Raw genomic sequence first — 72,089 nt, forward strand, 5'->3', positions numbered from 1 at the left:
TAACACATTCATAACCTTTGCATTTAAGGTGAAGTGGGTTCTATCATCACTAGTCAATTCATTTCTGGTTTTTGATTTTGGTCTATGAGTAACTTCTTCTATTATAGAGGCATCATATGGATTTTCATTAACAATAAATCACAATTCAATATCAATCAATTGCAAGAAGATAATCATTCTTTCCTTCCAACTCACATAATTCAACCCATTAAACATTGGAGGTCTAGTGACAGATTGTCCTTAAAAAACATGGCATTATTAATTGTCATCTTACTCCTAAACCGCTTGAGTTTAATCTCTAGAAAACCAAGTTCTGATACTAATTGTTAGCCCCGAAGACAACCTAAGAGGGGGGTGAATTAGGTTGATTATAAAGCTAATTAAGTTATGAGTACTTTTTGCACAATATGAAATTTACCCTCTTTTCTAAGTGATCACACAATGAATCAATCAATGAATGAACAAAATCACTTGAGAGAAGCAGAAAATATAAGTAATTTAAAGATCACAAGATAACAATAAGTAAATAAGAAGGGAAGAATTGTAAACCAATTGACTACCAAACTCCTCTTGAGCTTGTAGATCAATTCAAACAAGTTTCTTCAAATTGATGAAATACAACCAATCTTGTATACAAGGAAGGCTCACTTCCTCGTTGCCCTAAACTTCACTCGATCAAGTTAGAAAATTTTATTATCCCTCAGGACAACCCTCACAGAGCTACACTATTGAAATATTCACTCACAAATGAAAAGCTTACAATGAACTTCACGCCACCAAGGCTACAAATCTTTCTTGGAGAGTATTTTCGCATTAAAATTACTCTTTATCTTTTGTATCTTCAGTGTGCAAAAGTGATTTGAAGTTTCTGACCATGCACTATTTATATAAGACCAAAAAATGCTTCATTAATGCTTCCAATGGATAGAAAGTAGCTGAAGAGTCAACTAGCTGTTGGGAGTATCGGACGTCCGGTACTTCTGATACTTGAGTCCGACAGCAGGCAGTGAATTTGAAAAATCTTGTTCAATCCTTTTGGACGTCCGGTACCTCTAATGCTTTGCGTCCGAAAGCAGACAGTGAGTTAGAGGGAATATCTTAATTTTTTTGGATGTCCGGTGATAGAGTTTCTCATGCGTCCGAAGTGCTGCATTGTTTATCGGACGTTCGATGTTGTCTTCGTGAGCGTCCGACAGTTTTTAATTTCCTTTATCTCTTTCAAATGCTCTTGTTCTTTGAATCAGATTTGCTTCATAGATGAAAATATTTCTTGAAGAAATATTAGTATCATCCAATTGTTTTGTAAATATCAAAAGTTAGGGACCAAGATCAATAGTACATGGATTGGAGGGAGGGAATGCAAATGAGAGATTTCAGATTTGAATCCTCCTACTTACACTATGAAAAAAAATGAAAAAATTAGTACCTATACTAAATTTTAATTGAAATTTCATGACATATATTGACATTTCAGCACCTCATATGTTTCTTAACTTTCTCAACTTTTTTCTTGATTATTACGACAACATTTTAAAGGAAATATTTATGATACGAGTTCTTTCCTATACAAGTTTTAAGTGAACAAAGTCAAATAGTTATTAAGAGCATTCCTATATATGTATACACATGGATCATTAGTTAGTTCCATCACTAAATCAAACTGATTGAAAATTTGCTTCACTGTATTTATTGAAGACTAAATTTGTTATTTATACTTACAATTTATAAAGGAAGGAGAAGGGGTTTGGAGTAAACATTTATTGTCACTTTATAAATTTCTATTTTTACTCTTAAGAAAATTTACTTTTACTTTGACTATGTACATACATGTTGTCAAGATAACCACCTGGGGGTATTTTTTTCTTCTAACTATTTAAGCATATATTTTCACTCCTAAGCATTATCTGTTAATAATTGTTTTTTATCATACAGATTTGCTTAACTACCAATGTAAAATTATTTTATGAAAATAATTTAAAAGATTAACGCTTTCTTTGGCAATGAAATTTTTATATAAAGTATATGACCATAGATATTATGTACTATTTCTTTATTGCACACACATTGAGTGTGCATTTAATGCTAATATTTGTTACCAAATACGCTGGTGAGTTACTTATATTCGTAACTCCTATCTATGTAAGATATGATTCATTGTCTCTTCCTCTTTTTTTTTTTTTTTGCTAAGCAAAAGCTTAAGTAGCTAACTAAATCTGGACCCTTGTTTGGCAAGTAAGTTCTTTGCTAAATTTTTATCCTACAAGTTTTTTTAAAATAATTTTAACTACGGTAACTTCAAAAAGTTTCTAAAAAATTTTAAAGATTTGTTTAATGGGTGCCTGTTAAAATATATTTTAAGTGTTATATTTTTGGAATTATATTAATTAGAAAAAGTAAATAAATACAAGGGATGGTAAACAAGATTGAATAGGAAAAGTATATAAATGTAAGAGAGTATAATAATTGTCAGTATATGTATATATATGGTAGGTTAGGTGAATACTAGGTGTATTAATGAGTGTTCTAAAGACATCAGTTAGAAAAATCCAAATTTTAAAATACATATCTTAAATAAACACACGAAAAAAGTTTTCCGATGATGGGGGAGGGAGTGTAAGTCAAAAGTTTTGGATTTGAACCCTCCTACTTACACTAAAAAATATTTTTTTCTTTTCTTTTCTTTCTTCTTCTTCCTCTCCTTATTTTAATCCACTACTACTTTTATTGCCGGACGGCACCGGTAATTCATTTTTTTTTGTCTTTCTTTTCCTTTCCCTCCCTCCCTTCTTCTTTCCCTTAACCTACTGCTACTTTTGTTGTCGACTGGCACTAGCAATTCATATTTTTTTGTCTTTCATTTCCTTTCCCTTCCTTTATCCCCTCCCTTCCTCTCCTTGGCACCGACAATTCATTTTTTTGTCTTTCCTTTCCTTCCCCTCCCTCTTCTCCTCTCCCTTTCCTCACCACTCTCTCCGTCCTTCCTGCTGTTTCGTTAGGTGACCAGATTGCGTAGGAGGAGGGGGAGGGTGGTGGGAAGGGAGGGGGAAGGAAATGGCGGGGAAGAGGGCAGGATGGAAAGAAGGGAAGAGGAAGGAGAAGAAGGGGAGAGCAGAGAGAGGAGAGAGGGGGGGAAAGAGAGAAAAAAAACAAGAAAAGAGGACTTTCGATAGAGGTGTTGGTGATGGTGGTCAAAAGTGGGAAGAAAGGGAGAATGAAGAATAGTGATGTGGGGAAGGAAAAAAGAAGAGGAAAGTAAAGGAAAAGAAAAAAGAAAGACAAAAACAAAAAAGAAAAAAGATTTTTACATATCTCAAAAGGTTTTTCTACAAATTTTACTGTACGCTACCATTCTCTTGCCTAGACTTTTTACATCCAAATCAAGTTTTTACTCTCAAAGAAATAAGGGGGGTTCATTTTGCAACTGTTTCAAAGATTTAGCAAGTTTTACAATATCTCATACCTCAAAGGGTCTGGAACGAAAACTAGCCTTCATAAAGTGCACGTTTTCTGCGGTTGCTTACGTATTGGAAGGCTCTTTTGGGCCAAAAGTACAAATAAATATAATCTTTGGGAGTCATGGAGATGGGAGGAGACGACAGCAGCATCGTACGAACAAGTGAAAGTGTACTTTCAAAGGTAAAACCCGAATTAAAGCACAAACCCAAGGTCCCAAACCCGCCCTCCTTTCTTTCAGTTGCTTCAGATTGTAGAAGAAATTCCCAATAATTCCTACTGCTTTTCTTCACAAAAAAATTGTAATCTTTTCTAGTTCTGACTAAATAATCAGTGAGCTGTTGGCTGAGGATACAACACTCCACCCGAACAGGTATATTTTTGAACAAAGCCCTTCTTCTGTTTATTAGCATTTTTTTTGTTATTTTTTTCTGAAATTTGTTTGTTTGTGCTAAATGCTTGATTTAAGAAAGGCCCATTTGATATTTTGTTGGGAAAGCATTTATAGAGGTAATTTGATTTGCCATTGAAGAGAATTTGCTAGTCTTTTCTTATACTTCTTGTATTTGGGTGTTAAAAATTTGATCTTTTTTGCTTTTCATTTTGTTATTTGGTTCTGTTCTAAACTTTCATGTTGTGATTGCTTTCAAGATGAATGTTTCATGTTGGCCCAGGTGACCATTTGGTGGATTTTGGGATTATAGTTTATTTGCATTCATGTTGCAATTGTTTTTGGGAATGGAAAGTAGGGCAGCTTTATTTTTATTTGATGGTTTTATTTTTTATTCATGCATACTTATGTGGACTGAATTTTTAACTGGATTATCTGTCCTTTTGCTTATTTTTGCCCTTTATTGGGTGGAATGTGCCTTTTTTTGGGCCCTTTTCTCCCCTAAAGGAGCTGTGGGAATTCAGGAGACATGCATTTATTTTAGATGTCTGACCATGGAGATCCTCTGCACTTTGGGGTGGACTCCACTAAAAAGACCTGGCTTTATTGGCCATTTGGAGAATTGCTTTTGAGACCATTGCGGCGTGTGGTGAGTAAAGATTTTGTCTGTTCTCATGTTTACGCACAGTTGGTCATTGAGGTTATTGTTATTTTGTTGGTCAGAATAACTGACGTAATTGTGATAGTTAATTATAGGTTGGATCCTTGTTTGGAAGCTCTTCTAAATTGGTCTCTGCGAGAGAAAATCCGCATTCAGCTGGAATGGCTTCAGTAGATCCTATTGATATTAGTTCATCTGACGATTCTATTTTGCGGGAGATAGATGAATATTTTGATGAGTCGCCTTTAAGGGACTCTGCAACATCTTCCAATGCTAGGAGTCTTCCTAATTGGGCATTGACATCTTCGTCAAATATGGCTGGTGAACTTTATGATTTTGACGTCAATCTCTGCAAGTTTTAACTGGATTGTTGAATTGTGACATCAGTGCATGCTTGCTGAATTTTGTAGGTAGGGGTTCTACTTCATCATCCAATGCTAGGACTCTTCCATCATGGGCAATGCCATCTCCATCAAATACAGCAGGTTTATAAATGCCAAAGTTTGAAGGTTTTGATTGGTATATTGAAAATGATTTAAATTAATGCTTGTCCAATTTAACAGTTAATGGCAGTCCATCTCGAACAGCTTCATCTCCTAAAAGACCATTTGCTTCTAATGGAAGTTCATCGCATTTTACTTCCCCTGGTATTTCAAAAGCCCCAATTCATGCAACCACTAGTGGCAATCTAGGAACTTCCTATTCACATACAGCTGGAGTTGACAGCTCAGAGTTTTTGAGTAATTATGGTAAGATGGTTCCACCTCTAAACTTTGGCCGTAGAATCCACAACGGACTGTTAATTCCAAATTTTGGTCCTTTTTACAGATGATGAATGGCGTTCTACTAAGCGGGTGAGGTGGACGCATCCTACATCCGTCCAGACTTCCCAGCCCAATTTCAGATCAAACAATTTGGTTGAGGACGTGTCTAGTAGTCACTTTCGGGAAAGTCATGGAAACGCTTCCCAGTCCACTAGGCCAAATTCAACCAATAGCTTGAATTATCATTTTGGCAGGGGCACTGATGATGCGGTTATGTATGAAAACAGAGGGAGTAGGGTGTTACCTCCATCTTTAGCATATGGTAAATATACTTCAGCTACTTATGCCAATTTGAGTGAACCATTACCTCATAGGGGGTTAGGCGAAGAAATGCAAGCTGGAAATGATGAAAGAATGATTTTACAAGCAGCTTTAAAGGCAAGTTTCAGTAATCCTTTGTTTAATAATTCTGTTATATCTGGTTTGACCTGCCTTCATAATTTATGTTAACTGGTTTCCCCACACCGTATTCCTGCTGCATAACCAAAGTGTGAAATTTTTGAATTAGGTTGAAGGGCTAGCCATAGTTAGTCATCTTGAGGTTGGGTACTTAAGTTCAAAAGGGGTGGAACACTATATATCAAGTGTTGTCTTGTGTTTTTGGTGAATATGTTGGCTATGCATAGCCAATGCATTGCATATGAGCCCCGGGGGGGGGGGGGGGGGAACAATAATGTAGGAGAAGTTGTGGTCCAAAAAGATTATTCTATGTTTGTTTCAGCTTGTCTTTTTTATTTTTTTCCGAATAATCAAATACATTTGAATGATATAACGGCTTGGCCGAGACGTCTCCACTGGAACAAGTTAATGGAAGTCTATCATCTGTGCTAATTTTGTTTTGTGCTTCTATCAGAGAAAAGCTTAGCATTGGATTCCAAAAGCTTCTTAATTTTCCTTTGTGTTTGAATATTGTCTGGTTTCAATATGTGAGTTTGCTATAAATTTTGGGATCCTGAGTAATTCATGAATAATGTAAAAGCTGAAACAGAAATCTGTGATGTGGTCAAAGTAGCATTGCTTTAACTGGAACAAACTGTAGAAATCAATAGTTGAAGCTCTTCATAACAGATAATACCTGTTTGGGTAAGTATGGATCTGTGAAGTGCTTGTGGCAGCCTCTTACATCTTCTTGCTGATACTGTTAAAAGTTTTGTATGCTGTTGATCATCAGGCAACATGCTGTAGTGATGCTTAGATTTTTTGAACTTTCTTGAGAAGTGGGATCTGTCTTTATTAATTTAGATTTGATATATGGAATCACCAAATAGTTAATAGTCAGGAGAATTAACACATATTGTTCTCTTTTTGTGGGCAGGGTATTAACCAACCTACACGTGAAACTGATCTGCCTGAGGGTGTTTTATCGGTTTCTCTGCTTCGGCACCAGGTTTCCAACCTTACCTTGAGTAATCTGTTATATTCTTAAGTTTTAAAGATCTCAAGGATAAAATGTATTTCCCCTCATCAGAAAATTGCTTTAGCATGGATGATGGAGAGGGAAACAGCGGGTGTTTATTGCTCGGGTGGAATTCTGGCGGATGATCAGGTCATACCATATAAAGTGTTGTTTGCATTACTTTGCATATAACCAATTTCAACCTTAGACAGTAACACTGGCTCATGATCCTATTATCCTACAGGGCCTAGGTAAGACCATCTCAATGATTGCACTCATACAAAAGCATAGGTCTTTACAGGAGGATTCTAAATCAGAGAAGTTATCTACTACCAAAGCTGAAGCCTTCAATCTGGATAATGATGAAGATGAAAATGCTGGTAGGACTCCTGAGAAGCCAAAGATAAAGGGAGAGTCTGACGATTTGGAAGAGCTTTCAGGACCGAGTAGTTCCATGACTCAGTTTCGCAATAAGAGGCCAGCAGCTGGTACATTAGTTATTTGTCCAGCAAGTGTGCTTCGACAATGGGCTCGTGAGTTGGATGAGAAAGTCTCTGAGGAACACAAGCTCTCAGTGTTAATCTATCATGGAGGAAACAGGACGAGGGAACCTTCTGAATTGGCAAAGTATGATGTGGTTTTAACAACATATGCAATTGTGACGATTGAAGTTCCAAAGCAACCTTTGGTTGAGGAGGAGGATAATGACCATAACAATGGAGAGAGATATGGATTATCTTCTGAGTTTCATGTGAATAAGAAGCAGAAGAAAGCATCTTGTAACAAGAAGGTAAAGAAAGGTAAAAGAGGAACTCAGTCTGATGGTGGCGCACTTGCGAGTGTGCGTTGGTTCAGGGTGATTTTAGATGAAGCCCAGACAATAAAAAACCACAGGACTCAAATTGCTCGAGCTTGCTGCACACTTAGAGCAAAAAGGAGGTGGTGTTTGTCTGGAACACCAATACAAAATACAATTGATGAGTTATTCAGCTACTTTAGGTTTCTGAGATATCATCCATATTCACAGTACAAAGAATTTATTGCCAACATTAAGCTTCTGATATCTAGAGACTCGATTCGTGGTTACACAAAGCTTCAAGTCGTCCTGAGGGGAATAATGTTGCGTCGAACAAAAGGTGCACTGATTCTTGTTATTCTTGTTCATTTTCTTCTTCTTCATGTCTTAGTTGTGGGCATTAGCTGGTCGCATTGGCTTGTGGGAAGCACACATATATAACTTGGTGCTTGTAGCTCTCATGTTTGAACTGGAATAGTGTATTTGCTGTAGATATAAAGGTCAGAATATGTACAACCTGATAATTTTTGTGTCGGATTCTATTTGTGCAAAGCAGTGTGAATGCATGTTCTTTCAGTTGCATTGTTTTTTCTCCATTTCTTGTGCTGCTTTGTGGGCTGGAGTTTTTCTATTTTCCTATGAAAAGTATGAGGTGATGCCCAATCCAGTCATTGAGTGGCATGCCTTTCTCTTCTTTAAGATTTATGGGAAGTGGAGGTGTCAAATTTCTCTCTTCTCCTTAAAAAGAAAATCCTCTGTTTTCTCTTAACTTAAAAGTCCCACTAGACTGGGGATTTCCTATTGCTGCACCTTATGCGTCATGGAAAGTTTTTATTGTTTGTTGAGCATGAAAGTGCTAGATAAGGCTTGGTGCAGTCAACTTGTGCAAAAGAATGGCTAAAGTATCAATAATTAAATGTATGATTTTTGGCTTCTTTTATCTGGAAATCTAGTCAAAATGAATAAAATTGATGTAGCAGCAGTTGGTTTTGTGTTAGGTTCAGATTGAAAATGGTGGTTAACTATGTTGCTCAGAGTGAGGTGCAGGTGTTGGATACAGGTACATATCTAGGTGTTGGATTCATTTAACTCTGAAAACTAGGATATGGGGACACGTCTAGATATGCGGACACGGGTATGTGGACACGGCACAAAGATAGGTTGGATAATTAGATCGTGGAAATTGCTCTGCATATGCATCCTTACCCTCTTCATCTTTGCCTCAATCCTCTTCCAATCTCTGCAATCCTCTTGAAGTCAAAATTATCAGCCTCTTTCACAAAGATACAAGCATGGATGAATAGCAATTTTAGATGAAAGCCAAGTCCGAAACAGTCAATGCACCAAATCTGTCTGACCACATCCGATACGGATCCCACACCCACGCCTGTCTCTTGTCGACACGGGTGCGCCAGGGCTGAACGGAGGGTCCGAGCAACATAGGTGGTTGATATAAGTTGAAATTGGTTAAGCTTAAGGTAGGACATAAGGATGATATGACAAGGATTGTGATAGCTTCTAGAATTTTTTCCCCTTTTTGTGCTACTGTAAAAGGAGGGATTGTTGAGGAAGGCACAGAGGAGGCAGCTGACACACATGCACAGAGACACAGAGAGAGGGAGTGAGGGGGAGGTGGGGCCTTGAAGTGGATCCTTGCCTCTTTTGTGATTTTTGGGTTTTTGATCTCCTTTTGGGAGGACTTAAAATCGTCAGGAAATCATTTCAGTTCCACGCTATCCTACCGCTACTTTCCTTGTTTTTAAAGTGTAACTTTCCTTCTAATACAGCAGAAAACCAAGCCTAACATGGCAATTGAAAAGTTGAAATTTATATTGCTTTCCAAGTTCAAGTTCCTCACAAAGCAAATTAGGTCTAAGAACAGGCCAACATAAATAGTTCTTAATGACTGCCATACCGTATGGAAACTTCTAAGTATTGCAAAGACATTAGTTCCCTATAGCAGTCAATAGAAGGGAGAATTATACAATTGTTGTGTCTAATGCTGTTGAAAATCCAACAATTTTCCGTGCTTTTGTGACGGAAGTCTAAGATATAAAACATTGTACTCTTGAAGCATTAATGAATATGTGAGAAGGAGAACTTAGTGAGTCAGCTGGGTATCCTGTTAGTGATTGAGAAATGGAGCATAATTTCACAATCTCATGACTTTATAGGTGAGGTTGAGTTAAATTGATAAAAATGGAATTGGTTAGAGTATGGCAGTACCTTTTAATGATCTTGTCTTTGTTTTTTTGACAATATCTGCTCTTATACTTTTCAACTCATTGGTTCTTGTTACTTATCCTTTAACTTTCCAGTGGTTGTTGACCCAATTACCGTGTGCTGTTAAATTTTCGTCAGACATAAAGTTGTTACAAAGAGAAGCTTCACTGGATCATATTGTTTCTTTTCTTGATGTGCGATTATTGGTTAAAGGGAGCTAATATACTTATCTTGGAAAGTTAGTTTTGACATAACGTTTGAAGAGTTCATGGGTCTAGTATTCTGAAACGGCATTGTAGCCTATGTCACCTGAACTTGGCTACAGTTCCCGCAAACATGGCTACTTCAGTACAAAATCAATGGTTGGACACGGGTATGGCAGGGCAAAGGGTAGAGTCCGAGTAACATGGATTCTGACAGTGGATCATGGCAGTTCTTCTAGAAACAAATTGTGTGGCAAATCAATGGAATTCGTAATTTGGCTAGCAAAATAGTGGACAGAATGCTAAGATTTCTGTGTTAGACATGCATTTCTCCAAAATCATTCACAGCAGTTCTTTTTCTTTTCTTCCACCTTGTAGACATTTCTAATGGTTTCTTCCCTTCTCCATCTCTGTGAAGTTCATGTGTAAATCCTGAACCTTGTCTTTCTTTCCTGAGTGTTTGTTTTCTTCCATATGTTCATCATGCCTGAATTTGTTTTTCCTTCTTCCCTTTCTTTCTCTCTCTACACACACACACACAAAAATGCATATATGTATATGATATATCTCTTAAGAAGGAAGTTGCTCTTATTCTTTGTCATCCCACATCTTAAACGTTATTCTCCTGTCTGGATTTAGATTTTAGTTGGATGATGATTTTTGTCTGCTCTTCCAGATTCCACATATCATGTTTGAAATTTGCTACTGGTTCTCTTTCTTGATGTAATTATATTGGAAGACTGAGTCCTCTAAAAAGATCCAGGTTTTCCCTTCTAAAACAAATGGCTTTTTGAGGGACAATTAATAATAATAATAATAATAATAATTAATTATTATTATTATTATAACAACAACAACATGTTATCAGTGCACTAATATTGAAAACTCATAAAATGTAAGCCTAGGGAGCATCTTTTTCTTAATTGGTTGAGAATGTTGCGGGCTTTGCTGATTAGATGTGGTGTCTAGTAATTGAGAGGGATTTGGTATGTTGTTGGAACTGAACGTGATGTTTCTGGTTTCATTGGGCTCAATGTGCATCACTTGATATAGTTGGGAAGAGATCTTTTGGGAAATTTTGGTGGGATTCAGGTTTTACAGAACAGAACTGTTTCTAGTATTCATTGGATCTCGTTGGGGAGCAGTTTTGCTCCTTGAAATTGTGTTTAATTGCTTTTCTTCCTATGTATTTCTTTTCATGCTTGTATACTAAGCTAATCTTTTCTAATTGTTAAAAGTTCTTTTCAAAATTAGTTGTTGTCAGTCTTGTTATACGTACTTCTTTTCTCTTGTCAATGGATCTATTTTTCTGCTAAAGAAGAATGTACTGTCTACGGTTGGAGAAATATCTGTAAAGAGTGTGTTTTTCTTCACAGTATAGTGGCTTTTAAAATGTTCTTCAGTGCTGAGAATGTTGATTATTGAACTAGACATCACCCATTAATGTCAACAGATATTCTTGATTGATGGAGCTTTAGGGCAAAAACATTTAAATTATCCGCTTGCGGTGTCCGTCTTGATATTCTAGTTCAGGTTTTATTCCTTTTTCTCAGTAATCATGCTTTTGCATCATAACCATAGTGCAACAAAAAAAAAAAGAAAATTCTCTCTCAGCCATCATGTTCTTGGTGGTGATATTGATCGAGTGAGACAAACTCATTGGTTTCTTCTTTGTAAATAGAAATTACGTGACATTTTTGGTCACTTATAATGATGCAATCATGCTGTGGTATTTTTCTTTTTTCCTTTTTTTTTCCTTCTTTTCTTTGAAGAAACCTTTCTGATTTCCCCTTCAAGTTGGATAATTAATTTTGATATGGGACTTTTGCTTTCGAAGTATACACATCATTTCATTCTGCAAAATGACGAGTGAAATGTACCTTGTATTTATTTACCTTTATGTTGGTGGCACATGCCAGAGTCTTGTTAAAGTTGCTTTTTCATTTTTGTCTCAATTTGCTGCATGCTCTATGTACAGGGATATAGTATGTCAATGTCATTTGTCTTCCTTTTCACTCTTTATCTGCATAATAACCTGCTTGTGCTGGGAAACTTTAGGGAAGTCCTCTAGTCTTCTTTCCTCATAGTCCCTCTTGTTGCTTGCACATTTGCTTTTTACATTTGACTGATTATTGTTGATGTGTTGTCAAATCACTTGTACACAGATGCTAATAATCTTTGGCTTGTCACAGGAACATTGCTTGATGGGAAACCTATAATAACACTACCACCCAAAACTACATGTTTGACCAAGGTGGACTTCTCTGCTGAGGAACGGGCTTTCTATAACAAGCTAGAAGCTGATTCACGCTCGCAATTCAAGGTGCTTGTTTATTCTTTTTAGGAATGTTTTATAGCAGAATTTAGTACTTGAGTCTAGAGCATTGGCAAGTTTTGTTTATGTTAAGTTAGAATTGCGGTAACTTCCATGTTGTATCTGGTTTGCAATGAATTGTTGGGTTAAAAGCTGGCTGGAAAGTGGTCCTGCCCCCCCCCTGGGGTTTGGGGCGGTTTGTTTGTGCATGGTTGCTTGATGGTTAAAATGGTTGGAATATCTTGAATGTCAAATAGGAATGATTCGCTGACAATCTTATTGGCATTTTGGTCTTTTTAGTATTTTAGCATTGCAGGGTAAAAGATGCACTTGTTCCTTGTTGGTTGAGATTGGAAAGAAGAGGAGTCTGCTCTCTGAGTCGCATCTAGAATGCCATAGGCCTTATGCCAGGGTTTGGAAAATAGATTTGTGTCACAAAATTTTGAAAAAGTTCATTAGCAATTAGGAAAGAGAATAGCAGCAATAATGAAATCTAAGGAGACTTTTGGAAAAACCTGTGGCCTCTACCATCATTAGATTGCTTCACTTAGAAACATTTGATAACATATTTGCGATTCTCTGGAAGTATTTGAAGATTCTAGAAATTCTTAAAGTCAAGGAACTTGGTTCAAGTGAGTTAAAAAGGGACAAAGTTTATCCAGTAGTGGATTCTTTACTGTTTTGTTGATTTATTTCAAGTTGTAACCATTATCTCGAATAACGCACTCCAAACTGTTTACATGGACTTCTTGAATTTATTATACTCAACTTATTTTCTTCCCCTTTTTTCGTTTATTTTTTGGTTTGTGCTTTTGTTCTGCATGAACAGGGAAAAAAGGAGTGATTTTTCTCTGACCTGGAAATGGAATATAGTCTTTAGTTCATTGTTGATATCCTCTGTATAACATGAGTTTGCATTGGCCTTTTAATTTTTACTGGTTGGGTAAATACCAGATTTTTAGACCATGTCTATGGGTTTCATTCAAGTTTTTTTCCATGTGTCTAAGGTGTTGAACTTTGCTTGCAGGCTTATGCTGCTGCTGGCACCGTGAATCAGAATTATGCAAATATTCTATTGATGCTTCTACGCCTTCGCCAGGCTTGTGATCACCCACAACTTGTCAAAGGATTTAGTTCTGATTCTGTGGGAATAGAGTCCTCAGAAACGTTGAAGAGGCTTTCAAGACAAAAAATTCAATATTTATTGGGTCAACTTGAAATGTCCTTGGCCATCTGTGGTTCATGCAATGTGAGTTCAATCATCATCCTTCTCTCCTTTCTCATACCTATTTCTTTTAACCTTCATCTTAGAATTTCTTCATTCTGTCTTGCGCTTATATGCTTATTGCAGCTTTGTCTTCTAGCAATATGTTGATGCCTTTGGTCAATGACAAGTTCAGTTGCAGTTTGGTGTTTGTAGTGGACACGGGTACTGCACGACACGAACATAGAACATCACTTCAGAGATTAGGATGTTACAGCATTTAGAGCATATTTTATAATGATCATGCATGCATGCATACATCTTATTCTGGCTCTTTTTGAACATTGTTAGAGAAGCGCCACGTGAAAGTAACCAAATGGAGTAGAAAGCATATTGTGCTTCCCTCGTAAGCTTCATATTTTTGCATCCAACAGTGACACTAGTTTTGATTTTACTGAATTGAAAATCTTACTGATAAGGTGCTGAAAAGCTAATTGGGGAAGTTGGGACCATGTGTGCATAATGTCTACATACATATTAAGAATATAATGCATATGTAAAGGATAACTTTTTATTGTATACATCATTTAGGTAAACTTATCCTATTTAGGCACAGACATTCAGGTATTGAAGCACTATGCAGTTATTTTACCATGTTTACATGTTTCTTGAATTAAGATAATGCTTTAATTAAGTGATTCTCCTAATCTTTGCTACTTTTTCTTGTTCTTATAAATGTGGCATTATGACGTATTTGTGCCATTTTTTACTTTATAGAAGACTGTGCTATATCTTTTGTGATATTCTAGATGAACATCTCACAAGTATTAGTAAGTGGTGAATGTTTGGTAAGTGAATGACTGAGGTTTATAGCATTCTAAACTTCTCCAGTGTCAGTTTAGTTGTCTGTTCTTCTTTGTGTAGTTATTGTTTTTTTACCTTTCATCACAGAAATTCTTGATGTTGTTTGACTTTGTCTACTTTCTTAATCTGATTCCTCTGCTTCTTATTTTTGCAGGATCCACCTGAAAATGCAGTTGTTACTATTTGTGGGCATGTTTTCTGCTTTCAGTGTGTGTCAGATTACTTGACCGGGGAGGACACTACATGTCCTGAATCTGGATGCAAACAACAACTTAGTGCTGATGTTATCTTTTCCAAAGCTGCATTACAGAAATGTCTATCTAGCGACTTTGACAGTTATCATGCCAATATATCAGGAAATGATGAAAAATCAGCAGTGCTCAAAGATAAATATAGTTCCAAAATCAAAGCTGCCCTTGATATTATACAGTCATGTTGTAAACTAAGTCTTAGTTCAGAAAGAAATGAAATGCAACTGAATGGTGATGCTTCATCATCAGGAAATGGAGCTGCTTATTCACAGATTTCCAGACAAACAAAAGCTATTGTGTTCTCCCAATGGACAAGCATGCTAGACTTGGTTGAGATTTCGCTTAACAGTTCTGGTATAGAGTACCGAAGGCTTGATGGTACAATGTCTCTAGCGGCTAGAGACAGGGCTGTCAAAGAATTTAACACCAATCCCGAGGTTAAAATCTTGTTTCCCCAATTCATGATAAATTGATTTTTGAGATTTTATTTGTTAACAGTATGTCTTTCATGTCAGCCCATTCCTTAGAGATATTAAGGAACTCCCAAGTTACCAACTGTGGAACTAAATGGTCTGGATTGCTGTTTGCTCAAGTCATGAGTGTTGTCCTCACCTTCGATTTTCTCCATATTTCTTTCTTGAATAACAAATTGTGCACACTTATATCCAATTCTGAAATGGTCAAATTAGTTGTATGATGTGTCTGCATTTTATGGACAAGGGGGTTTTTGTATATTGAATGCAGCAATATATTTATTTATTAGACTAGTCAAATTCCTAAAATGATGGCATGTTGTGGCCGCAAAATACTCATACAGCTGTTATGGGTAAAGCTGCATAACCTGCTTTCTAATAAATTAAAGAAAAAAAAAAAAACAATGAAGTACTTTCTAGAGGAGCTGGCATGCCAAATAATTGCATATGGGGCGCTGATATGTATAAGAAGTCTACACGCACACACGCATATAGATTTGGGAGAAGGCTTGTTTATTCCTCTACATGAGATATATGAGGACACAGGATAACATCTATGAAGCACCATGGTAGAACTTTACATGTGTACTAGTGCTCCTTTTTCTTGCTCTAATCATCTCTCTTTTATATGTGAAGTGGATCCTTTGTTGTGTTTTGTCTTTTATTTTGTTTACTTGTCTATTGTATGTTCTCTATATCATACTGTTTATAATCTTGCAGGTGACTGTTATGTTAATGTCTTTAAAAGCTGGAAATCTAGGTCTTAATATGGTGGCAGCCAGTCATGTGATTCTTTTAGATCTTTGGTGGAATCCGACTACTGAAGATCAGGCTGTTGATAGAGCTCATAGAATAGGACAGACCCGTCCTGTTACTGTTTCACGGTTAACCGTAAAGGATACTGTTGAAGATCGGATTTTAGCTCTCCAGGTAAAATATAACATTTTTTTGTTTATGTAATAAGGTCTGATTGTTGGGTATGTTGGCTAATTTCTGATAGTGCCTTTTTTCCTGAGTGAAGTGCTCATCGTTATTGGTCAGTAGCCTGTGATATATTATAAACTTTCATCTTTTTCACTTGAAAGAACCTGCTCATTGTACCTCTCGTTTGGTCTAATTAGTAACTCTGTGTAAATTCCAATTTGCAGAAAAAAATGTATAGTTTATTCCCCATAGATATGGTCTTCTAAAACAGTATCCTTATTTAATATATGCTGGCCCTATTGAGTGTGTAGCACTTAAAGCTAAGACAACAAAGAAAGCAAGGTATGCACGACTCCCTGAATCACCTTTTTTTTTTCCTGGTTCCTCTTGGTCATGATTGTTGTCTAAACTGCCCATCTCTAATTCCCCTTGTTCTCTATCGAATTATTTCGGGTAATGTATGGTTACTAAGAAATTGCTGAAGAACCAGTTAAAGGACCTGCTCTAGAAAATACATTCTTCAATAGGAACAGTGAAGAATGAGATTGTGAAACTAGCCCTGGCGCAGCTTTTTGTCATTCGTCTTCAAGTGAATCAAACTGTACATGTACCTTTACCTGATGCTTAACGAACTGACCAGGTTATGATAATTAACTAAGATTAACCAAGACAATAGAGTTACAATGTCATATGACAGGGTTGCTATAACAGTTTTTGTTCTCTTAGCTGCACAAGGATTGTATGTGAGTTCGTGTACTTAAAAAGTGTAGAATGAGAACTGAAAGTGTTTATTTATATTTTCTTTTTGGGTCTTATTTCTAAATAATAGTATAGAGTTAACTCCGTAATAAATGATAGTTATGGGAGAATGACAAGAAGAAAATTTTGGCAAATGTTTGTGGAGTAAATGGGTACTGATTGGGTGTCAGTTTTATAATATTAACAAAGCAAGAGAGAGAGAGAGAGAGAGAGAGAGAGAGAGAAAAGAAAAGTAAAACACTGCCAATGTTATCCAATTATCTATTTGATATTTATAGCACAATGAAGATCAAAATTTGCTGTATTTACATTTTTAAATTCTCTTATAAAGATGTAGATGTTAATTCTAACTTAAGTTAGTGTTTGAAAAGTTTGAAACGTCTTTTAAAAGTATAATTTGGTTTCTCCTGATTATTTGTTAAGGCATATCTTAGATATACTTACAATTCAAACTTTATAAGTGCATGTTTAACATCATGGTTATTCTGCTTATTGGTAATCAGATAAATGTAGTCCCATTTTGCTGGCTAAATTTTGTAGTTGTCCTGATTAAATTTTCCACTATTAAAAGTCAAAGATCATTGCTTGCCAAATCTCTTTTATGAATTTAAATTAGTCTTAGAGACTCTCAAATATTGAAAATGAGCTGGAGGATATTATTGTGGGAGGTCTGACTCCATCCCCTTCGGCTCTTTTAGTCTGGGAATAACAAAAAACGGTATTTACACATCACTTTCACATTCCAGAGTTGAGAAGAGCTCGCTGCTATGGTCTCTCTGAGTAGAATTGTTACGACAGAATAATGAAGGTGGTTTAGTGATCAGAAGAGATCAAGTGTTAGGCTTTTATGTGCATGGGGATTATTGTAGACTGAAATAAAATACGTTACATATTCTGGCAATTACTAGCTTTGAGCAGAGTCTCACAACTGAAACGTAGTGGTAGTTCAGTTGTTTTGATGAGTTCACTGCTGGGGCTTCTTTGTAAATTAGTCTTTTATGTATTAATACTAATTTTTATTCCCTAGTAATCATTGCATTGTCTTTGCCATGCAAGTTTCACTTAATTGGATATGCCATAATTAGCCCCTTTTCTGTTTCAGGAAGAAAAGAGAAAAATGGTTGCATCTGCTTTTGGTGAAGATCCAAGTGGTGGCTCTGCAACTCGCTTAACTGTAGATGATCTCAGATTTTTGTTCGAGGGGGAATCAGGGCGGACACGGTCATCTGCAAATGGCCTGCTTTAGAAGAACACTGAAAAAGTTGTGGATTACCTGCTGAATGATGATATCCACAAAAAAAAAAATTTTTTTGGTGCACCTGCACTTCCTGAGTATGCAGCCCTATTATGTAATTGGACTGCTATATCTTGGTGCATTTCTAGTGGTTAGCAACTGGTTTTTTGCAGCCAGAAATGCGAATTTCTGGCTTACATCGATTAAAAATGTTTAATTTTCATGTACAGATGTTTCATATTTTTAGTAATGCATATTAGACATGTTAGAAGTGCAGCTATCAGCAGGCTTGCAGCATTTCAGCTCTTGCTTCGATGCCAGATGTAGGGGGATTTATGTCTTTAGTTGTTTTGTGGTTTAGGTTAAAGCAACTGGATATAGAAGCAAAAGCTTTTGTAATGGGATCATGAGAAGCAGCCAATTTTGAGTTGTGTATATTGCTGCAGTTTGTTGAATTTCAGGTGCTGCTTAATGTATCATATCCAACGAATCTGAAGAAAGACTGCAGTAGGCTAAAATGGTTGTTCAAATGCAACCCTGGATGACCGAATCTTGCTAAAGGCTTACACTTGAGTAGACCCGATCTTCAAAAATTCAATGGTTCAGATTGTGTCACACCATTTCATCAAATAGTGTGGTACAGTCTGAGCCATTGAATCTATGAAGATCAGATCTACTCAAATTTTGGCCCTTGGTAAAATGCTGCTACGGCTGAGCTTGCCGTCCTTACAAATTCGAAGAAGGAGCCCATGTACATTTGCCTCAGTATTTGCAGTGTTTTGTAACAGGGATCTTCCTGATTCCATTCCCTATATTTTCCCTAGCATTAGACCTTGCAGAAGGAACAGGACCACTATGCCCTCTCAATAGCATTGCTTCATGTTTTTGCCAGCATAGCTGCAGAGGAATATATATTTTGTAGTGATAACTGCATCTGAAGTCTATTTCCTGCAGTATTGTCCCGAAAGAAGAAAAATGTTTTTAAGTACTTAATTGAAGCATATATAATACTAGTCCATGCTCTATATATTTTCCATTATTTAGTGATCATATCTTTACATTTATTTTTTTCCCTCGCTAATTATTTTTCACTAATTGTTTGTATTTAAGCAAGATTATTGGCCAAGTACTCTGAAGAGAATACGCTCCCAGTTTCTGTAGAGACTCGTACTATTTAAATTCTTCTTTTGTTTGGTCTTTTTAAATTCTTCGGAAAGTGTATCTGTTTTCCTTTCGCGGTATAAAAAGGTGCAATCAATTGAAGTAAATAGGGAGTTTGGGGAGTTCTACTTTAATTTATGCATCTCTGAAACCCCCCCCCCCCCTCCCCCCAAAAAAAAACCAAAAAAAAAGAAAAAAAGAACACCAATACGAGTTTGGTCCTACGTGAAGTTCTAGTTTAAAGCCAACAGTAGTTTCATGAAAACAGTTCTAGAAAATGTCCTAAAACAGTTCTAGTTTAAGCCCAACAGTAGATAACTTTTTAGGAGCTAAACTGTTTTGACAAAACAACCAAAATACAAAAGTAAGAATGAAGTATATCCTCAAGGAGCAGGATCATAACGTCTGAGCAAAAGGGTAAATTAACTTTTATTGATTCCCTTCCTTTCACTAATTTCATGAACAAATTGTGAACTTTTGTGGGCCTCTAAAGGTCCTCCATTATCCCAGTGTGGTAAAATTTGAGACAACAAAAAATGTAGCATTAAGAGATGTTCAGTTCAGTAGTGTACATTTCAGCTGAAAATCAGAAAGTGTTTTGAGATAAAGCCTTAAAACATTTTTATCCTCATTATGATCTCCAGTTGAAGAAAGAGCAATATTTGGATGTCAATATCTCAATATCTCAAAAGAGGCAAAAAGCGGAGTAACCTTTGCAAAAGTCATTGCTTGAATGGATGAATGTACCAATTAGGCTGCAAGAAAGGTAGACCAAAACCCCTAGTGATGGCTTCACATGTCCACCTGCATGGTGGATCCCTCTTCTCATCATTTTAACTGCCAATCTTGTTTTTTGTGAGGTAGGAATCTTGGAAAAATTTGGAAAATTTGGAAAAAGATTGGTGGGGTGTTGGGCAATGAGCAAGGTATTTTGTCAGGGTCTTGACCATTCAGCAGTAGCAACTTTGAACCATTTCCACTTTTTTTTTTATGTTATCGATAATATTTCTATAACCTAATTAAAGAGGGGAGTTTAAAGAGATTAGTAGGTATAAAAATCTAATAAAATTAAAGGGGTGTTCTGACACCTCTTTTGAATTTTTTTGACTGCAAGTGAAATTCGAATCTTTAACCTACAAGTCAAAGAGGGATTTAGTTCCTTTTTAGTGACCACCGGCTCGTTGGTTAACCATTTCCATCTCTCACTCAGGACTATATATATATATATATATATATAGGAAAGAAGTGAAAAGGATTCTCTTGGATCCTCTTGTCTAAGAGAAAGAGCCCTAAACCCTGAAGGAATGGCCTTTCTGTGGGATACTTTTGACTGACTTCATCTGTCCTACAGCCAAGATTTGACTTTTGTTTAAGGCATGCTTTTCTATATAATCAATGCCTTGGCTTCAATTTGCCCTTTTTTGCCCTCTAATTCCATACCTTTGCGCGTGAAATGTGAACTAATGGCAACCGTGCATGGGAATACGAAGAAAAAATGGATCCTTAGAAAGTTGATTTTGTTTAGCACCGTTTTTACATTCCCTTTTCTCCTTCTTGAGGAGTAAAAACACACTTTAGGCCTCTAATAGTAATCATTACATGCCTAGAACAAAAGAACCATATAATATTCATACCATACACGTCATATTAATAATTGTAACCTTGTATCCTAGTACAATATATCCCACTAAACTTTAGACTAAGCAAAACTCACTTTTTACAATTTTTGGCTCAGCAAACATTAGGTCCAAATCCTACAAATCCATTTGATCCATCAAAAGAAATTTGAATGCCTTCTTGCTGGATGTTTCCTATTATGGAAAGTGCCGTGGGTGATGGAGCAAAAGCAAAACAGAAGGTACCCCTTTCATCCACTGGAATTAGAAAATTTCTAGCTGGAAGGGTCAGGATTGGCCCGCCCGAGAGGAAAAATGATACTGTTGGTACCCGAACCGTTACAAACCCGTTCAAATCATAGCACGTGTCGAATATTGAAACGGCGGGAGCTCGGGGAAGGCTGGCGGTTTCCGTGAGAAATGCATCGCGAAAAGCCACATAAGCTGCCGTAGGAAGCCTTGTGACGGCTGTGCCGGAGTCCATCACCACACCACCATCTCCCAATTCGGATAACCGAAAAACATCTTCGGATATGGGTAGCTGCATGCCTCCGACCCCTAAACCCGACAGCCCGATATAGTAGAAACTCGGGGCCCGTGGGTTGCGAAGCAACGGTACCCATGCAGCACCCACGGGTAATGCTCCGCGTCCGAACTCTAATGACCCGGACGAGCTGGTGCCCCGACTTACAAGACAATAAGTAAATGCTCCACCCGTTTGCCCACCTAACTGACCCACAAGCGACATGGATCCTCCTCCAAGACCCAATAAGCCGGCAGCTCCAATAAACATGCCCCGATTCATATGACCGCATCCGATAGCCACATTTTGGACCGTGGTACCACCGAAAGAAAGTGTTTCGAGGGCCAGTGTGCCCTTTGTGTATGATCCATCACCATACATAACCTCATATTTGCACCGGCCTGAATGACACCCGGAGTTTTCGACCCGATCACATATTGAGGATCCACAAGAAACCCCAGCAAACGAAGCGGAAAGAGACGGGTCAAAAACCGGGTCGGATTGGTGGTAACACAAATTACAAGGTTGACATTGGACCCACACAATGTCACTGCCGGAATCAACGACCATGTATTGGTTCCTTGGTGGACTACCAACGCCAATCCTAACAAAATATTCTCCACTCCCCTGCTCCATCCCTGACACCACCTCCGTCCCAAATTCCTCCACCCCATAATTATTTGTAGCTTCTTTACTCTCCCCACCGCCACCATTGGTGGCGGCTGCTGCGGCGGCCCCGCTACCGGAAATTTTACTAATGATGGCAGCAACCCTTTTGACGTCCCTTTTCATGCGGGCATGAAAACGGTCATGATGATCAACAAAATGGGAATATCCCATCTTATCTCTGTGAAGCAGCTTAAGCCTCCACTTCTCATTCTTTCCATCACCACTACTATGATTTTGCTTGTGTTCTTGGTTCAGTTCATCGTCTAACACATCCGTTGGTATTGTCTGGATTTTCGTTATTTTGGTAGCCAAGATGGTTTCTCTTACAGGGAAGTGTTCGAAGGCTGGGTAAGGTATTGCATGGCCGGCCGAGGTGGCGGTTTCGGTGGTGGCTGAAGTTGGCAAAAAAGAAAGGTTTAGCAGCAATAGTAGTAGCACCACCACAACTAAGGAAAATGATGGTTGTAGTAGTGGTTGTAAGGACACAAGTAGCATTTTTTTGGCTTAAAAGTCCGGGTGTGGAGACTAGAATACTGAGGTTTTGGGTTTTGGGGAAAGGGTGGAATGGTGGGGAATTTATTTGCTTTGGGTTTTGGGAAGTGATTATTTGAAGAGGGGAGAGAGGTGGGGTGGACGCCAGAAACCGGTGTGGGGTTTGAGAAAGAGGTGGGAAATAATTGAGTGGTGGGCTTCTTCTTCTGTGGTTAGGCCTGTACGTTTAGGTTTTATATTGGATTGACTGTCTTTTGTTGTCTGTCTAGTTGCTAATTAAACTGCTAATTACACACACACACACTTGTTTGTTGTGTACGTGTGTCTATATATACACACACGGCTGAACATGTCAGAAATTGACTATATATATATATATATGTTGTGTTTTGAAGAAAAGTAGTCATATATTGCTATGTGATGTCTGGTTTTCTTTTCTTTTTAGAGGTAGCACTTTGGGGGGTTTTGGACCACTTGATTGGTTCACTTCAAAAATATTGGAGGTACTTTTTCCTGAAAATATTGATGATACCATTTTTTTTGGTAAGTAATATTGGTGATACTTGATTGGATCTTGTTTAACAAGAATTAAATGCAAAAACTACAAGTTAAGAACACGATATTTCATTTCTAGAGGACAATCAATGTACATGACAGTGTCTAAATTCATAGGAAATTATTCCACAATTTACTTGCTCACACTAAAATCCAATATTCTGGAGATCATTACTATATCTGATTGTCATTTACTGTTTGTTTTCTTACCTTCCCAATTGGTAACAGTCAGAAAAGAGCTTGTCATAAGCATTCTTTGGACTGTTTTGAGTAGAAAATAGAAACTGCATGGTCCCTTGGTCATAGTCTCATTGGCCAACGATTTGGAGACTTCTTTTTACCTTTTGACAAGAAACCCCACAAATACAAGTTTCCACTGCTATTTGAATTATGATGATATGGAGTTATGAGCAATTTTTGGTTTGTTGTGTCTCTTATAACAGTGTCTCGATTTCATCTTTGTGGTAAAAACTTGCTTTTGGATTGTTAAAGGCTATATTATGCATGCAAGTCATGACCAAGAGGTTGCTATAATCAAACTTATTTTCCTTCCTACTTTTATACATGCAAGTGCTAAATTATGCGATCAATTTTGTTAGTTTCAATTTTTTGATCTAAGTAAATATGAATGAAAAGTGCCCAAGTTAATTTATATCGTGCCCAAAATTTTCACTTATTTGTATAGTGATATTCTTAGCAAAAGCTTAACTATTTGATACTTGCAACGTGTAACTAGTAGGATTCGAACGTTGAATCTGAATGGGATGACCCTTTTTTAAGAAAAAAAAATTAAGTACAATTAGTATTCTTATATTACTTATTTTAATGATGATTTACATCATGCAAAGTGGAGTACGATTAAATAGGTATATTCTACTGATACAATAATGATACAATAAGTCCTTAATGAATGCATGCTTTTTCTGTACTGCTAAAAGGACAGCATTATAAAGTACATTGTACAGTATATATATATATATATAGACATTATTGTTTATTTTCTTAGTAACTACCTAGAAATATCAATTTGTGGTTCCCAAGGATGAGAATGGAAGTGGTCACAAGCAAAGTAGCAATCCTACTAGGAAGTATAGGTCCAAAATATGTTGAAAAGAGAAAAGGTACTATATATATATATAGCATTTATGCTTTCGTAGAATTGGCCCGTTCTCAAGTTAATTTGGAAAAGAGGCTTTAATTGGAATAACTAGGAAGAGGGATTTCCGATAAATGTCTCTTAACATGGTCAAAAGGTGAAACAAGTCTTTCTGCATGTAAAGTTTAGCCAAAAGGACTTAGAAATTTGTATCATGAGATTACAATTTTCCTTATTTATGTTGTTTGGTAGATGGAACTTCTAGCATTATGATTTCTTCCCTAAGGATTTAGATTTTTTTTTTTTTTTTTAAATCCTCCCTCCCCTCTCCACCAGTGTTTTCAAAGGCTTTTTTTTGTGAGACCTCCAAGGCAAGTCCTAGGGAGGGGCGAGCCTCAAATGCCACAGGGCAATTGAATAAAGGCGCAAGTGTTTTTGGGCATTTGCCCCATTCTATGGGGCATGCACCTAGGCATTTAGGGCGTTAAGCATTCGGGAACTTGTGGCGGTTCTTTTTTTTAAAAAAAAAATGTTTGAACTTTGTTTTGCTTTTCTTTCTTTCTTTTTTTGTTTCCTATCTCATTCATTCTTCATTAATCTTAAAAAAGGATTTCATTTGTTTTCTCTTTGAAAATTGTTTGAAAAAAAAAAAATAAAGTAGAAGCATTTATGACTTCGTTTCTTATATTTTTTTCCTTTTTGTTGATGTCAAGGTATAGTTATTGTTTACTAACATGACTAGATGACTAATGACTGATTTAGACTTTAGATTTTGATACTTCATGATTTTGTTTTTAAAGAAACATAGGCTGTAGCTTCAAACAATTGATCGTTAGCCTTATAATTTGAACGTTTTGTCGTCTTGAAATTCTATAATTTTTGACAAAAATGCATTAAAATGCAAGATTATGATTTTTTTTCTTATAATGTTTCTATAATTTTCTTTAATTTTATCAAGATTTTGTATTTATTAGTAATTATTATATACTATATATTTACTATTCTTATATATATTTTTTATCCTTTTAAATATATAGAAAAATCAAAATTTGTGGGGTTTACGCCCCTTGCCCTGGGGCTTTTGCCTCATTTGAGCGAACATTAAACGCTCAACTAAATGCTTTCACCTTTTAAAATATTACTCTTCACACCCTTCTACCTCAACTGTAAGATCCAGAATTTGAACATTGAATTTGGCAACGGCAAGCACTCTAAGATCCCTCCTCTAGCCAATAGCCATGGGACCGGATATAAAATTATTCACAAGAATATGATCTCAATATCAATTTTGTTAATCCAGGTTAAACGACGGGTCCTATTTGGTTGACAGAATATGATTTCTCTCCTTTATTTCCTCTGCTTCTTTTCTTGTTATATATACATGAGTTGCTCTTTTCTTTTTTAGTTATCTACACTGACAAATTTTAGCAATGGGCATTTTTGGGTTCACAGTCGATTTTACTTTTCTTTTTGATGCTATTTAAAATTGAAGCTTGTTCATGGTTTAGCCATGTTCCTTTGTCTCTAATTTGTCCTTGCTTTTCAGCATTTAAAATTCAAAAAAAATTGTCCTAGTCTTTGAATACTTTCACCATCTTTCTCTACATGATTTTTGCTGAATACTTTTGAGCTAGCTCTTCATAAGCTTCATTATTATGTCGGATCTTCTCCGTGTGTACGTCTAAATTGTCTACCCTCACAAAAGTCTAGTCAAAGCATTGCGTCCTATTTTTATCTGGTACTGCTAACTAAGCCTATTGTTGACATGTCTTGGACATCCTTTCACATGATTTCCGGTTTGCCAGACAGGAAGTCAAGTCCCCCAAAATGCAAAAGTTCTGCAGCGCAAAATAGGCACAATTATGCAATTGATTTGCGAAAGACTAAGATTTATCTTTTCGGGCAAATTGCATTTTACCCCGCTATGATTTAGTATTTTTGTACATAACCCCCTATGGTTTCAAAAGTTATACATAACCCTCTCAAGATTTGGATTAAAGTATCAAAGTTACGGAAATGATCATTTGTAAGGGAACATTTAAAAATATCAAAATTACCTTTGTTTAAAAATTAAAATAGTTGAAGCGACCAAAATATATAAATATAATATACATGACGCACTAATTCCGTATGATTTTATGTTTTTACCATATAACTCCCTTATGGTTTAATGCTTTACCATATAACCCCCTTATAATTTTTAAAATATACACATAACCCCCTGAAGTTAATAAATAATTTTCAACTTTACATAGGGGTATTTTTGACATTTTAGGTGACTCCGTTATGGCTTGCAAATTTTGTTATTTTAACATTTTAATCCAAATCATGAGAGGGTTATGTATAACTTTTGAAATCATGGGGAGTTATGTACAAAAACACTAAACCACATGGGGGTAAAATGTAATTTGCCCTATCTTTTATATACCGATAGTATATACACTGTTACCATTGAATGTATAATAATTAATTTGAATTTAAATTTAAATTTAAATTATATATATATCATGCATCCAACCGTGAAATCCTATACAAATATATGAGATTAATTCAAAAATTAAACTCAAAAAGCAAAAAATTGTAACTTTTACTATAATACAAGTATTTAATATATGTGTAATTTTCAATCTACAACCACTCAAATTTTGAGAATATACACCACATCTGAAAATTTTATTTTCTCCTTAGACCTAATTTGATTTGCAAATTATTGTAGTCTCTAATTGCATAATATTTGAATGGCTACAAATATTTTGATGTAGAATGAATTAATGCTAACTTTTAACTAAAGATCTACCAGACTTTTGTAGAATTGATACAAGTCTTACTTTTTTTTGCAGCCTACCAACACTTTTTTACAATTATGTCTTATATATTAAGAGACCCTTGACATTAGTGGAGCTTCAACATAATTTATAGTTTATTTGAAAAGGCATAGATTATATTACTCCTATGTTTCAGGCTAGCCTTCCTTGGAACACCCTATTAAGCTTTTTGTACAGCAATATAAGAATGACTAAAACCTCCATATTAAATTTGATCACTTCTGCTTTCTTTTTGTATATGCATGAAGAGCCACCTTTTGTACCTAAAAAGGACAATAAATCTTGAGCTTCTTTAAGTCCAAAGTGCATATTCACTTTATTAGTGATTCTATTACTTCTAACAGGCATGTCTTAATATAAAGTTTGAAACCTATGTGCGGAACTGCATCAATTAACTTTAATGTGTTTGCTGCAACTAAAGAACTTTTGCTTTGGGAATCACCATCCTAGGGGCATAAAAGCAGGCAACGGAAAATTCTGTCCATTTTTTTTAATAACTTTTTTTTTTAGTTAGTTTTAAGCATATAATTTTGGGAAGGAAGCAATCTACATACACAAGCTTAAAAATATGTATGCTAAATGTTAATTTTTAATTGCAAAATATTACTGGTTTTAGGAACATTAGAGATATATAACAAGCTTTTGATCATCCATTGACTTATATATTTATTTTTTATTTTTTAGGTAGGGGAGAAAATGAAAATTTTAAATTGCGGACCTCTAATTCCTTAGGTCTCAATTTGTATTTATTTTTTTATTGTTAATTGAGTGACAGAGACTCTCCCCCTCCCTTACCTTTATTTGTTTTTATTGTATCGACATTCTTTTACTTTAATCGAATAAAAGTACTTTGCCTAAATATCTGAATGCTTTACGAGATCAATCATATGAAACTCGAAAGTCGAAATGCCCACATGGTCTGGTCAGTTTTAAGAAGAATTAATGCTCTTTAATAATTATATGACAATAAACTCAATTTGAATGATTTCAAGACTAAAGTTTTTTTTAGGACGAAAATTTAGTGATCAAGTAAATTAAAATTGCATGTTCATTGCTTTTTTAATTTTGACTAGATTAGGGAGAGGGTTGGATTAGATGGTAAGACGAGAGCGACTGTAAATAGGAAGTTTTCGATTTGAAATCTTAATAGAAAAAAAAAACTCTGGCTAGATTAACAAACCTTGTAGACAAAATGATTAAAAAAAAAAGTTAAAATAGTTAGTCGGAGTATGGAGTAAACTATGGTACTGATACAGGACTAAAAAGTTTTACTGCTGAAATCTCGAGGTAAACAATGGTTGTAATTACTAACTGGCAATTAGGCATGGCCACGGTTCCAGAACCAACGGTTCTGGTTCCAGAACCGCCGGTTCTGGTTCTTCAAAGAGGTAGAACCAGAACCGCACCATATAAGATGGTTCTGGTTCTGGTTCCAGAACCGGCGGTTCTGGTTCTTCAAAAAGGTAGAACCAGAACCGCATAGTTCTGATTTCGATTCCTTATGGTTCTGGTTCCGGTTCCGGTTCCGGTTCCGTATGGTTATATGCAATTTTATTTAATTTCTTATCCTTACCAATTTTAATACAAATATAACAATATATTTAAAATTTTAAATAAAATGTAAAAAAAAATACAAAATAAATATTATATTTTAATTTTATTATTATTCTACAAAGTACGAAATAATAAATAGATAATACAAATTTTATGAAAAGTACATTACATTGTCAAATTACATTACACTATCAAATGGTAATCATTTTAAATGGAAAAGAAAATATTTGATTTTTTCATTGAAATTGAGATGAAATATCAAAACAAACATTAATTATTTAATCATCTTCATTGCTTGCGACGGCACTAGAATCAGTTGTATAATTGAATTCTTCTTCTTCATTTTTTTCCATTTCTTGTTGTCTATATTCTGATCTAGTCCAATCATCCACGCATGCTTGAATTTCTAGTGATTCTGGGCTTAATCTCGATCTTGTCTCATCCAAAATGCTTCCACCGGCACTAAAAGCTTGTTCCACTGCTACTGTTGATGCTGGAGTTGCTAAAATTTGCTTAGCAATAAGGGAGAGGATAGGATAATTCTCTGATTTTCGCTTCCACCAGTCAAGGACTTTAAACTGTTTAGTTAAGCTGCTATCATCATGCTCAAACTTGGTAGTTAGATATGATTCGAGTTCCGTATTAGTATTAGGTGAACCCTTTTGTCGTTTTGACCTTTCAAGAAGTATTCTATCACCAATCTTGACAGCCCTTTTAAGACTATTATCAGTGTTACTAGAGGGTTCCAAAATACTAGTAGGAAATCGATCACCATAAGTAATAAAAAATTCATTATATAAAGAACAAATAAGCTCTTTAACTTCAAACACTTTTTTACTAACATCGTGGGCATAATTTTCGCTACTATATATTTGTTCATAATATGATGACAAATACTCATGCAAACCATCTAATCTAACACGAGGATCAAAAACAGAAGCAACTAAATATATATGTGGAATATGTTCATAATAGTTAGTCCATTTCCTAAACATTTCCCTAATAGGTTGCTTCAGAAAATCATCATTTTTAGCTTCATTTAGACAACCAACAATATTACACGCCTCGGTAAGGAATAAATGAGTAGTAGGATAATATACACCAGACAAAGTATAAGTAGCATCATTAAAAACTGATAAAATTTCTAAAATTTTATTACAAACAATCCAATTATTTTCATGCAACAATATTTCGGTCATGTTAGTTGCAAAGAATGCAATTAATAATTCACTATAATTGTGTGATTCTTTGAGTAATTCAAATGTTGAATTCCAACGAGTAGGAACATCTCTTGAAAATCTTTTTGGATTTTTTCCATTGACTTTACAAAAAGTGCTCCACTTTTTCATTAATTTAGGGTGTGCCCATAAATAAGAAATTGCTTTTCTAATAGGTTTTATATGATTTTCAAGTGCTCGTAAACCATCTTGTACGGCTAAATTTAAAATATGGCATGCACATCTAATATGAAAAAATTTACCACCTAATCCAGGTTGGCAAAGATCTCGCAACTCTCCAATAGAAGCGGTATTTGCGGATGCATTATCAAAACCAATTGAAAAAACTTTTTTACATAGACCATATTCTCCCAAAATAATACTAATCATTTTAAAAATGTTTAGAGCATTGTGAGATTCATCAAAAATACGAAAAGCTAGCACTCTTTTTTGTATATTCCACTCATTATCAATCCAATGACAAGTTATGGCCATATAAGAATGTACTTGCCAATGGTCACTCCAAATATCGGAACATATAGATACACGACTATCTAAATTTGAGAATAATTGAATTAACTCTTTTTTTCCTTGATTATAAATATTTTTAAGTGTTCGTCTAAGAGTGGTTCTAGGAACATTTTTAAATTGAGGATTTAAAGAATTTTGACAATATTTCTTAAAACCCAACTTTTCTCCAAAACTAAAAGATAAATGTTCAATAGCTATCATTTTTGCTAATTCATTCCTATGTCTTTCTTCACTAAATCGAAATAGAGAAAGGTTAGAAGTAGCAAACCCGGTAATTTGTGTTTGTTTGTTGTCGATGCCCAATTCTTGAGGATGAAACTTTCTCAAATGCTTGTGATACTTTCCATAGCCATCTCCCATTTTGTATTGATAACTTTTTGGACAATAATTGCACTTTGCTTGACTTTTGCCATTGACGTCAATTTCTTTGGTGAAGTGCTTTGTGAAGATTTCAGATTTAGGAGTTTTGCTTCCACTTCTTTCCTCGGCTTCAATTGTTTGATCTTCAAGGATGGTTGTCATATGCTGACTTTCTTGAGTTGGACAATCATCAAAGTTGAAGACTTCATTTGAAGGAATATTTTGCTTACTTGATTTTGAAGATGAGCTACTGCCATCAAAACTTGCCATTTGATAGCAAATAAGCAAAAAAAAATTGTAAGTAATAATTTAATACTTACAAATTATAATGATAGATATTAGATGAATAAAAAGAATTAAGTAATTAGTAAAATATATAAATAAGTGAACAGGAGCAAAATAGAATAAAAGTGAAAAAATTAGGAAATAGATGAAGAAATTGAGAGTAGTTTAGAGATGGAAAAGAGAAGATTGATTTTGGTGTAGTAGAAAATAAAATTTCAAGTCTTATTTATAGGACAAAATGAAATTAAAAATTTGGAACGTTGTATTGTAACGTTTCAAATTTGTAACGTTGTATTGAAAGTTTGGACAAAATTACAACGTTGAATTGTAACGTTGTAAACTTGCCAATTTGTCAAATTTAGCAGGCAGCCACCTTTCTTGTTTTTTTTCTATCCTTTGCTTTGTTTCTTTCTTCCGTTGAGAGCCTGAGGACCTTTGTGCAAGTCAGGAGGAGCCCCAAGAGCAAAAATTGAGAGCAAAAATTGTGGTGGCATCATGATGACCAAGGTCATCATGATGTCTCTACTTTTATTATTTTTTATATTAATTATTTTTAAATTTTTTAACGGTTCTGGAACCGGCGGTTCTGGTTCTGGTTCTATTTTTTAGAGAACCAGAACCGGAACCTTTATCCATGGTTCTACTACGGTTCTGGTTCCGGTTCTGGTCCGGTTCCAAACGGTTCGGTTCCAGTCCGGTTCCCGGTTCCAAGTGGAACCGTGGCCATGCCTACTGGCAATGATGCAAAAGAGGTCAAAAATGGCCTAGCCCCTTTTATCCTTTGTCTGTGGGGTGTAAATGAACTGTCAAGTATACTTTGCACCATGATTGATTTGACCAATTCGTGGGTTCATATAGTACTATCATATATTATTGTCATCAAAAGCATAGACTTGGTTTAATAAGCCCATGCTCCACGTTTCTATTAATTAATTTTTATAAAGCAGAAACCATGAATATTTATTCGGAAAAACTTTTCTTTTAGCTGTAGGCAATACATTTTTAAAAATGGTAAAAGTGGACGGAGCCCATACATGGAGCTCAAACCACAATAAATAAATATATATATATATATATATATTTGTCTCAGCGGTTATAGAAGATAATTGCGAAATCATTTAATAAGTGAATGCCTAACGGGTACTTGTTGAACAGTCGTTAAGATGTACTTCAAATATAAGATTTTTAGAACAAAAAAACCAATTAAAAAAAATGTATAAATGCGATGGAAAGTAATAATTATTAATATGCCAACGGATGCTCATTAACCGCCCGTTAGATAAACCCTTTGCAGAAATAGAATTATCCGTTGTGGGTAACATTCTATTTTTTTTGTATTCATCATTGCACAGCTTCAATCATCGTATATATACTTAAGTTTTATGCTTGGTTTTTTCTACGTTTGTAGGCAAATTTTTTATTCAAAGAATTGTCACTTATATCGGTACACCAAAACAAGTAGATCCAAAATAATAATCCTCAAGTCCCCTTTGTTTTAGTCACCCAACCGATGGGTGAAGTCTTGGAAATAAACTTTCCTCTACCAATTGTTCGATCATGCCCTCTTCATGAAACAAGTCAATTTGGCTTTTTCTATGTGCAATGCATATTTTGAATTTTTAATATGCGTATGCTTGAGAGAGTTATCTTTGCAAACTATCCATTTCTTATAAGGTGACATTTTTTTGTGTAATGTAAAATACAAAATATGACAATATAAATGTCACTAAGGGGCTATAGATATCCTTTGAGAACACAAGGAAATACCCAAATTTGCCAGGGCAATTGAGACACTTTTACAAGGATTTTTTTTTTAAAAAAAAAAGTTAAAAAACCTTGGAGGGCCATCTTGGACTTGCTCACCAGTCTAATACATTAGTTTCTAGTCAATGAAATTGTAGTTTGGAACATAAAAATCCAAAACCAAAACAGCAATGATAAACAAGCATGCAGCATTCATAGTCTGACCTTCCCAAATGATTGTGGAGGCCTTTCATCTTTTTGTTTTTGAATTTAATGATTGAAGCTGTTAAAAAGCGTGCAAAAATGCCGGGCATGGGTAGATAAAAAGATGTGATAACAAGAACCTCATGCACTGCATTTTTTCCTCCAGCATGAGATGAATAATAATGACACAACATGAAGCTTCCTGGAGATGATAAGATGCTGTACCACGCATTAAGTAAATTATAACGTGGGGCAAAAGGCCATTTGAGTGCCCTCCTTTGCACCCTACACAACACGCATAGAGACTGTAACTCTAGGTTTAATTGGTTGTGGGCTATTGCGATGAAATGACCGGAGCAGGTACGGTTGAGATTTTCATAAGATTGTTTGATTATTATTTTTTTTACATAAGCTAGTGTATGCTTATATAATTTTGTTGTATACGTAAATTTTATTCATGTACACTAACTCAATAAACAAGTGTAATTATACTTGTCACGCCTATATCTCACGTCGAATGAATTGAATATTGGTTCGTTAGTAATTAATATCAAATTGTAGGCTAATATAGTTTAGCTTAAGCATTTTAAACTTGTAATTTTCAATCAAAAATTATGTAGCTAGCCATTTTTCTTAGATGTTATGGTCACCATGGGTTGTGAGTAGTCAATTGTGCGTTGTTTGGACTTTGGTACACGTTCATTATGGTGCACAATTTACAATAGTGTCATGGCCATGTTTTGCACTAAACTTGTGAAAACGTAGCTATGGTTTTGACCACATATAAAACTTAATTGAGCTTCATAGAATGATCCAAAATTGTAGAGGAAAAGCATTTGAGTCATGCGTGCAAATCAGTGTATATTTGTATCATAGATGTGCAAAGTGCAAACCCATTTTTACATTCAAAAGCATATATAGTTTGATTTTTTTTAAGCGGTAATTGGAGAACAAATTGCCCCAAAGTTTGGGTAGTGTACTAAGTGATCTCCACAGTTTTCAACAAACCAAAATTGATCTCTCTGAAGTTTCCAACTGTGACCCAAGTGGTCTCAAAGTTTCAATGGTTATAAATTTGGTCTCTTTTCAATTTTGGCAAAAAGGAAAATATACAGATAGAATTAGCTGAGTTCTTGACCATGTTGAGAAATCATGCGGGCATTCACTAAGAAGACAAAATAAAAGATTTAGAATTGTGTGAAAGAGTTACTTTGTAATAGAGATCCAAAATTTCTAATTTTCCAGAACAAGTGCAAGTTTGAAGCTGTGATTAACATTAGCATGGAAGTGAGAAATGAGTAAATTAGGAATTCCAATAGATTTTTAGGACAACAGATCTTACTTTTTATTTTTTTTTTTAAACTATCATCGAAGTGACTTTACATGACCCTCACCATTAGAGAATGCTAGTCCATGATCTAACAATTGTTTTTTTTTTTTCCAATCAAGATGAGAAATATTAGGGACCAAATCCTGTCAAGTGTCCTTTTCTGATTGAATTGGAAACTTTAGAGACCAAATTAGTTCTTGTATTCAAGTTTTTTCAAGCTGTTATTGCTTGACTGTTGAGATTATTCTTGGCAAAGTGCCTAAACTTTGGGAACCAAAATTGTGACTCAATAAATTTAATCACAGGAATTCTTTTGCGGAGTACAAGTTTTACATGAATATGCAAGTGCTTGAATTTTGCTGAATAAACTTGTTGCTACTAGTTTGAAACCCTTCCGATACGGATCCCAAAATCTAGCTTATTCCTAGTTGTATTCCATTTTGTTTGAAGGAAAAAAAATCCAGCTGGAAAGCAAACATGACTAAGGTGGTGAAAATATAGTGCTAAGATTCTTTTGGACCTAATGAGACCCAGACTTGTGCGCGGGAAGGGGATGGGTGTCACCGTCCCGTATCGAAAGATCGCGGGGTAGTTACTTTGGGTTTAAGGTCCACAGCGAAGCCGTTCTGTCACCAATTGGCTGAACGGTCTCTCTTTGTAGGTCTCCCTTAGATGACTTTCGGGTCGATTTTCCGATGCTTTCTGCGTCGGTCTAATTGAGTGTAAGTGTGTGTGTTTCTACCGCTTGTGGAAGAAAAATGAGACCCAGACTTCTTGCCTTATAATTTAGTGGTTGCCTCCACACAAAGACTTTACTACTAGCTTGAGCAATGCATCTGTAGGTATAGAAGTTCTTAAGCTCCATTCCATCAAAGTATTGAAGCTAAAACTATTAAAACTGTTTTATGCATCCAGCTTAAGTGTATTCTTGGAATTCATGTAGTTTTGGGTCATTTTAATTGGTAATAACAAATAATTTTGCAAGAATGTTTTGAGTATTCTACACGAACCCTTATAGGGAAGCAATTGTCTAGTTGTTTGACTCCGCATGCATAGGTTTGGATTTGTATGGTACCACTTCTTGCTAAGTGCTCCACTATGCCAATTTTTCCATTTATTTACACAAAAATGATACCAAGAAATGTTCCATAAGTATTTTCTTCTATTTCTTTATATTGGCCAAAAACCTTATTCTAGGCTTAGGGAATTGTACTATTCAACTTCCGTATATAATTTGATTGCTAGAGTTATAATTCATTTTAGTTTTGTTTTCCCTATTATCCCTTTTCTCTTAGACAATATGTTTCTAGGACCATTACAAGTGCACAACTTGTGACATAACTTAGTGTAACTTGAGATAGAATACACACTATAGTTCTTATTTTCACAAGTGAAAATTGAATCAACTTGAAAGAATCAACCAACCACAAATCCGTATTCCGAGTGACTCACAGCCTCCCTCTCGCCCAAACTGTTTTATTAGATATATATATTATAACTAAAATTTCCCTTTTTTCGATCCATTTCCTCCATCATCGTGAATCATAGTTAGATTTAGGGATACTACAGTGAAGCAAAAGTATGGTTTTAGAACCAATGTATTAAATTTGTGAATATGGAGATTCAATCATGCTAGAAAACATTTCCACAATCCCAAGTCAAGCTACCATATCTAGGCAGAAAGAGTCACAAATTCGAATCTCCAACCAGACAAATAGCTAACTGTGTGCTGCAACAATTTCCACTGGCTCTATATTAAAAGTCTTTAATCTACGTGCAGTTCAAAGCGAAAAGAAGCATTAAATTAACTGCAATTATTGTAATCGATACATCAACTTTATGGTTTGCACGAGTTATCTCCCAGAAAGTTATTGTTCTTTTGTTGTTCTATTGATGATAAGCTCATCATGCATTAGGATTAATATAATCTAGCTCTAAACTAAATTAATGCTAGGCAAAACCAACTTTTTCTTCTCTTAATCAGTGGAAGGTTTGTTTAAAAAGTAAAGATTTCATATAATCTCTCTTTTTAACCGATAATGGCGGCTTAGCTCATCTCATTTGTTGCCATGCAGCCAATATATTATCACGATCATTCATCTAAGTTGAATTTTGCCTAAATGATTGCTCAAGGATACCTCTAGAATCAAATATATGTTATATCATGCAGCCAAAAAGTGTAAACCATCTTAGACATGATAGAATTTGAATTTGATTCTGGGCCATACCATCAATTGATTGATGAAAATAAAGAAATCCATCTTTGACAAGATGATCTTGTTCACGAGTTTTGCTAGAGAGATTTCAATCATTCAGATTGTTGCGACATGAGGGCTTCCGAAAGACTTGAATTTATTTGATAATTAAAATTGATGATTAAATCTAAGTAAGCATTAAGGAACTGAAAAAAACCTCAATGCATTAGGTAACATAATACCCAAAACTAACGAAAACTCAAAGACAAGAAACCCTAGGCATAGGAGTTTTCAAAAGAAATCGAGTTAAGAAAAAATATTGAACTTTCTTAATGTAAGTAAATGTTAAATATATAGTATAATCTAATGGCATTATAATATACTATTTAATATATATTATAGTTATCTCAATTATGAGCTTTCATCGCCTGCTAAGTAAGCAAAAGGATGGGTTGGGTTGGGTTGGGTGGTACGCGAGGAGCGAGTTTAAGCGAAAGGTCTCGGATTCGAATCCTCCCGCTTACACTAAAAAAAAAAACATAATAAATAAAAAGCAATATCTCAATCCATTTAACTTTTTGATTTCCGCTAGCTTTAGTAGTCACTAGACCATGCTGGTTCAGACAACCGAACATTAAAATTATTGTGTGTTGAAATTGATAAAGATACTAAATATCTGAGGGTGTGGAAGAAGATTAAGACACAAAGAATTTTCTACTAAGTTTATGCTCTTAAATACGACAAGCAAACCCTAAATGGATTGGGCAGGAAAATAGAAAAGAATTTGGAGTGGGAATGTCACAAACGAAAAAGAAAATAGCAGTTTGGGTTGCATATAATAGAGGAGTTGCACTACTTTCCAATAATTGAGCAATTATAACACCTAAAAGTTGTAATCACTAAACAAATACTTTTTCAACAGTTCAATAAACAATATGTTTTAAACTTTGTGTTCCCTCTTTCTCTCTCTCACACACACACACAGACACACACAAAATCATGCAGATGTAATTCTTAAATGTAAATATGTGGAATATCAGTAACAAGAAACAAGGTAATCAGAAGAATCAAGCATAGACAAGTAGAGGATATGTGGTGTTAATTCCTCATTCCTAATTCGTAAACCCTTCTTTTCTCTTCTAAATAAGTCTCTAAAATGGAAGAGATAATTGGATCATAAATGGCAATTTGGTGTTCTAAATTGCTTAGGAACATCAAATTTTTGCATTCAAAATATTGCCATTCTAGATGGGAATAGATCTAAAACGAATTTTATTGTTATAGAAATTATACCCTTGAAACCCTAAGCATAATTCAGATATTAAATTGCTTAGAGGTGATTGCAATTGTTTGTCAAAAATAGTGTGTTGGTGATATTCATTGAACTAAGGCTATGAAGTTTCTGATCAACTGGTCAAATAATTGCAAAATAACAACAATGACAATACTAATACAATATTAATAACAACAATAACAACAATATTTTTTTTAATAAAAAGCAAATTTTATTAACGAATTGCTGGAAACACTTTTTGGATAATAACAACATAACTCGAATGGACCAAAAAAGCAACTTGTTTCTGTAGTCTGCAGCTATATCCAGAAAGCTTGAGGAAGTTATAAAATAAAATAAAAGGCAGCTTTCTGTGGTAATTGTGATTAGATAAAATCTGCATATGCACATCTTATGCAAATAATTCTGAAAACAAGTGATCAACAAAAGAAATAATCGCAACTTGTGATGGCCTAGAACTCCTACAATTACAGCAAATCTTCCATTTGAATCAACCAGCTCTTTAGCCTGAAAACTGAGAATCAAGTTTATGTTTGCCAATCCATAATCTTATCTGTCATATCTGTATGTATATGGTTAAATGGATTCGGCTTCTGTTATCTTGCTAAACTAGAACAAAACGAAACAAGAATTATGGACTATGAGATTCTAATGATATGTATGCTTGGAGCCTAATTATTCATTTCTAGATATGTTAGTGTCATAGTGTGCCTGTTAGAGATTAAGAAATTCAAGTTTTCTTTAGGTAATGGAGGGATTAGTGATGCTTCTAGGTGGTCGACAACAGTAGTTGTCAACAAGATTTTTGTGATCAAAGTTTGATAGCAATCATCTGCTTGTTTTTTTTTTTAACCTTTTTTTAAACCCTCCCAGATCGATCACAATCATCTGCTTGATGTACTATAAATATGTTTGAAATGGTAGACTAGACTAGTAGTACAGTGACTTTTTGAGGCCATCGTACTTCTGTAATGGAGAGGAAAGAACTCCAATATCAATTGTATCTTTTAAAGAATGGATGTACTTGGTTGCCAAGTGCTTTTTCTAATACCTGATACAGACAAAAATGCGACAACTCTACAGCACTTTCTGATGAAAAGTTCCAACCAAATTGTTAATAAGAAAGATTTCTTGGTCTTCCATAAAATGTTTAGTAATAGTTGAGTGCTGCATTCAAACATTGAAAAGGATACTGCGTATAATCAAATTAGAATCCCTGCTGACACTATAATAGTAATCAAAATGAACCAATCCTAATGCCTTTTGAGGCGAGAGGAAGAAGATTAGGGAAATAGACAATGAAAATTATTACATCATGCTATTTGAATTTCCAAGATTTGAATGTATAATTGTCTGAAGAACAAGTAGGACTACCAGAAAACATCCTACTAACTGCCTTACTGATGAGTATAAACTCGTCTTTGAACCCATAATGATAAGAATGATCTCCTATATAACCTTTATAAAGCTTCTTTGCATGATCATGAATGTACAGCTTACATCTTTAGACTATCAAGTTAAATGCATTTCTGTTCCAGAAATTTACAAACTAAGAATTACGCACTCAATTATCATCAAACACTAAACAAAATCAGATGCTTCTTATCGCACAAGGGGTTCATCAAGTTTGAGTCTCTTGATATTTTCATTGGCTAAGCCAAAGTGAGACTGCAGGCAATACCACCTAAAAGTTTCCATGGACTATACAGACTACAGCAGTTAACCCTCACATTACTATCGAGAGGCACGGTCAGATTTGAACATGGGCCAAGCCTAAAATTTACTAACGGGCATTCAACAAAGTCAAAATTCCTGATCATGTTTGTCTTGTAAACTTTCCAGTAAAGTCTGATACGCATCTACTTGAAACCACGAATATATTTAACAATCCATCGCCACATTAACGATTTAACCAACATTTTACAAACTAAGAAATTGTTACGTAGTGCATAGTGATCAAATTTACAGATATCCAGTTTCTTTCTTTCAAAGACAAACACACACTGAAAGTATAGTCTGCGCATGTACCTACTACCATAACAAAGATGTAAAGCCTGTTTCATCTCAAAAATTTACCACTCGATCTCACATTATCACAGCTGGATCCAAAAATACTAGACAGATATGTCAAGATTCATAGCAGTGTATAACATAGAGAAACGTTGGGACACCTTATAAATACTACAGAAATATTCAGTTAATCAACCAATATTTTTCTCCTAACTGGCCGAACAACTATAAGCTCAACAACAATAAAGCTAAATCCTAGAATCGTCAACAACAATAAAGCTAGATCCTATCTGCCACAAGGCATAAACAAGAAAAACACAACACCTAGCCTGAATCCCAAGAGTCACAGTTTCTGCTTTTACCTATTTTCCATGTATGGCATTCTAAAAGTATGAGTTACAGGTACCACCAACCATTCCAGGGCACCAAGGGTCATTGCAATTCTTTCAGCATCTTCCTGTACTTGATTTTGTACAAGAAAAACTATTAAAATTTCACTTTTCACAGTCAAACATATCCAATTACTTCTCGAAGCTTCAGGAAGTAATGACAGTAGAAATGACGTGAATCCACCAATATGTTGAAACTCTTAAGTGGGCAGTGAATCTAAGAAGCAGAACAAATTAGCACACAACAGCCCAAGAAAAGTTCCATTTGAAATCCTCTAGCTCCAGTTCATGAACCCAACAAATTAACTCGGAAGGAATTACCTAGCTAGCTCATCGCATAACTGACTCTTTTACAAATGATCGACCACCAGATCTGCAGGAGCAAATTCACTCTTAAAAGATTTAGGCTCGGTATAAGATAAAACAAGAGTAAAGAAACAAGCAAATCGAAAGTTCTAAAGTTTCAAGAGTCATAAGCTTTAACTTACGCATATTCAAGATGGATATTCATGAACCGAGCATTTTCCTTGCTCTGTGACAAAGTTACAGAACCTTCAATAACTTGATCTTGCTCCACATCTATGGGATCATAGAAGTATATCAAGGTCTGCCAAGCAAAATGGGGTGGAAGGCCCAAAGTAAGTTTCACATCAAAGAGTCTAGATCCAAAAACACTGCAAATGCTGATGGGGATATAAAAGGGGGAGTAAGTCATCAACTTGCTAACCCAGCAACAGGAATTAGCCTTTGAAAGTATAAAAAGAAATCATGAGACTAAATCAAGTTTAGAATTTGTAATAGGTATCAATGCCAATGAAGAACCAATTTCAGCAGCAAATAGCTTACTTCTTGGCAATAGAAAGAAATCACGGACAAAATTTCTTCAACAGACAGAATTTTCTGTGGAACTTGCTGAAAAGAAATCAAGTTACAGACAATTTCTCACAATTATCACCGATATATAATTTCCAGTTCCATATATAACAAATTACAAACACACTTGGTCACTCCTCCAGAAACAGAAAAGCCCAAAAACCCAGATAAGTACTCTACTACAGGTAAGTATGCTAGAAAACTAGTCTAACTGCAAATTAGTTGCACAAAATAACTCAAATGATCGGAAACCAAAAAACACTAATAGTTTATATCATACACACATTCTTTGGATGTTAAAATTGTAAAGAAAAGCAGTAGTACTGCACCTGTTGCCAGTGTGTTGGAGGATCCTCAGGTGCAGTTGAAAGCACAAGTGCTTCATTGGGATTGGGACGCTTCTTTCGCTGATTAGGATCAGTAACATAGCCGTTGGAGGATGCATTGAATGAAGATGTGTCATTATTGGAAGGATTTAGATCAGGCCCGTTGAACTCCACATCAAACCAGAAAGCAAAACCATGGAATGGTGCTGCAAAGCAGAGAGATTTACTAGGTGATCATTCCGCTAAACAAAAGTATTCAAGATCATCAACAATATGATGTACAAAACTAAAAGAGATGACAAGAGATTCTTACACAATTTACCTCGCATCATTGACTGAAACCTAAAGCTTGTCGTGATTGACTCTAGCTCATGAACTGAAACTGTATAGCAGTCCACATTTTTTACCTATGACAAAGTTGAAAAAGTAATTAAGCAACAGTTCATGCACTATATAACTGTCCATCAGAAAAAAGATGATGTACCTCTGTACAAAAAACAATCTAAACTAGAAAACAACAAACCATGTTTCCAGACATCATAACAAGCATAAGAAGTATGGCAAAACAGGATACCCAGTTAACTACCACAAACATTTGAAACTGTTATTCTATAAGAATCTCAATTAGTAAATTGCATGTGTCACCAAAAGAAAAACCATAGAATACTCAATGTCAGAATGGGAAATGCAGACTGAGCATCAGCATATTGGCATTACCAATCATGTGATAAAAGAAAAAACTTTTCAGATGTTTAAAGGCACAAATGGGGCAAATTTGATCAGATAATATAACTCTAGATGTGAAATATGCTAATAAGCAAAGTATAAATTCTAGGTTACAAAATTGTTGTCCCCTTTGCTCTGAGAAAAATTTAGCTTTCTGGATCTTACATCTGAGTTATATGTTTCTTTTTGTGATCCAAGAACCACTTCACCATCTTTTAGCTCCTCTGCTTTTCTTTCTTGGAATGTAATAGTTGGAATATAAATATGAGAAAATTATATTTTAAGGATGTGTTTTGGAATATGTCAAAGTATTACCTATAGCATTATATGAAGTATCCCAAGAGAAAAAACACTTTACACTTCAAAATTAGACTTCAAGAAAGAGAATATCATTTCCTTTAGGATTTTCTGCTAAATATTAACCATATAAAATAACTATAGATGTGAAATATGTTAATAAGCAAAGTATAAATTCTAGGTTACAAAATTGTTGTCCCCTTTGCTCTGAGAAAAATTTAGCTTTCTGGATCTAACATCTGAGTTATATGTTTCTTTTTGTGATCCAAGAACCACTTCACCATCTTTTAGCTCCTCTGCTTTTCTTTCTTGGCATATAGGTTTACAACAAGTTTTCACTAAATTCCCAGTTTCAAATGAGAGCTTAAACATATGGCTGTGCAAAAGGTGACACAGCATCATAGAAGATGAAGTGCCACCAATGCAAATGCATGAAACCAGTCCCAATTAGAAGGGCAAGTCGGAAAATGATCTCTCTGCTAGATTAACCGTGAAAAGTTCATATATGTTAAAAATACAAATAGTTCAATGAATGCCAACAACAGAAGGTGGTAAGAATGAAAGCTCACCACATGAGGCCACGTCAGAACATTTTCTCCGCTAATTGTCTCCACAGATGGCTCTTCAAATGCACACTGTTTTGCTAATGGTAGCATTGCAGACACTGTCATGAAACCAGATTTTCACATAAGCCTCCAATGGAGTTATTCATAAAGTCAACTAAATGGTTATTCTCCAGAAAGCATAAGTATCAAAGACATGATAAGGAAACAATTAAGTACTCAATCCAGAGTGCAATTTGTATTGCTTCAGCAATTGACCTGGAATACCTCCAATAACTTTGTTTGCCAGGCCAAGAAATAACAGAAAATCTGTCCATTAAAGGACCATTAAAGTGAAAACTTCAGGTAAATAAAACCCATTTATGCCAGATACCCACTATTGAAAACAGAATACACAAGACAAGCAAATTTTCTAAGAAAGCAAAATGAACGCCCGATTATACATTTTCTAAATTATCTCAGGTAAGAACAATAGTTTTAAACCCAAAATTACTTCGTTACTCATCAAGGGAGCTTCCCTTGCATAAGATGCATAATCAAACAGTTATCAAGAATAAAGCACCGATCTTGCATAGGTACTCACTATCAATTCCATACACATTGCGCCAAAAGTCAATGCTATCAGAATATCGGTCTGGATGTGTCACAGGTGCCATGTATAACTGTAGAAAGTACAAAATACCAAACCAAAGTGAATCTCTTTTCAAAGTCCAGATAACTAACACGAAAGAATGAGTCTATTATCACATACTAGACTGGATGTATTATGTGCATAAGAATGATACTACCATGATGCTCTTTGCAATTTCACTATTCTTCATGTCGAAAGAAAAAGACACAGACAAGATGTTCACACAATAGATCTTCAGTTATCAAACTGACTACCAAAATCCATCTTCGCCCCTATCAGGTCATTCTAACTAGAAACAACATATTTTCTAGTTGAAAAAATTACAAGATTGGCAATGGATCTTTCTAGTTTCAAATTAAAAATGAAATGGTAAGGGCAGTCCCATGTCATCAATTAACAAAAAACTCAAGTGTTGTGCCAATGAAATTCTCCCTGATCCATTTTCCTAGCCTGATTTGTTACAAACCAGGTGAACAAAATTTTGCATTAACAATTTGGCATACTAAGGAACAAGTCATCATACCGTGGCATTTGAAGGAAGAATTAGACCTCCAGGTTTCAGCCAACGATCTCTTGCTCTAATCACACTTCCTAGCATGCTCTACAAGGCACTTGCATATCAAATTAGAAACAAGAAAATTAAATAGTCGAAATGCACTTTGATATTGGGAGGGGCCATATGCATGGCATCCGTGTTTGTGGATTACCTCATAAAGAAGCATGTAGCCCATCCATTCAGAGATGATAACATCGACTTCTTCATCAATTTCAACATCCTATGATGAACAAAACAAGACATACTCATGTCAAGAAAGCTTAAAAAGAAACATTTCCAGCCAGTTTCAAAAGGAAAGGGAAAAGAAGAAAAGAGAAGACTCGAAAAAAGGTGAACACTTTCTTTCCTAAGGGAGTTTAACAAGAATGAAAGAGTAATGAGAGGACTTGTAGATACAGAATCCACAGTCTTTTCTGTCCAACTTTGACAGGAGAAAGGAGAGAAAATGTAAGTAAAGCTGGTAAACTTTCTGAAATGCCAATTTTACCCCCCAAGAACCAACCACCACCACCCCCCCCCCCCCCCAAAAAAAAAGAAAGGACTCAACAAGAAAATTCTAACAACCAAAGTCCTTAATCATCCCACTCTTTTCATCCTAAATCGTCAAACCTCTTTCTTAAACTGTCAAAGTAGATTGGACAAAGTTTCTCATGTAACTCTCTGTTTTTCTTTTTTCTTTTTTTTTTGGTTGCCTCTCATAACTTCTCTCGTCTATTCTTTTCTTCCTAAAACTCCAACATAGGCCTTATTCAAAAGCACATAAGATGACTAATATCTATACAAAATAGCAGCAAATGCAAACTGAATCTGATGTCACGTGTTAATATCCCAAAGCTCATCCCCAAACGCACTGAAACAGTCCAGTCAACGGAAAATTTCCAATCTTTCCTCTTAGTTTGCATGCAAAGATACCCAACAATTAAGAAATAATAATGCAAGTTTTTATAGCAAGGGCTAGGTTAATCGTGCTGTGTCTAGCATGCATTTTGTTCCACTAGCTCTCAAAAACATAACTGTTCAATGTGTCGAATGCTAGATGATGCAAAAATTTGAGTACATAAAGAAGACATTCTGTTGCAGAAGGCTTGAGTATTTGTTTGATATACCATTTGATTAGGCCCTTGCTTTATTCCCTGTCCTTTTGTCTAACCTGGTTCTCCAATGTGTAAACAGATTGGCACTCCTTCGCTTCATTTTATAACAAACCGCTCACTAATCAATAAGAGGGGTCGAGGGATTGGCGGGGAAAGGAAGCCAAAAACAACAGCAAATAACCAGCCTTAAATGACAGGGCCGAAAAAAATAAAAAAGAAAAACCTTGAATTTAGCTTTAAAACTCTGGATGTCATGAACAAGATGTAACTGAACCAGAGGAAATACTTAACAAACATTAAAATGCCTGTGACTTAGAAAGTGATTTCCATTAAACCATGGCCTCAAGCTGAAAGAACGTATCAAACAATTTCCTCCAATTTCCATTTCCCATAGCTGATACGATTGTGCCGCCCTCATAAGAACATCTTAAACAAGAGACCTAAAATGCAGCTTGCCTCATTGCAGTTCTTGTTCACATGACATAGCAACTTTTTTCAGGAGACCAATAAATAACTCCAGGTATAGTTAATTGCCAAAAAAATATATATATCACCAAATTAAGCAAGTTTATCATTCAGCTATTGCTTGTGAGTTTCTGCCTAAGAACACATTAACTAATGTCAACAATCCTGCTTCAAAGAATAACAATATGCAGATTTGAAGAATGCACATACTTTCATCTTGATGAAGTATAATAGACAAGTCACGCTATAGAATTCTCAAAAGAAATGAAGAATCTAGACCAAATCACATGCATTTACAAATGTGCATAATCTCTAACAAAAGTAATGAATAACCTAATGGCACTGTCATACTTTTCGTCATAAACAAACTAATCTTTCCCCCGATCCCTTACTTCTACCTATAGATAAATAAAGCCTCAAAATCACACGTGTTTAAAAACCTTCAGGTGGTTATCCAGCTATTCAAACATGATAGAATGTTTATTTACTTATTTCAAATCTCAGCTAAAACTATTACTGACAAGTAGCTTAAGGAATAGAAATCAATGATGCACGACACAGAGACATGAACAAAATTTTGATAAGCCAAAGATAGATGAAGACAAGATGCTCCGATAAGTAGAAAGAACAGATACCATAGCATGAACTTAAATGCAAATTCTTTGTCTCAAAAACGAGCTAGCATAGAAGATTTGCAAGCCATATAAAACCTATCAACCTATATGATTTGTATCTTTACTCTTGAAATAACTTTACCAACAGAGCAAATGCCTACTCTAATTATCGAAGCTCATCTCTAATGCAAATATAACTCTTTCAAACCCAATAATCATCAGTAATTAAATTACTCTAGTAACATACTCTTATAATAGGTAGCCATGTTATTCGTAATCAACAAAATAACATCAAGAAAAATAATATGATCAATAGTTGACAAACACAAGACAATTATGAGCAAAACTAAGAAAAGCAAGTTCTTTCCATCCTAACACACACAAGACTAGATCAACATAGGCAGTACAGCACTCAAGTTATGATCAAGACATGTTAAGGATGGCACGTTCCTCGGTCTAAGAAATTGGGGACTAGAACTATACTTGCATTTATATATTATCTTTTTGGAGCTTACATATACAAGAATTTCTGCTTCCAATTGCAAAAGTCAGCTGATCAAATTCTGATCAAGCCAGCAAATGTCAAGAGCTAAACAGAAGAAATATCAAACCAGCAAATAGTGACATAGATGCATCTTTATAAGCAACACAAATGCTCGTTTACAATATCAAACTCTAATCCAATCATCCAATGCCAAATAACAATAAAATCAACCCAACCTTTTGTAAACAAAATAGCGACACAAATGCTTGTTTACTAGTGACCTACCTCAACACGCCCATGTAAAACAATGACCGTGTCAGATAAGTTGTTAGCCTTTATCACTTCATTTGCCTGTCAATCAATTTAAAATATAATTGTCAACTCATAACCATGTCCTTCTAGCGGAGTTTCAAGAAATGTTAAAATCAAGTTGTTGCATAGATGCATTTCTTCTGCAACATACACTATGTCTTTAATGAAAAACTCAAGAACTAAACATGTAAAACTGCACAATATTAAAATGCCAAAGCAGGTACTAATGATGACTGTTGTTTCTGGTATAAGAAACAACTTGAGGCATTTTTCATTTTTTTAAGTCAAAATTTCTTTTTTCCCCCCAAGAAAAGAAAGTACCTGTATGGCAATGTCACTGGCATCCACTGCATACACCTGGAAAAACAATCATTATCATCAGGGTGATAGCAACAGAAACAATCATTAACATCAGGCTGATAGCAACAGAAAGAAACAGTGATAGAGAATTGTAATGAAATCTCTTTACGCAAAGAAGACAAGAAAAATGGAAAAGCTTCTCTTCTACAATATAGATAATCAATGTCAGCCCACTTTTCCACAAAAAGTCAATGCAGGCATCCTCACATCTGAAACTCAATTCCAATGCTTTCGTTATCTCCTTGTCTTTCTGAAGGAAAAGCATTTTAATATGCACTCTTAGCACTTATGTGGGATGTGAAAAATTTTATTCTAAATGTAGAACAACCTTTCCTATGGCAGTCTTTGACTTGTTTGCACCACATTCTAAGGGCCCAATACTATTGATGTACAACAAGACTTTATGTGATTTAAGCATGTAACAAAGATTAATCACAAAGATATCTTACTCTTTTAGCACCAGCCTGAGCACAAAATATGGAAAGAATCCCTGTTCCACAACCAACATCAACTACAACCTGCAAACATGATTGTATGAATTTGAGAAGTCAAATATTAACCAGAAAATTGCGTCAGTTAAGAATAGACAAGCTACAATTTTCATGGATATATCCTCTTAAAGAGTGTATAGCGTGAATCTTAGGCACGACTACCATACGAATTTCATAAAAGTATCCCACAGAGATCCTTTACAAGTTTAGCATCTTCTGTCTTATAGCTACTACATAGATCAACCTTATCTGATGTTATTCAAATATATGATAACATAGGAATAGACATTAACATCATTCATCACAAAAATTAACCCTTTTACGGCTATCAACTCACTTTTCCTGCAATGTTACTCTGATGCTGCAAAATTGCGTTCCGGTAAGTTTCAGTCCGCGCACGATCCTGCATGGATGAAGCAGATTAACACATCATTCAAGCACTACAACGAGTAACACAATCCCTAGTATTGCGAACCATTTGCCACCCCAAATAGACCGAAAATATAAAAACCAAGATTTTAATCCCCACAATTACAAGATTACAGAAAATTAAGTTCCCCACAATATAAAAACTGAGATTTTAATACCCACAATTACAAGATTACAGAAAAACTAAAAACCAAGATTTTAATCCCCACAATTACAAGATTCAAGAAAAATAAAGTTCCTTTCCCTAACAAGACAGAGAAACAACCTAAAACAAATGAACAGATCAACAAAAACACCTCTTTTTCTTAACAAATTCTTCAAATTATTCAAAAATTCAATTAATAGTAAAAAAGTTAAACTTATACAATAAAATGTAGAACCTTTCCCAAATTACAAAAAAAGTAAACTTTTACCAAGATTTTAATCCCTACAATTACAAGATTACAGAAAAACTAAGTTCCTTTCCCTAACAAGACAGAGAAACAACCTAAAACAAATAAACAGATCAACAAAAACACCTCTTTTTCTTAACAAATTCTTCAAATTATTCGAAAATTCAATTAATAGTAAAAAAGTTAAACTTTTACGACAAAATGTAGAACCTTTCCTAAATTGAGCAAAGAATTCGGAGGAAAAAGGGATAGTACTACCTTGATCATTTCTTCGTGAATGCCAACGTGAGCATAGGAGTGAAAATAGGCAACATCAAAGTCCGTGCACGGCGGAGGCGGAGGAGCCCTTTCTTCTTCTTTTTCCTGCTGCTGAGCGCCGTAGTAATTACAAACCCTACTACCACTACTATTGCTACCGCTGCCATCTCTTCGCTGCCTCCCGCGGCTTCCCCGCCTTCCTCGATGCCCCGCTGCCACCTGACCACCGCCACTGTGCTGGTGGTTGGTGTGGTGGTGGTAGCCGTTGCTGCCGTAGTCCCCCATCGCCGGTTGGCGGTACATTGCGGTTGATCTCTCTCTCTCACTCTGTATGTGTCTAGGCTTCATTTGGATAGGGTGAAATGGACAGAAAAGAAAGTATTCAGAGAGAAAGGACAACCATTTCTTTCCTTTGGGAGTTTAACAAGTACAGAAAAGAAGTGAAATGAACGGATAAAATCTCCCTCCAATTGTTGAAAATTTTTCCGCCCAAAAGTGGGAAGAAAAGGACGGAAAGATGATGGGGCGCCAAAAGACATTTTTAATATGACAAGTTTGTCCTTTAGAAGCTGATACAAAAATTCATTATTCCCAATATATCCTAAAACTGATTTCTAAAAGCACTATGAAGCTTTCTCGGTGGTCCTGTGTCATATACTTTCACTACTTCCAGCAAGTTGCGAAATCAGAAAACTTGGCTTTCATTGGTTCTTCACCCATAATTCACCAAACAAAAGGTATTTCTTTAACTCAATCTCTCTTTCTTTCTTTGCTTAGTCTTCACTAGAGCATTGTGAAAAAAGTATTTTTTTTTTGTGTAGATTCTTATTGTTTATACTCTAAATTTTTTGTTCGTTTTCTGTCATAAAATTCTTGTTAATGAACTCTTGATTTTATATTATTGATTTGTGATTATATCTTGCATGGTTATGGTACATGACAGCTTTAGTGGTGATAAATGGATATGAAATTTGAATGCATACAATCTGTTTGTTTATTTGCCTATGTAAGATTCAAATTGTAAAATAATCCATCTAGAGTTCATAAACAATACGTTAGCCTCTTTTTATTATAATAATGCATCTTTCTTTGAAATGATTAACAAGATGATGATACTAGAAGTATTATTTTGAATGGTGGCTGATCGTCAAAACCAAAATGAGGTCTAACAAGATGGTGGCCATATGGCAATAGAATAAATCATATTTGGTTACGTTAGTTGATATCAGTAAATCTCCTAGGCTATAGCAATTCTATTTATATTCATAGAGGTGTTCCTGGCTGAAACCAAAATAAAGACATAAAAAATCAAATGCTTGATCAACTTAATTTAAAGCATGAAGAATTTTTCAGTAAAGTTTGGGTAGACAAAATGATATTTATATCTCCGTATCTTCATTTAAAAAATCTTTATTTATTAGGATGTTGGATTATTTTTATTTACTGTAAATTATGTCAGCACTTTAAAAACATTACTATTAGAAAAATACTTCTTTTTATATTGATATTTAGAATTTTAACATTGTATTTGATAATGACTCCATAACCCTTGTAAATAAATAAAATTTGTTTTTAATTATTTACTCATTCGTAAATTTAGTGTTCTAATACAAACAGTTTTAGATGGATAAGGAACAAAATGAAGTCGATGGAGAATATGACATTCAACAAAGGAAGCGACAATTGGTTGCTACTGAAATTGTTTGTCAGGTAGTAAACATGATAATTGCTCGAAAACTAAGCCATGCAAATTATGTGGATCGACCCATTGGATATTGGTCTGCACAATGTCATTTAGTACGAGAGGAATTATTGATGCAACTCAGTACAAATGGATATTTGAGTAAGGTTATCCGTATGGGACCAGAAACTTTTAGGCGCTTGTGTGACTTGTTGCAAACACATGGTGGTCTACAACCTACTCAAAGAGCCACGGTGCAAGAGCAAGTTGTTAAATTTCTCCATATATTAACAATTCCCTCAAAAAATATCACAATGTCATACTTTTATCGGCGTTCTGGAGAAACTGTTAGTCGTCATTTTCATAGAGTTTTACGAGCAGTTATAGCATTGGAGGATCAATTTCTTCAGCAGCCTACGGGAGAACAAGTTCCTCCGGAAATACTTAATAGTACAAGATTTTATCCATATTTTAAGGTGATATAAACTTTTTGACACCTTGTTTTAAAAATTGTAAATTCATATAGAAATTATATTTTGACATAGTGTATAACTGTCAGGATTGTGTGGGTGCAATTGATGGAACCCATGTTCGCGTTAAGGTGCCTAATATTGATGCGGCAAAATATCGTGGTAGAAAAGAGCATCCAACACAAAATGTGCTTGCTGCATGTTCTTTGAATATGAGATTCACATATGTTCTACCTGGTTGGGAGGGAACTGCATCGGATTCAAGGATCATAAAAAATGCGCTCACTAGAGAAGATAAATTAATCATTCCTAATGGTAATACTTAGTTAATTATTCTTAGTGCATTTAATTAAGTAGTAACTATTTGATATTTGTATAGGTAAATATTATCTTGTTGATGCTGGATTCATGTTGAGAAGGGGACTTCTTACACCTTATAGAAATGTAAGGTATCACCTGAAGGAATACTCAAGTCAACAACCGCAAAACTTTCGAGAACTATTCAATTTGCGACATTCATCATTGCGTAATGCAATTGAGAGAGCATTTGGTGTCTTGAAAAAACGGTTTCCAATCATTGGAGATACTCAACCAACTTATAGTGTTGAAACACAATCACAAATTGTGCTTGCTTGTTGTATATTACATAATTTTCTCATGGAGTTTGACCCTGACTTGGAGTACATTAATGAAGTGGATGAAGAATTGGCAAATCAATCTCCATCGGAGGAGGAAAGTGGAGATATAAGTGCTGAAAAAGATCATGCTCAAGGAGAAAGTTTAAGGAATGAAATAGCAATGCAAATGTGGAATGATTACATACTATGACAACTTGACTTGATGCTGATTTCTTTTGTTTAAGTTGAAATGTGATCCTTATTTTGTTAACTTGTACTCTTATATTAGTAGTATGAGTTTATAAATACAAGTTGCCACATGAATCTTCTTTTGTCTAATAGATTCTGTATGTTTTTGGATCTATAAAACCATGTATTCATAAAAGAATTAATCTAAAACTTTTATTTTGATGTAAATTCTGTTCTTGTTATGTGTTTTTCTACAAATATAGTTTGTGTAATTGGAAAAGCATGAAGAAAGATCCAAGCATCATGAAGGAAAACATGAAATGGACTCTAGCAATGGATGAAGTCTTCATTCAGGCCCTTTTGGATCAGCATTACAAAGGATTTCGCGTGGATGGAACTTTTACACCAACTGCATACAATAATATTATCAATGAGTTGAAGGAGAAACTTGGAATGGAATTTACCAAAAGTCATTTGAAGAATCGACTGAAGACACTCAAGGAACACTTCAAAGAGTCCTATGATTTCTTTAGAAATGGAAAATTAAGTGGTTTTTCTTGGAACCCATTCACAAAAACTTGGTGTGCTGAACCTGAAGTTTGGGAACAACTTCTACAGGTATATGTTAGCTAGACTGTTTTATTGTCTTTATTGTTTTTATTTATTTTATCATTGAAATTATGCTTGTTTTTCATTTTTCTTTTCATGTTCTTAGGAAAAACCTGAAGCTATAAAGTGGAAGACTAAAGTTATCAACCATTATGACAGTTTAGAAGAACTTTTTGCTAAAGATAGAGCAACGGGACAAGGTGCTGAAACAGCAAAAGAGAAACGCATGCGTTGGATGAATGAACCAAATGGAGTGCAGTTTGAAAATATCATTGAGATTGATAACATGCTATCTCAAAATGAGATCAGTCTAGAGACATTCAATAATTCAAGTAAGGAGTTGGATGCACAACGATCAAAGGCATGTAACAACAAACAATCTCAAGGTACAACAGCAACACAAAGTAAGAAAAGAAAAGTCACATGTGATGAAGAATTTGAAAGTTTGAAGGGTGCACTTCACAATGTTGCTGATGCACTAAGAGAAGGTAATACTATTCTTGAGAAATCTAGGCCACGGGTATATTCAGAGAAAGAGATTTATGATGAACTTGTTAATATTGGAGTTGAGATAGACCTGATTGATGATTATTATGTGTTCCTTTGTCAAAACACCGAGAAAGTAAGAAGCTTCTTTGGATGCCCATCGGAAAGGCGTAGGAATATTTTGAACAAATTGATGAATGGATTTTAGCCACTTTTGGCTACATGAGCGTGTTATCAGATGTTCGAAATACTTTTGAAGATATAAGCTAGTTTTGGAAATTGGGATGATTCCAATTACCCACTGGACATTTCTTGTTTTGAAAATATGTAGATCATTGGGTGTATTTTTGTTTAGAAATTGATAGAATTATTTTGTATCAGGAGTAAATGCTCATGTGAACTCGAAAATCTGAATGCTACAGGAAACCTAGTTGTATTCCATGTAAACCTGGTTTATGTATATTTTGAGTTCACTTGGTTGCATGGCATTTTATTGACTTGGCTTGCATTCGACGTATATCTTGTTTATGTATTTTATGGTACCAGCTCAACTCCAGAGTAAACACACTTAGTAATATTGTCTTTCAACCAATAAACACACTTATTGGTTCTTGCTAACAACCAAAGTCTCTTTCTTTTTTGAGTAAAATATTTTATCTATGTTTATATGTTTATATGTTCTTGCTAACACACTTATTAGTGAATTAATGAAAACTAATAAAAATCAGAAATAAATAAGAAAAAGTGAGGGGATGGGTATGGGAATCATAAAATTTTACTTATGGATATAAACAATTGGGTAACGCAACCGACCCAATTAACCCATCTACCACCACTCAGGTCATTTCACAAATACATTCATCAGACAAAGCTTTCCTCTTGTCACAAAAATTCAAAGCAATGTGGTACATGTTTACAAGCAAGCAGGTTAAAATCCCGCCTGCATAATAACGTTGAAACCCGCAAGCAGGATTCTGTGTTTTTTCTATTTCAAGGTTAGCTCGCATGCGGGTTAATGTTATATTTGAGCGCGAGAAGAAAAAATTGGTAATTAGGCTCTTTGGGCATTATAAGTAAATATTTAAATTAATGGCAGTTTTATTACACCAATATTATTGTATTATCATTATTATGATTATTGTATTATTTCTTATGCAAATATAACATTTAATTATTTAAATTTGATTTTATTTTTACAATTTATAAAATTTTTATCACTTATATAATATTTTTAAAACCCTAATACATCTAAATTTGATTTTATTTTTCAAATTTATAAGATTTTTATTTAAAAAAATGGGATACGGATAAGATATCCGGTTGGTTCGATATGCATAGGTGCATATGAGAATATCCGAATACTCTTTAAACCCGCATGCGGGTTTAAGGAGATTATGGCAACTCTCTGACACACTAGTTACCCGTCCAACTTGTGTGTATTAAAATATATTTAAATATTATATTTCATATTTTTGTTATTTAAAGTTTAACAAATAGAAAGGGCAAATAGAAAGGGCAAATATGTAAAGTTGTATTCTCATAAAATCCTTTCTTTCCAAATCTCTCCAACTCTCAAATGAGAGAAAGATATTTCTTTTCTTTTCTTTCATTAAACTCCCAAACGAAATATGCATCTTTTCCCTTCTCTTCTTTTCTTTCCTAAGCTATCTTTTCTTTTCTTTTCTCTTCCTTCATAAACTCCCAAACTAAGCCTAGCACACACAACACGCAGTAGCCAAGGGGAATACCAAAAACTGAGTTCTGTAAATAAGATGTCTGATGGAGGACAAAGTTGTCATTCCACTACTTGTCAACTGTCCCCATTTTTATTTTGAGCAAAAAAGCTCGATGGTCACAAGGTTGTAATTCCATTGCTTGTCAACAGTCCCTTTTTTTTATTTGGGCAAAAAAATCTCAATGGCATTAAACTATTCCTTACGTTTACTTTTGACCATCAAACTATATTTTATCTCAATTCAGTCCTTCAACTAACCAACCAATCCATGCATTCGTGGCCATTTGATCAAATTTTGCTCTTAATCTATAAAATAAACCTAACACTGATAAATCACATATCAAAACCTAAGGGTAAATATGTCCACTAAACTTCTTGACTTGAAGGCAAAATTTCAGCGGCCACTGAACAATTATGACAGTACATTTTTAGCCATTCAATTATTTTTTTATTCAAAATGGCCACACAACTCACAAATGTGTATATTAGTGGCCATTCCATCCAAATTTAGTGTTAATTCTAATGGAACGAGTTGCATGTGCACTGCACATGCCAAAATCCATACGTAAATTCGTCCAAACAGATGAGACAAAAATCTTAAATAGCCATTAAACTATACAAACAATAAATTCTTAGTGATCTTTCGTCCAAATTGACCACTCTAACTCACCAAAATAGTGAACTGGGTCATTAGATCTATTATTTCAAATAACACTCTATCCAAACATACCCACTAGATCATTAGCGAGTTTTAATTCAAAATTTGTCATTAGATCTATTATTTTTATTTAATTTCAGGGTGCTTGGAAATAATTCACAAGAACTTGAGCATATAAATTTTTTGTCAAAACTTATAAATTAGAATATACTAAAGCAACTATTATAGATTTTAAAATTTTTTGTTAATTAAAAAATTTAAAACTATAGATTGGAAAAAAATTGATCTTACAAAATTGTCCTTGTTTTTAGTACATGAAATGCATATGTCACTCATTCCTTTAGCATTAACAGAAAAATTTGATAGAATGACCACTAGTCTATTGATTTAAGAGTTCAGTAACTATATTGAAACAAAAAATTGTTTGAATGATCAGATGTGTATGAGCGGAATTGTTGAATGGCTGTCAGAGCTTTTAGGTCAGATGGAGAAGTTCAATGGACATATTTACCCTTAGATTTAGGCACATGATTGCACGTGTTTGGTTTATTTTGTAAATTAAAAGCAAAAACCAAACAAAATGACCATGGGTATACTAATTTAGTTAGTTGAGTGGCTAAATTGAGACAAAAAATAGTTTGATGGTCAAAAATAGACACAGTGAATAGTTTAATGGCCATCGAAGAATTTTGCCCTTTTTATTTTTTCCCACAAATATTTATCAAAATTTTAATTGCTCTTGGTAGTAATAGTTGGGTTAATTCCACTTTGCAATATTCAACTATACATGCCTTCCCACTATTGTCCCTAAACTTTAAAGTGGAACATTTTAGTCTTTGAATTATTAAATTTGTCTTACTTAAGTAAAATCGTTCAAGGAAATGGGATAAGTTTTATACTTAAGCGGAAAAAATTATATGGCTAACGAATTAAATTGCGATAGATTTTATATTTTAGGACTAAAGTAAGACATATTTTATACTTTTGAGATTAGAGTGGGAAAGATTTTATATGTCGAGTACCAATACGTCCTACTATAAAGTTTACAATAGAGGACAAAATTGTCATTTCATCACTTGTTATCGATTTCCTTTTTTTCACAAATATATGCCAAAATTTAATTGTTGTTGGTATTAGCAGTTTACATTTTTTTTTCAATGACATATTTTTCCTATCAAAATCATGATTTGTATTATTAAAAAAAGCACATATTTTAATATGAATTTGTTAATTAATAAACTCTTGAGAACTAAAATGTCATTCATTAAATTAGTAAAAGAAGTGCTCTTGAAATGCTATAGCATAACATATACACAGATAAGTTGTAACTTAACTGAATTTGAAGCAACAATTGTCTTTTTAGATTTTTTAATTTGATTTTTCTTCATTATTTGTTATAAAGGGACACGTAACCAACTTAGTCTAAAGCTATAGTTATTAAACTCAACTCGGGAAGCAACCTGATTAGTGTTGTTCTAATGTAACTAAAAAATTGAAAAATCAAGAAAATAGGTATATTCAATTTGAAAAAATGAATGCCAAAACCAGATTTAAGAGTGAGGCATGTAGTAGTTTTGGTAGTTTAGACGTAGAACCGGATACCAATTCACACTTCATATGAGCTGCAAGTACTCAACTCGATTCATTTTATGGGTAAAACTATAAATTTATTCTTTAGGGCTTAATCCTGACTACTGCCTCTAGCCTTTTGACTGGAATATTAGGCTTGATTGAGTTTCTGCAGCTCTTGTTGAGTTGCATTTTGGCATTTTTGTACAGAGATTGAGAACTTAGTAATTTGGATAATTAGAAAGATGGCTTTATATTGGTATATGTGTAATTTATGAATTTATTAAAAAATTGCTACCTACTTACTTATTTGGTTCACTTAGCATGCCTTCTTTTCTTGTTCATCTTATCATTTTTCATGAAAAGTTTTGATTTTTATTCCTGGGTTTTCTTTTTTTTTATCGTCTGAGATTCTGCAACTTTTGTTGAGTTGTGTTTTGACATTTTTGTATAGAGATTGGGAACTTGGTATTTTGGATAATTAGAAAGATGGCCTTATATTGGTACATGTGTAATTTATGAATTTATTAGGAAATTGCTACCTATTCACTTACTCTACAATATTGAGTGTAAAGCAAATGTTAATGAATATTTCTGGTTCCAAGTCTAAGAATGCAACCTTTTGAGTATTTCCTGGGTATTTGTTTCATCCTAGTAGTGTGATATCTTGATTTTGTGTCCGTTGTCTTTTTAGCCCGATTGTTTGATGTTTTATGTTCATCCTAGACAATTGAAACTGTCTTAAACTATTTCAGTTGACAATAAGATGGTTCTTACTTTAAAGAATAGCAAGGTTAATGTTAATTATTGAATCTGGTTTTAATTTTTTTCTATTGACATATGTTTATTTGTTTGTTTTTAGTTTATTGATTATGTTCTGCTAATCAAGAAGTGGACTTGATGAATATGTTAGAAAAGAAAATTTAAATACAAATGACTTAGTGTTTCTTTAGGTAATTTAATTAGTCCTTTAGATTTTAATTTTAGCAGTTGAGGACATTTTTCTTTGTTTTTATGGCGTTTTGTTTTGGTAATCAAGGAATTGAATGAACTTAATGCATTAGCTATATATTTAGTCTATTTCCAATTTCACTTTTAAGTAAGAGCATATATGGTTTATTATAGAGTCCGAGTACCATTACATGGATAAAATACCATCTTAACTACCATCTTCTTGGAAGGTATATGTCTCCCTATATTCGGTCTATTTGCGAGAGGTTGGAATTATTTCTAAATATTGTGTATATTTTGATAGGTTTGAGCTACTTGAATGTATTGATTATCAATTTATTTTCCTTGTGATAGGGTATAAACTATAGTACATTTATAAGCATAAATTGCTAGTTAACTATAGTATTTGAGCTTTATTTTGAATAGAAACTATTTAATTTTGTCCTTATATTATTCTAATATGTGAAGAGCTTAATTGGAGAGAAATTGAACCAAAAACGTGGTGCGACGAAACAATAGAAAAAGAAAACATGAAGAGTAAGGGGTTTGGCGGAAATGACATGTTTCGCTATTTTGGCAATAACTTGAGGTACACAAATCGGGTTGAGATGATTCTTATGAAGTTAAGAGAATTGTCTACAATTTCAATGGGACATCAAAGTCCAGTTCTCACACTTTCATAGTCAAAAATTTAAAATACTGAAGTATAGTTTTGCTACAATGCTCGTCTAACCAATTCTCAGTATGTTGGGTATATCTCAATGTCTAGACCTCCAAATGATATCATTATTACTATAGCATTGGAAAGCTAATTTAAAGGGCTACAACTTTTGTGTTTTGTGCAAGAGCTGATTCGGTCTCTTTGATTGAGTTTTTTTGGCTTCAAATAGTGATCTGCTTGCGGATTTGTTATAATCGGCGCCGGTGTTCATTTTGGTCTTCTCGCTGATGTTCCTCTAGTCTTGGCCACTTTTGAACTTTGACGCAACTCCAGTGTTGGAGTTAATACCAAAGTTTATGTCACAGTTCATTAGAAAGTTGCGTGAAATCATTATTTTTCAGCTTTAATAAGCCTAATCCTACTTTGTTTGGGATACTACTTCAAGAAACTACAAATAGGGGCTATCTAAGACATTTTTAGAGGTTAGAAACTATTAGGCTAGCACTAATTTATCCTTTTTACATCTTCTTTTCTTGAAAGATTGAGGAAGTATGGAAGAATCAAAGAGGAAGATCAAGATGGAGATCGAAGCAAGGGAAATTGAGAAGTTTTCTTACTTTTTATCTTCTTTTTTTATCCAAACTTTGAATTCTTGGTTTTAATTATGAATATGTCGAACAAAATTGTTTCTAGGGTTAGGGTTTTGTGAAGGAGATTTGATTATTTAACTTAGTTAATTTCTTAACTTTTGCCTTGATTTACTTATCTTGGCTTAATTACATATTTGTAATTCGCTACCATAGATATGCTTTTAGGGTTTGTATTGAATTAAGAAAAGATATACAATTGTGCACTAGATAAATAAATACACTTAGCCTACTCACGAGAGTAAGTGAGGGCTTGTATAACGTAATTATATCACCTAAAATTTTAAAGGATTTGATTAAATACTTATGATCTCAAGAGAGGCGCAAGATTTAATGAGGCATAACTTAGATGTGTTGAGAAATAATTTAAGATGCTTGTGTGTGATACATTATTGGCATGTTAATAAAACAATTGGATAATTAATTCAAATGTCGGATCAAAATTTGAAACCCTAGACTCATGTCAACTATTTTCTTAACTCTTTTTAATTTGCCTTGATTATTTGTTCATTTTTTTAGTTATAGATTACAATCCCTTTGAATTTGAATTTTATTAGTTGTCTAGAATAATTAAAGTAGAAAAATTAACTTATTCCTGTAATATATTCCAAGTAATTCACTACTACAATCGACTTAGTGCACTTGCAGGAATTTGCCGATCACCTTGTCAACCCGTCAATTGACAAATTCTGTTGCTTCTCGTTCGGCAAATTTTTTAGTGAAGAGAGAATGACTTACAAGTTTGCATTATGAATTACTTCAAGGTATGTGTCGGCAATTGATATAGTATTTTGGAAGATGTCCCTATAAGGCATTTTAGTAACATATTAGGGCGTTCTTTTCGTTTGAAACTGCATAAAATATTTGCATTTTTATTATCTTTACTAATATATTACAAAGATCATTGTTGTACATGTTAGCCACTACCTATACACTAATAGATTTACTCTATGTTGATGATTTTGTGATCCAAAGAAAAAGAAAATAATGGAGAATTTACCTGGTACATCAAGAATAGGTTGGGTTCAGTTCCTATGTGATAAGGAGCCCTAGTTTGCTAGCCTTTTGGTAACACTTAAGAGGGCTTGTAAAATATGCACGAGGAATCTTAAGACTCAAAAATTATGAAGATGTTTGAAGAAAAAGACAACCAGTTTGATATCTCACAAATCTGAGCAAAGTATTATGCCTTGTGGCACTTAACACTCGAATACAATAGTACGCGACTGAGGAAAATTGGTGCTGGTTGGAATCCTTACCTCTATACATTTACAACATCTCTTTTGAGTCCTTTCATAACAAGGATTATCAGGTATTTTTCAAGTTAGCCAAAGTATTTGATGGAATTTTTGCATCAAGGAAATATTCATGTGATTCGAGTTAATCCTCAATTGATAGTGATAAAGAGCGAGAAAACAAAAATATTAGGGACACCTAAAATTAGCCTAAATAGATTTATCTGACAATAAGGTCCAGGATGTGGCAGCAAACAAAAAGTATAACAAAAAACATATTAAAGGCAAGGGGAAGTGAAAGACCTCGAAAAGTTCTAATGTGAACCCTACTTTCCCCTCTAGCCTAAGCTGAGAACCATATAGCAATGCCATATTGTGGATGAACTCCCACTTTGGTTAGAGGAACAGTATGTCAAGTTCCATTGGTTCCCAAATCCCTGCCTCTCCTAATCCCATTCCCCCTCTCCTCACTCTTGAAAATGATATGTACTTTGTAACAAAAGCAAAAGACCATCCTAAGCAGTTGGATTTGGATGACGGGATGTTTGTTATAGTTGCTCACATTTTGATTGAGTTCAAAGATTACCAGATCACATTTCTAAATCTGAAGAGCAAGACTAGGAGACGGTTAAGGATTTCAGGGGGAATTTAGATAATGCATAAGCATTGCTTGGGACTGATGTCTATGTTTAGACTTTGTTTCATTTTTTCACTTTGTGTTTATGTTGGTGTGATGCCACGCCGTGATTGTATAAACACTTTAGATTATTTATTTTATTTTTCTTTAAAGGTTAGAAATTGTCAATGTTTCTTTGAACTGATGCATTGTAGATCAAACACTCATGTGTTTGGAGTGAAGATGTTTGACAAGTGTCAATCATGTGCAATTATAAATATTTACTCAAATAAAATGTAAATTTTTGTATATAGCGGTGAGTAGGGTCAAATCCACAGAGATTGTGAAAATTTGTTTCTTCTAGAGCCCAAAATAATGGGGGATTTTTATAAAATCGAGAATAATTAAATAACTTAGACAAAATAAATAAATAAAAACTAAATAATTTATTAAAATTGAAGTAATAATAGATAAACTCTAATCAAGAAATAACTTCGGAAATGTGATGCCACAAAGTGATTGTATAAACACTTTAGATTTTTTTTTTCTTTAGAGGTTAGAAATTGTCAATGTTTCTTTGAACTGATGCACTGTAGATCAAACACTCATGTGTTTGGAGTGAAGATGTTTGACAAGTGTCGATTATGTGCAATTATAAATATTTACTCAAATAAAATGTGAATTTTTGTATATAGCGGTGAGTAGGGTTAAATCCACAGAGACTATGAAAAATTTGTTTCTTCTAGAGCCCAAAATAGGGAGGGTTTTATAAAATCGAGAATAATTAAATAACTCAGACAAAATAAATAAATAAAAACTAAATAATTTATTAAAATTCAAGTAATAATAGATAAACTCTAATCAAGAAATAACTTCGGAAATGATTTACTCAATTGATCATTGATAAAATAATAATTTCATTTACTCGCTGATAAACAATTTATAACTGTCAAACAAGTGATGACAATCAACTTCTCCTTACTATTTTGATGATTAAGGTACGATCATTAACCACTGTTCTAATCAAAAAATAACTCTAGTTACAACCTTAGAGTTCAATTTCCTAATTGTCTTAAGAATTAGAGAAACCCTGTTATAATCAGATCACACGCTACGAGGGTTATTTTAAATTAGCCCATATGTCCCCCAGACACAAAACCAATCATACTAGTTACCACTAATTTAAAATAACTAAATAATTATGGATTTAACTGCTTTAATTAATTTTAGGTTATTAGATTAATTTAAACACCGAACCCTAGATATTCAAATAATATAATAACCATAAGAAATTAAATCAGAAAATATACGAATACCAGTAAATAAAAGAAATAAATATAATCAATTCGATCTCACAATTTTAGTTAAACCAAATCCTCTGTTGTTTTTTGACTAGAATGAAGAGTTTAGTTCATCTCCATGGAAAAAATCACATACAAAATATTTGAATTATTTACCGTGACCATTCTCCAAAATACATGAGATAAAGTATCAAAAGAAAGAAAAGAAGAGAAAAGACGTCAGTTCTTGTTTCTTGAAAGAAAGAAAAAAAAAATAATGCTAATGTTCCCTCACCCTCACAATAAAGAATAGATAGATGATAATGTGTCTTATTTTGTTTCCTTCTCCTAATAATCTACTCTTCCTAAACAAAATCAAATTCCCAACAAATCAACATTCTTATCCAAAAAAGAAAAGTTTTAATAGATAGATAGACTAGTATTTGAGTGGGAGTAAAAGACTATCCATCTGGCAAAGCATCTGATTCTTGCTACTTCAATTCATGACTGGAGATCACGTGACAAATTCCGTACTTCTCGGACATGTAGAATTTAGACTTTGATACGCCCACGCTGAATTGCACAGAAATCCAGTTAAAAATTATATCTTTAATTCCTTTTTGCTCGGAATCCCTACCACCAGCACCAATTACCAAATATAAGTAGAATCTACCAATTAATGCAATATTTGGCTAAAATCAAGGGAAAAACAATTGTAAATTTAATAACAAAAATGCGTCCTATCAACGTTTTACCCTTATTTAACACTTTTGTGTTTACTTAATGTTTGTTATTATTGTTGTTATTTTTAACGCTAGACATATTATGGAGGACCACTTCTTGAAAAAGGCCCAAGTGATTAATGCATGCATCTAATAATTTTGTGATGTATCTACACATTTCTTTTCCTTGGCAGGTTATCCAAGCGGAGGGCAAGTGCTACTTTCAGATATGGACAACCATGATCCTGAGTTTGAGATGAATCTAGATGATTCAAATGAAGCTGATATCTATGCTGCAGCCATATTAACCTAGCAATATAGAGCAAGGCTGCTATCGCTTCCAAAGCAACAGTGTCGAACAAGTGCACTAACGAGCGAATAATGGATAAATGAACTTATTACTAGCCACTATGCTAGGATGCTGGAGAACACATGAATGGATGTGCAAACCTTTCTTCACTTTTGCATTATCATGAGGAAAGGCGGATACATAATTTAGGGTCCGAATTATAAGTTGACTCTAAAAGAAAATTTGGCAATTGGGTTATATGGTCTAAACCATGACTTGGTACAAAGGGTTTTGACTGAATGTTTTCAACATCCTTTCGAGACAATCCATCGTCATGTGCTCCATACATGCAAGGCATTCATTCAATTAGAACCCAATGTACTTCAACAGATAAACATGAATGATATTCATTAATAGGATCCTAAATAGCAATTGTTTTTACCCATGACTTAAGGTATATATGTTGAAGTTTTGATTAAAAAGTGCTTACTTTTGAATAAAGTTAATAATTAATTTGAATAAGTTATAAGATTGTATTATGGCTATTGATGAAATCAATGTATCTGCTTGAGTGCCTAGGCACAAAAATGATGTCTTTCATAATCGAAAGGGGCTCATCTCACAAAATATTTGAATAATCTTTAATTATGATATGATATTCGTACATGTGAGAGTTAGGTGGGAAGGCAGTACCCATGATAGTCGAGTCATTACAGATGCCATTACCAATCCAAACTCTATATTCTTTATGTTGCTAAGTATTATGTGGTTGATGCAATGTACAATAATATGCCAGTTTCGTGGAGCTCTTTAAGAGTGGTTCAGGAGGGAGGTCACAAATTCAGGTGGAGGGATTATTTAATCACACCCATACTTCAATCAGAAATGTTATTGAGTTGACATTTGGGATATTGAAACAACAATTCAAATTTTTGGATGGGTAGATGCAAAACTGTCCATTGAATCCTAGAGAGATATTGTCATAGGTTGTTGTGTGCTGTATAATTTTATCAGAGATATTGTCATACGAGCACGCATTGCCCTGAATTTAGATGCCAATGGTGATCTAAAACCTCAATTAACAAAAGTTGATATGACGGCAGAAGATATGTCCAATTGGAACGGACTCCGTTAAACAATGACTGATCATATGTAGATTGTAGACACCAAATTTTGAATGATTTTATGTAGCATCTATTTCATGATTTTCATTTTAGATTGCTTGCATTTTAGTTGTTATGATATTTTAGTTTTATTCATTTTCGCCCTTTTAGTTGACCTATTTCATTTGCTATTTATTCTTGTTTACTTTTAGTTTTAGTTTTTAGTTTTAGTTTTTTAAATTAGCATAGAGTTTTTAGAAAAAAGAAAAGGGAAACATAAAAATATGTTTTAGTCATTTTTGTTTTATTCAATGCTTTCTTGAAGGAAAAATGAAAATGAAAAAATCATAAAAAGGAGAAAAGGAGGAAAAAGAAGAAAAATTCAAAAAATAGGCTTTAGTTGGATTGGAAAATTGAAAAAAAAGGAAAAAGGGAAAATTTGTTCACAAAAATATTTTTATTTCTTTCTTTGGGCACTTTAGTTAAGTTATTTTGCGAAAAAAAGAAAATGAAAAATTTAAAAATTTAAAATGGCCGTTTTTGTTTAGTTTTTTGTTTAAAATTATTTTTGTTTTATTATTATTATTATTACCTGGTTTTTGTCAATTTGTTATTATTATTATTATTTATATTTTATCATTTCTGTATTAATTAAGTCGAAAGTAAAAAAAAAAAAAAAAAAAAAAAAAAAAAAAAAAACTGCACGGCATGCACGCTGCAATTTTTTGCAGCGTGCAAAAGGCACACATAGGAGCCATCGGATGGCCAGGGAAAAGAGGGTTTAAGGGGGATGATTTCCAACCATTGAACATAGGGTTTTGGGGGTGTTTAGCTGGATATAAAAGCAGAAGAAAGCAGCAGCCGCAAGGGGAGGATTCTTGGGGGAGTGAAGGGCGATAGAAAAAAACAGCGAGAGAAAGAGAGGGGAACCGACGAAGGGGGAGAGCTATGGGAAGAGGGAAAAGTGAGAGATTGAGGGAGGAGACCAAGAGCTGGGGCTGTGGGTAGGCTAGACGGCAAAGGGAAAGGTTTGAGAGTTAAAAGGGTTGGAACTAGTGGCGACCACAGAGAAACGGGAGAGGAAGTTACGGCTGAGAAAGTCATCAACAAAGGAAAAGAAAAGCAAGGATTCTTCAATACTACTACCGTTGATCTGCCTGGGCGTTGATTTCCGGAGACCAGCGCCATTTTTTAGTCTTCACGGCTGATTTACTTCACCAACGTTTGCAGGTGATTCTAGTCTTTCTTGCTGTCATTTTCATACCATTTGGGAAGATCTGGGTTTCATTGCATGATTTTTCTCTCTCTCTTTGTGCACGCCATGCTTGGTTCTCCTGCCTTCGTGGGTTCATCTCTAGTTTTGGCTATATCCCTGTTCGTTAATTTGTTTTGGCTATATCTCTGTGTTTGAATCGTGTTTGCTATAGGTCATAGAACCCAGGATATAGAAGCCTTTTCTAGTTTCCTTTAGCCGATAGTTTAATCCTCAAATTTGCTGGAAGGAGGTTGTAGAAATTTTTCAGATTTGGCAGGTTCTTGTTTCCCTTTAATTTTGTATTCAAACATGAGAGTGTTGGGGTTTCTAAATGTGTTATATGCATGCTGCTGAATTGATAGAGAGGAAAGTCACCACCCGGCTTGTTAGTCATCTTAGATTGCAAAATTTTGCTGCATTCTGGTCTTGCCGATATTTCTAGCAGCCATCATCCCAAATTTGCTGTCTTAATCCCGCAATAGGAGTGTAGTCTTGGGCTTGAGGAATGAGATGGAAGGTTTGGTGTTGATGTTCATGTGTTTGGGGTTTAAGGAAATGCTTGGAAATATGTCTAAACATTGCTGGAAATGTATCAGCATGCTTGAACTCGATGCTTCAGAGTTTTATCTTTTGTTTGTTCTTTCATTTCGGTTCCAAGCTTGACTGAATTTATTAGATGATAATTCCAGCTTGTTTCTGTGTGGTTTGCTTGCATAAATGTGTTTAATTGGAATAAGAAAATGGCACGAATGTGATTGCAAGAAAAGCTGAAAGTTATAGAAAAATTGCAGCAGTGTCCGTCCCTTCAAAGAAAAAACTGTGTTTGAGTTTTGGTTCCAGAAATTTTGCATCAGCTTTTTCTATTTTTGAACTCCTCCCTATGTCTTTGCTTGATTGATTGTCCATGATTTGTTTGTTTAGTTCAAAGTTCAGATATTAGATCAAGGAAACTTTGGTTAAGGTATAGGTTTGAATCTGAATTGGGTCTTGGAAGGTGAAGCCGAGAAGCTTGCAGCAGTTTCATGCTTGTTTTTCTTTTCTTCTTTTCCAGATTTTTGCATGAGATCTTTCCTAAGTTCTTGCATGTTTGGATGATGACAACAATGTAATTGGTTATCTAGTTTAAAAGTTGTGAATTTGTATTTAAATTGCTGCTCCTGAATAGCAAATGGTATGTTTGGGATTTGGGTTTCGGTTGGTGAAAGAATAGCAGAAATATTGCAGAGATGTATTTCTTCGTGAGATTGCATGCATTTGCATGAAAATGTTTTCCAAAAATTGCAAAATCCACCCCTCAAGTCTTCCTAGACTCACTACGGCCCAAATAATTAGAAAATTAATCAATTGGGTCCCTGTAATTTTTTCAGCAATGCTATAAAGACCCAATTAGGTTCCATTTCTTGCAATTAGGCCCTAAAATGTTTGCATTTGAACCATTCCTCCACCTTTTCTTTGCCTTCGAACCTTTGAAGTTCTTAAAAGTGCTTGATTGAGTTTGAATGCTTGGGTAGTGTTCACAATTGAGTCTTTGGTAGCTTCAACTTCGCAACTCGATTGCTCATTTGCTTTCGTTCGTTTGGGTGGCACTTAATGCATGATTTTGTGAACCTTAGGTCTACATGAGCTTATGTTTGTCTATTTTCTTTAATTTTCCTAAATAAATTTGTTGCTTAACCTTTTTCTAGCCTTTGGACCTTTGAAATTCCTAAAAATATTTGATTGAGTTTGAATGCTTGGTTAGTGTTCACATTTGAGTATTTGGTAGCATTAATGTTTTAATTCAATTGCTTGTTTGCTTTCATTGGTTACCATGTTTTGCTAAGGTGATGCTTAATGCATGGATTGGTGAACCTTGTGCCTAAATGAGCTTGTGATTGCCTATTTCCCTTAATCTCCCTAAAATAAGTTGATTACTTGACTTTGTCTTGCTTTTGGACCTTTAAAGCTCTTAAAACGTTTTAGTTGGTTTTGGTTTGATTGATTGATGGTTGCTTTTGGATCCTAAAAGGCAAGTGAAACCACTCATTGACCCGTATTTGATCTTAGGCATTTAAGTGCTTCTAATTGTTCAATTCCATGTTTATGTGTTGGATTGCTTGACCCGTGTTTTGTTTTGGACCTTTAAAGTTCTTAAATGTTCGATTGACTCGAATGTTTGGGTAAGGGATATGTTTGAGTCCTTAATAGATGCTTCACTTGGAAATCGAATAGGCCATGCCTTCTCCTTGATCTTTAAAGTACCTTTGATTACATTTAAGTTGTGATGGAGGAAATTTTTGATGTTTTGATGAATGCCATTTGGATTATTTATATTTTATCATTAAAGTGGTGCCTTAACCTTTTGTTTTGATGGTCTTAGCTTAAGCCGTCTTTTTGTTATATTCTACTATTTGAGGTACCTTGACCCTTTTTATTATTTTGGAGGGTAAGTTAGTAATTTCACTACGTTAGGGCGTCACTTCAAGGGAGGTACACTCTATCCCTCATTTTGCACTTCATTTGACCCTATGTGCTCCTACGTGTTATGTGAATATGCCTGTCTACTCCGCTTTCCTTACCTCCTTGCATGCATTTACTTGCTTTTTTACTTTTATTTAAGTTTTATGGGGTATGTGTACACCTCTTGGCTTGTAATAGATAGGGCTCGGAGAGCATCTGTCCATTTCCCCTTCCCCTTTATGCTTTTATGGGGTATGTGTACACCTCTTGGCTTGTAATAGATAGGGCTCGAAGAGCATTTGGTCCATTTTCCCTTCCCCTTTATGCTTTTATGGGGTATGTGTACACCTTTTGGCTTGTAATAGATAGTGCTCGTAGAGCATCTGGTCCATTTCCCCTTCCCCTTGGTTGCTTGTTTTTGTTGTTACATGTTAAATTGCTTTAGTAGGCTCTTGCATCTAGTCGAGCATGCTAAGTGCTACGTGCTACGTGTTTACGAGCGTTTTGGCATGTCTACTTGCTTTCATAACCATGAATGAATGGAATGGATGAATGTACGTCACCACACTAGCCTAATGCTAGTTGTGGCTTTTTTTTTATTATTAGGAATTCATAGAAAGGGCTAGTCCAACGCTAGACCCAATAGGATTTTTCCTTTGGTTTTTCATTAATGCATTATTTGCCTGTTCACTACATATCACGCATTTTCCTTAGTTTTATCATTTGGCATGATCCTCGAACCCCTTTCCCCTCATTTTAGGTTTTGCATCCCATACTAGCTATAGGGTTCATTTTGCTTGAGTGTCCCCTTCCGATAAGGGAAACGAGCGAGTGTGGCTACTCGATAGCCTTAGCACGCTAGTTTCGCCTTCTAATCAAAGGGAAAATCAAGTCACGATTTAGGTTTCCCCGTACCCAATATGCATGAATTCCCTAGGCTCATGCATTCTCAATCCACTCTATCATTACACTTTCACTTTTGTCTCATTTGCACACATGCACCCTTTTATCACTTTCACTTGCACACGAACACTTTTATCTTCACTCGCACACGAGTACTTTCATCTACATTTGCACACCTTCACTCTTATCTTATTACTTTTATCATTTTTTCACTTCACATAAACTCACACTTTCACATGGCATGCATTCCACTCATTTTTCACGTCATTTAGGTTTAGGTGTGACCTCTCCAAAAGGATCATTATTGGGCTTCACAATTAATGTGATTGGCACCACTCAACCTTTGAAGAGAAATTTCCCCCAATCCCCCTAGGTCTAGGGTTTTGCATTCATATAGACATATCCAATATGCGATACATACCATGGGTAGAAAAATTAGGAAAAATTGGTTTAAGTCACGCAACTAGCCTTGGCTAGGTCGAAGGGGTGCCTTGAATTTTTATCCTTGCCTTCCCCTTTGTCAAACGTGACCCCCGAACCTTTTTCTTTGGCTTACGTGGACTAGAAGTCGTTTTAAAAAGGGTTTTACTACTTTGTCTTTAAAAAACACTTTTTTGGGTGACTTGGTACACCCCAAATCTATACCAAGTGGCGACTCCGTTTTTCATATTTAAAAACCCTTTTTAAAATTTCATTTGGCCAAATCGTCGCTTTCCAAAGTCCCATGGCCTTTTTACTTTTCATTTTGCACACGTTCACACCACACACCACACATCACCAACACACAGTTCACAACTCGAATCGAAAAGTGGGGCGCGACATAGATGAATCGAAATGACTAGTTCAATTAGACAACACATCTTAAGAATCATGTACGAGACTTAATTACAATTTTTTTTATTGTTGAATTGATGTATTTTTCAACATATTTAATTGAGCCTTTACAGATGTTTGAGAATGAAAAGAAAAAAATCTTATATAAACCAATATTGGAATATTTTAATGCTACACCAATTTTGTGAATCAAGTTTAGAAAGGAGCAATTGTGAATCACTTTTTGTGCATAAATTTTATAAAAAATCCCGCTTTCTCTGTCAAACAATCTTTTAGTTTCATTTGTTCTTTTAAACAAACACAAAAAAAATCCAAAAAATTGCTATAGTAAATTTTTTTTTAAAAATACATCATTCATAAGTTTTTTTTAAAAAATCTATAGTATGCTACATTAAAATTTTAGACAAATATCCAAAAAGTACACCTCCCAAGTAGGCCCAATGTAATATTAAAAATTTAGATTTTCAAAAATTATAGGCAATTCTAAATTTGGAGCAGTCCAAAAGTTTTAAAATATAATTAATGAATATATGAGGTTAAAAGTTAGACAATTTAATTATCTTAAATACATGTACATGGTTAGATGAATCATGTTAACTCGATCAATGATTTTTATCCATTACTTATTAAGAGATTTCAATTTATAAACTTAAATATGCACTAATGTGTAGTTACCGTATATTTATCATATGGACCTAAACAATATTTAATAGCAATTGCATTTTTACAATATTAAGGTAGAAATGAAGTGGTTGAAGTAAAACATAACACTTCAATATGCATAACAGTCGGTGTTTCTTTTTTCTATTTTAAATTTGACTCACACATTTCAATGTTATCATTGCCTTTATCAGTGTAGTTATTCCCTTAAGAAACTGATAAGGTATTATTACATTGATTTACCGAAAAAGCATATGAGGGTTTTGGATGAACATTACGGATCCGGGAAGAATAGATAAAAAAAAAATCTTGAAAAATTGAATCAGTGCAGCCTCTGCGGCAATCTCTTTGAAAAATCACTGATAGATACGTATGTCTGTAACCGTCAGTTTGAAACGAGAAGAGTTGCATTTGATCCATTCTATTATGGTCACTATGAAGACGACACATTGAAGGCTCCAAACCCAAATTCAAAGCACAAGCCTCCAAGTCCATAGTTACAGGAGGAGTAATTAATAAGTAGTTATCAATTGGCTATTGGGATTTTTAACTCTTCTGTGTTGGCCGCTAGAGTTTAAGCTCTAGGAGTAATAAATTAGTAGTTGTCAATTAGCCGCTACGATTCTTTACTATTTTGTTATCAATTAGTAGCTAATTAATAGATTTTTAACTCTAGAAGGTCACAAATTGGGGTGGAGGACTATTTAATCACCACCATACTTCAATTAGAAATATTATTGAGTGGACATTCGGGATATTGAAACAACAATTCAAAATTTTGAAGATGCAAAACTGCCCATTGAACTCTAGAGAGATATTGTCATAAGTTGTTGTGTGCTGCATAATTTTATCAGGGATATTATCATAGATATTGTCATACGAACACGCATTGCCCTGAATTTAGATATCAACGGTGATCTAGAATCTCAATTAACACAACTTGATATGATGGTAGAAGAGATGTCCATATAGGACGGATTCCATTAAGCAATGACTGATCATATGTAGATAATCGAAATGAATAGTTCAATTAGACAACACATCTTAAGAATCATGTACGAGACTTAATTACAAATTTTTTTATTGTAGAATTGATGCATTTTTTGACATATTTAATTGAGCTTTTACAGATGTTTGAGAATAAAAAAAATCTTATATATACCAATGTTGGAATATTTTAGTGCTACACAAATTTTGTCAATCAAGTTTAGAAGGGAGCAATTGTGAATCACTTCTTGTGCATAAATTTTATAAAAAAAATTCCACTTTCTCTGTCAAACAATCTTTTAGTTTCATTTGTTCTTTTAAACAAACACAAAAAAAAAAAGAAAAATTCAAAAAATTGCTATAGTAAATTTTTTTAAAAAAACAAATCATTCACAATTTTTTGTTAAAAATTCTATAGTATACTACATTAAAATTTTAGACAAATATCCAAAAAGTACACCTCCCAAGTAGGCCCAATGTAGTTGATAGGGAGATAATTGTGCGCTTTATTCATTGATGTTTGGTCTTGATTTTGGTCATTTATTGTCCAAAGTAATGGGTTTCTACTCATATTTGGTATTTGTGTTATTTGCTGGTAACCGG

At 34.5% G+C, this 72,089-nt stretch overlaps 4 protein-coding genes across 13 annotated transcripts; 2 read left to right on the plus strand and 2 right to left on the minus strand.

The window, feature by feature from the left end:
• Positions 1–3,506: 3,506 nt before the first annotated feature.
• On the plus strand, positions 3,507–18,995 carry LOC113719276 (helicase-like transcription factor CHR28). 4 transcript variants are annotated; one of them, XM_027244458.2, is made up of 15 exons: positions 3,507–3,636; positions 3,770–3,826; positions 4,352–4,493; positions 4,601–4,826; positions 4,916–4,990; positions 5,069–5,254; positions 5,334–5,707; positions 6,645–6,716; positions 6,798–6,875; positions 6,970–7,861; positions 12,140–12,270; positions 13,289–13,510; positions 14,484–15,017; positions 15,774–15,983; positions 17,839–18,995. In XM_027244458.2, the coding sequence occupies exons 3-15, from the start codon at positions 4,389–4,391 to the stop codon at positions 17,980–17,982; spliced, it is 3,249 nt and encodes a 1,082-aa protein (XP_027100259.2). In that variant the 5' UTR covers positions 3,507–3,636; positions 3,770–3,826; positions 4,352–4,388; the 3' UTR covers positions 17,983–18,995. The 4 variants fall into 4 exon arrangements, with proteins under 4 accessions (XP_027100259.2, XP_027100260.2, XP_027100261.2 ...); XM_027244459.2 differs by having other exon boundaries at positions 3,522–3,636; positions 3,788–3,826; XM_027244460.2 differs by having other exon boundaries at positions 3,587–3,826.
• Positions 18,996–20,753: 1,758 nt separating this feature from the next.
• LOC113718008 (protein ASPARTIC PROTEASE IN GUARD CELL 2-like) lies at positions 20,754–22,732 on the minus strand. Its single transcript, XM_027242900.2, has one exon. It carries the CDS (start codon positions 22,432–22,434, stop codon positions 20,863–20,865), a length of 1,572 nt encoding a protein of 523 aa, XP_027098701.1. The 5' UTR covers positions 22,435–22,732; the 3' UTR covers positions 20,754–20,862.
• A 17,011-nt stretch (positions 22,733–39,743) lies between these two features.
• Positions 39,744–49,385, minus strand: LOC113719422 (probable protein arginine N-methyltransferase 6). 4 transcript variants are annotated; one of them, XM_027244635.2, is made up of 14 exons: positions 48,891–49,385; positions 48,149–48,214; positions 47,770–47,838; positions 47,282–47,317; positions 46,934–46,999; positions 44,143–44,211; positions 43,959–44,036; positions 43,388–43,466; positions 42,811–42,905; positions 41,532–41,625; positions 41,222–41,424; positions 40,508–40,626; positions 40,341–40,392; positions 39,744–40,087 (listed from the first exon to the last, which is right to left on the minus strand). In XM_027244635.2, exons 1-13 carry the CDS (start codon positions 49,236–49,238, stop codon positions 40,350–40,352), a joined length of 1,365 nt encoding a protein of 454 aa, XP_027100436.1. In that variant the 5' UTR covers positions 49,239–49,385; the 3' UTR covers positions 39,744–40,087; positions 40,341–40,349. The 4 variants fall into 4 exon arrangements, with proteins under 4 accessions (XP_027100436.1, XP_027100435.1, XP_027100437.1 ...); XM_027244634.2 differs by having other exon boundaries at positions 39,744–40,236; XM_027244636.2 differs by having other exon boundaries at positions 39,744–40,392; positions 41,541–41,625.
• Positions 49,386–49,490: 105 nt separating this feature from the next.
• LOC140021483 (uncharacterized) lies at positions 49,491–53,459 on the plus strand. Of its 4 annotated transcripts, none has more exons than XM_072072436.1 (4): positions 49,491–49,627; positions 50,514–51,047; positions 51,131–51,356; positions 51,421–51,997. In XM_072072436.1, exons 2-4 carry the CDS (start codon positions 50,514–50,516, stop codon positions 51,867–51,869), a joined length of 1,209 nt encoding a protein of 402 aa, XP_071928537.1. In that variant the 5' UTR covers positions 49,491–49,627; the 3' UTR covers positions 51,870–51,997. The 4 variants fall into 4 exon arrangements, with proteins under 4 accessions (XP_071928537.1, XP_071928540.1, XP_071928539.1 ...); XM_072072438.1 differs by having other exon boundaries at positions 49,509–49,627; positions 50,523–51,047; XM_072072437.1 differs by having other exon boundaries at positions 49,544–49,627; positions 50,508–51,047.
• The last annotated feature ends 18,630 nt before the right edge of the window (positions 53,460–72,089 follow it).

The sequence above is a fragment of the Coffea arabica genome, chromosome 11e, assembly GCF_036785885.1.
Source record: "Coffea arabica cultivar ET-39 chromosome 11e, Coffea Arabica ET-39 HiFi, whole genome shotgun sequence".
In the NCBI taxonomy this organism is placed as follows: domain Eukaryota; kingdom Viridiplantae; phylum Streptophyta; class Magnoliopsida; order Gentianales; family Rubiaceae; genus Coffea; species Coffea arabica.

What these genes read in the sequence shown, in the direction of transcription:
- LOC113719276 (XM_027244458.2), top strand. Translation starts at nt 4,389, where the DNA reads ATGTCTGACCATGGAGATCCTCTGCACTTTGGGGTGGACTCCACTAAA. An exon ending in AGAGTTTTTGAGTAATTATG is followed by an intron (nt 5,255 to 5,333) that starts GTAAGATGGTTC and finishes TCCTTTTTACAG; the next exon opens with ATGATGAATGGCGTTCTACT. An exon ending in TTTCTCTGCTTCGGCACCAG is followed by an intron (nt 6,717 to 6,797) that starts GTTTCCAACCTT and finishes TCCCCTCATCAG; the next exon opens with AAAATTGCTTTAGCATGGAT.
- LOC113718008 (XM_027242900.2), bottom strand. Translation starts at nt 22,434, where the DNA reads ATGCTACTTGTGTCCTTACAACCACTACTACAACCATCATTTTCCTTA.
- LOC113719422 (XM_027244635.2), bottom strand. Translation starts at nt 49,238, where the DNA reads ATGAAGCCTAGACACATACAGAGTGAGAGAGAGAGATCAACCGCAATG. An exon ending in CCAGTGACATTGCCATACAG is followed by an intron (nt 47,000 to 47,281) that starts GTACTTTCTTTT and finishes ATTGATTGACAG; the next exon opens with GCAAATGAAGTGATAAAGGC. An exon ending in AATATCCATCTTGAATATGC is followed by an intron (nt 40,393 to 40,507) that starts GTAAGTTAAAGC and finishes TTGCTCCTGCAG; the next exon opens with ATCTGGTGGTCGATCATTTG.
- LOC140021483 (XM_072072436.1), top strand. Translation starts at nt 50,514, where the DNA reads ATGGATAAGGAACAAAATGAAGTCGATGGAGAATATGACATTCAACAA. An exon ending in GATTTTATCCATATTTTAAG is followed by an intron (nt 51,048 to 51,130) that starts GTGATATAAACT and finishes TATAACTGTCAG; the next exon opens with GATTGTGTGGGTGCAATTGA. An exon ending in TAAATTAATCATTCCTAATG is followed by an intron (nt 51,357 to 51,420) that starts GTAATACTTAGT and finishes ATATTTGTATAG; the next exon opens with GTAAATATTATCTTGTTGAT.